Genomic DNA, 72,089 nt, shown 5'->3' on the forward strand with positions numbered 1-72,089 from the left:
TTGTTGTCAATTTGGTGTTTCATGTTCGAACTAGGCATATTAAAATTGACTATCATTTTATTCGAGAAACGGTTTTCAAAGGAGAAATTGATGTTCAATTCATCATGTCTCAAGAACAAGTTGTTGATATCTTGACTAAGCCTCTTTCAGGGAGCAAGTTCAGTTATTTAAGAGATAAGCTCAACCTCGTGTTGGCTGGCTTGAGAGGGTGTGTAAAGGTGACAGATCCAGACCCAAGTCCATATCTGTAATCCAAAGCAAATCCAAAAGGTTCCAACGTTAACCTCATGAAGTCACGTTAAGAAGAACCTCTCATGAAGTCCCACATTGATAAGAACTCTCATGAAGATAAGGTTGTTACAATCAATACTCCTAATGAGAGGGTCATTAAAAGGATCCTTCACAAACGTGAGTCTCGAGATTTTATCGACTCTAAGACGCTAAAACAATTATAGGGTGTTTAATCAAGTTGATTTTTCTCTTGTAAATGCCTATATAAATAAATAGAGGTAGACTCCTCTCATGGTGAATTAGAGAGAGAGAGAGAACCTTTCCCGCAGACGTAGGTCGAGCTTGACCGAACCGCGTTATATTGTGTCCCATTATGTAAGCGTGTATTCCAGTCTTGGACATGTTTTTTATTTTACCGAAAGGCCTGAGATTTGGTGTTTTTGAGTTGCTCTAGAGAAGCTTAAACTTGTTGAAGCCAAGGAGTTCATGATTCTCTCGTTTATATTTTACCAAAGAAATTAGCAGCCTCGAAAGCCTATTTCTTATGATTATTTAGTAACGTTATCAAAATTCTTCCATATCATATTTTTTGTATCTTATTAGTTTATTGCTGTGTAGTTAATTTAAAATGTGGCATATCTTTGGTGAAAAGTTTTTTCCTTTGGTTCGAGAGCAAACACATTTTTAGGCTTTGTTGTTGCAATAACCGTCTACATTTTTTAGGTGCTGATTTCGTTAAATTTCGAAATGTACTTTGTGTTAATGCATGAAGAAGGATGTTGTTTGATACCATGTGGAATTCTGACTTGCAAGCTAAGTCAGGTCGGGGCGACAAGACACAAGCAAAGCAAAGATTGGGTTCAACTTACATAAATGAACAGTGAATGAAATCTAATTCTAAGAAATGGAGGGTTTGGTGCTAGAACTAAACTCTACCCAAATGCCTGAATCCATACTAAAGGAAAACAGGATCATTGTTTTCCTTTTTCCATAACTAGATCAAATCATCCAATATAACTGCTATCATGGCTGTGGTTGGTAAGGAGAAATCACAGAGATAAATCACCAGACTGTTATCCTATGATCCAGATTACATGTCTGTACCGCGTAATACCAGCTTGCCTATAGAGGAAAAAAATGCTACCAACAAGGGCTACTAACGACTTCATGTTGTATGACCAGTTTTAAATCCGAACCTACGCGAGTCCAAAATGACCAAACTTACTAGAACATCTTGGATGGCCCATGTGGGCAATGTGGTGAATGAACATAAATGCACTTAAGTTGGATGTTGATTTGAAGAGTGATTTTGGCACTTATGCATATGGCTTTGTGCATTTGAAGTGGTATTACTGCACGCACTCGTCCCATATTGGTGTTGAACATCACCTTTTACATTTAAGTTGGTTGAGAAATATGAATTTTTATTATTGATCATATCAGTGGGATGTATATACTTACTGTTTGGAGATTCTTGTATCATAAGCACCATGTGGGACTACACGAATAGATATTTGTATCAAAAATCTAGTTGGAATCTAACGATGCAAGTTGTTTTGACTCAATCTAACCTCATTATGTGTTCAGCATGGACGATTTAGTGGGAATCAACCCTTGGATCATGTTTTTTCAACGAAAAAAAAACTTTTTTGAGTCAAGAAAATCTGTATACAGGTCAGATTCCGCCGATCCAAAAGCTGATCCCCACTAAAAAAGCATGTAGATCACTTTTTTTTTTAAAGGCAAGCTGGTGTTAGTCAGACCCCAACCAGTTATTCAATGTACCACTGGGTTTTGAACCTGCATGGTTCCCTCCACAAGGAGACATGCACTGACAGCTCCTACCAACCACACTGAGCACCCGTTGGTACATGTAGATCACATTTACAACACTAGATGTGCCAAAAGAAACAAAAATAAAAAAAAATGGGGTTGGATAAGTTGATTGTCCTTGCAATCGACTGTAGCAAACATTAAACTAATAAAAGATGTTTATCCAATGTCAAATCTGCCAAATCGATTGCAATATGTTCAATCAAATAAGAAGCATTGACCTGGTTGACAAATCAATAACATATTTTACATTTTACACGATGATGTGAATTCTGAGTCTGTCCAACTCAAGATACGTATAACGAAGTAACTAAGACAAAATTGTGAGATTCATAGGCTTGGATATGTTTGCATCACTTGGAAAGGCCGAGATCCAAGCACTTGCCAGAAATAACTTGACCTGATTCAGGTAGAGGGAGCGGCTCGCCGGGATCTCCACTCTCTTTCATTGCTTTCTTCTGTAGCTGCACAAGAAGCCTTTGTGCTTCTCGGACCTCATCACTTGCACTAGGTCCATGGCTTTCCCATGCATCAATCACTCGTTGCTGGAACTCCATTGCAAGTTTATAACTGCAAGACAGGTGAAGATGTCATTGATCTAATAAAAGTTCAAAGGAAAGACTCATTTAACTCATTTGATCATTGTCATGACAAAGGAACATTCCATTTTAGGCTGGATTGATTCTCTAGTTCGGTAAATAATGCATGTATAAAGAGGAAAGTTCCTGACCACCTTGCAGCCGCTGAAACCAGTGATAACTAAAGTATTTATAACAGTATAACATTCACAATGGCATAGCAATTTGTCCAAACATTTTGTATTTTGCCGAACTATATCACTGAGAAATTCAAATCAAATTTTCCCCAAATTTGCCCCAACATTTTAAATTTATCACAAGTTCTAAGATCTACCATTAGTAGCTCAAATTTTCATATAATTTTTCATGATGATTTCCAAGATGTTATTGAAAAAAATGAGAATAGTTTCAAAATTATTTTTTAATAACCTTCTTGTTTTTCTTTTTCTAATAATTAGCCAGGTTTTCCTCAAAACCAATTTTTAGGCATTTCCAGAAGGAAAGGGCTTAAGGATAATCTTTTGCTTCACTGCTAGAATAGAAATAACAATAGAAGATTTTTGAAGGATCACGAAATTAGCATATCTACATTAAATCTTATAAGAATGAACTTATTAGTATCTGATTTATAATTGGCGTTATCTCTGTTTCTCAGCATTGAAATTATACTGGGAGTCAAACAGTGATGCACTTGAGAATTTTTTTTTCTTTCCCCTGCTTTTGGTAGGTAGTTAGCAGCAACTGTAATTATTGCCATAGAATTACTCGAGTCTCTGAGAGAACAAGAAATAAAAGGCCATCGATGGTAAGGAGCATTGATAGTTCCAACGTGTTTTAATCAGACTAAGCATAGAAGATATTCAAACCTGGTTTAATAGAGGGCTTTTTCTGTGAGGAAGTAGGCTTAAGCTAGTCCCTCTCACAAGGTAGATTTGCCAGTAGTAGTAATGTGGTACGTTTTTGCAAAGGAGCCAGGTGGAGCAAGTGAGATCAGGTTTTGTCTGTACTGATGCAACAGAGTCTATCGAAGCAACTACTGTATCCCTTGCCTTTCAAGCAAGCATGAGATCAAGGAAGTGCCAGAGTGGTAGATGTGGAAGCAGTTCCACAAGAAGGGACAGAGGAAAGGAATAGCAGTCTGGAATTCATCCCAGTCCTTTTCAAGTGAAGAAAAAACCAATTAAATCAAGTTCAAGCTCCTCTTTATAGAACAGGTCTTGATGTTTATTCATTATTATTATTATTGTGGTACTAGAATAAACATCTTCCCATTCCAGGAGGCACCAGACAAGTGCCAGCCGATGCACAGTTCAAGCAGATACAGATCCAATTACAAAATGAGGAATTTTTAAGAACAATTTGCAAAAGCATTCCAAAGTTATGGCATATTTACAAATACATGCCTAACATTTCAAAATTTTCATCTAATTTAAGAAAGTTAATTCAAATGAGCCCTCGACCATAGATAGGTGAAACCTCACTTGCCAGTAAAATTACATTTATGTCCTTAATTTGCCTTGAACAAAATGTCATTAATATCCTTTATTTCACTCTTTTACTAGAGCTATTGATCGTGAATAGTAGACCTAACCGAGAAGGGATGCCAACGGATGAACCTGCACTAACCAGAGAAGAATACCGATAAAGGAAGGGTGATCCAGGGAGATTAAAGCTGGAAAATATTCAAAGAGAAAGCCCTTTGGTTTCACTTTGTCTGTTGTCCTTCAGTAGCATAAATGATTAAGAAGGGATGTCGGTGAAGGGAGAAGGATGAGGTCAGAAACCATAATCTCGATCTTTAAACTTAAGATTTCAAAAGAGTAAAACTTAGCATCTCTCAGCATTTTCTCTTGTCCTTAGGGTGTGTTTGTTTCACCATTTTGGTGAGAAAAGGGGCCACTTTGATATCGAAATGGCTTCTTTTCTCACAGTGAAACAAACATGACATTTTTTTATGAGAAATGGTCAAAGAGAAATGTTTTCTCTTGGAAAATTTTCAAATACCCACCAAACTTTTGGGTCCAATTCATATACATACCGAAAGTTTGGGAGTGTGCAATTTCCCACCAAAGTTTTGTTATTGTTTAATCAAATGTGCCCAATCAGAAACGGAAGTTGAGTTGTCTCTGAGTTAACACTAACCCATATTTTGAAGTTACCATTTTACCCTTGCAATAGTTGAGGCACATGTAGAACTAGAAGTCCAAATACAGCTGTGTAAAACATCTTTTTTCCATTATAACTTGCATTAAAAAGAAATTAATGGGACTTGAACCCTACCCTTTATTTTGAAAGGCAGAACACACCACCACTAGGCTATCAACAGCTTACTATTTATTGTAGTTAGGAAGTAATGTGTGCATTAGTTAAATGAAATTTAACCCAACAGAACCTGCCACTGACTCAATCCATTTGAATAAATATGATGGGGTTTGAAAAATGAAAAATGAAATCAATTTGGGTATGGGATCTTTATTTTTAAAACCAAAGATTACCCAAACCCGAACCCACTCGGTTACTGTTTATCTGAATGGATCAAGGTCGACCACAACTTGGCCTTAATCTGACCCATCTATCATTGGTATTCTTAAAAAAGAGTATGGAGTTGGATTCAAATCCAACCATATATCATAAAAAGTTATGGACTTATATAAGATCTAATTATTCAGTTGTATGGGATTGATCGAAAAATTGGTGAAACCTAACATTTTTCATATGGAAATTATTGGGATATAGCGCAGTCTGGATCTAGATTCTAGACTTGTATATCTGCTCCATGTGTGTTTATGTATTTGTATTACATTATTTACTCCTCTTTGTGTAAAGTTGTGTATTGTATTAGCAGGGGTAATTTTGTCATGTAAATTATTTGTTTTCAATACATAATGGAAGGTATAGAATACGACCCACATTGGGAATCATGATTGCATACAGCTCTCTCTCTCTCTCTCTCTCTCTCTCTCTCTCTCTCTCTCTCTCTCTCTCTCTCTCATTTTTCTCTGACTGCTGAATCTGGTTCACCGAATCTCTCATGGTATCAGAGCAAGTGAGATTATGGGATTGACAGCCATCGATCTGGATGACCATTGAGATTCACAAGTTGTCTTCTCCTCTAAGGTAATCTCTTTTATTTCTTCCTTTTCTTCAAATATATCTTCCTCTTTCTTCTTTTCTTCCTAATCATCCTCTACTTATATGGTTGCTTTCTTTTGTTGTTATTTCCCATTGTTTGATGGTTCTAGTGATTCCCAATTGTCCCAATCCTATTCTTTCTTTCTTGCAAATGATACCCTATTTGATTATCTCTAAATAGTCCCTTATTATTTGGGTATTTTGCTTTGGGTTTTCTCTAAATATCTTCCTTATTCTCAATTGTGTATCCTTGCTGTTACCCGTTGATAGTTTTGACTATGTTGTCTTACGAATTGATTGGGTGTATTGTGTTAAAGTATGTATATATAAATAAATAAATATATATACATATTTCCTTTTTTGTTTTCTTTTTCTCCAAATACCCGATAGGGGTATTTTGGTAAATCCCCATGTAATCCTTCCCCTTTTCCTTTTCTCTTCTTTTTTACTTTTTCTTTTTCATTTTTTCTTTTTTTCTTTTTTGTTTTGCATATTGTAAGACTACAAGGGGCCCCACTCATCTTGTCGTTGGGGCCCCAACGGTCATATTTATGACCGTTGGGGCTCCCAACCACTAGATGGGAGCCCCCTTGAGGGCCCTCCGCTTTGGTTTCAACAACAACAACAACAACAACTACGCCTTCATCCCAAAACAATTGGGGTCAGCGATATGAACCAAAAAAGAAATTCATTTTGGGTCTTCCACATGAATCCTTTTCCTCCAATCATTTCTATCCAACGCCATGTCCTCGGTGAGGTTCAAAGCATTCATATCCTTTCCTATCATCTCCATCCAAGTCTTCCTAGGCCTACCCCGACCTCTTTTAACTAATATATTTTCCCATTTCTCCAACCTTCTAACTGGAGCATCATTAGGCCTTCGCCGAATATGTCCAAACCACCGTAAACGATTCTCTCGCATCTTATTTTCAATGGGTGCAACACCTACCTTCTTACGTATCTCTTCGTTCCGAATCTTATCTTTTATTGTATTTCCACACATCCATCTAAGCATCCGCATCTCAGCTACACTCATTTTTTGAATATGATGTCTCTTGGCAGCCCAACATTCCGTACCATATAGTAAAGCGGGTCTAATAGTCGTCCTATAAAACTTTCCCTTCAACCGCAATGGCATTCTACGATCGCACAGCACTCCAGTAGCACTTTTCCATTTCATCCACCCAACCTTTATCCTATGATTTACATCTCCATCAATTTCTCCATACTTTTGAATGATGGATCCCAAATATTTGAAATAATCATTCACCGGTATATCTTGCTCACCAAGCTTCACTACACTCCCATCACTACTTCGTTGCTTACTAAACCGACATTCCATATATTCAGTCTTACTCTTACTCAACTTAAAACCTCTAGCTTCCAATGTCTGTCTCCATAATTCTAACTTAGCATTAACCCCAGCTCTAGACTCATCAATCAAAACAATATCATCAGCAAACAACATACACCACGGTACATTTTCTTTAATTGATCTCGTAAGTTCATCCATCACTATTGCAAATAGGAAAGGGCTTAAAGCAGATCCTTGATGTAACTCAACCGTTATCGGGAAATTGGTTGTCACCCCTCCACAAGTGCGGACATTGGTTACTACTCCTTCATACATATCTTTAATTATACTAATGTACTTGAGAGAAACACCTTTCTTCATCATTGTCCACCAGAGAACGTCCCTAGGTACTCTATCGTATGCCTTCTCTAAATCAATAAAAACCATATGCAAATCTTTGTTCCTCTCTCTATATCTTTGGTTTTCTCCGCTTTGGTTTCCTCCTCTATAAATAGAGGAGGTTTTCTCTTGTACTTGCATGGGTTTTTCACCTTCTTCTTTCTTTCTTCAATAATATTCAACTTATGACTTTTAGTCATTTTTCCCTTTAGTGGGTTTTGTATACACTTTTAGCGTTTGTGTTCTTGGCTCTTGAGATCACTCTTAAAGAGTGGTTTGCTTTATTGGTGCTTCCGCCCTTTTTCATTACATGGTATCGGGCTTCTCTTCTTTTTTGGTGTCTTGGGACGTGTGTCTCTCAAGCTTTTGAAGAAAGAAAGACTATTCGGTACCTATGGAGCGCGAATCTAAAGTAGAGCGCTCTTTTAAGCTCAATGGATCCATTTACCTTATGTGGGCCTCCGCTATGGAAAATCATCTAAGAGGTAAGAAACTTTGGGGTTTTGTTATGGGAACTACTCCCGAACCTTCTCTTATTCTCACTAAAATTGAAAGTGGGATTGAAAAAGCTTTAGATGGCGATGAGCGCATCAAAGCTATCAATGACCATCAATCCAAAGTTGAGGATTGAGAAAGTAACCATGCCAAAATTTTGGCATGGTTTATGAACAATGTGGACCTCAAAAATTGTACCAACATTGCTAAATTTAGAAGAGCCAATGAGGCATGGTTCTTTCTTAAAGGTATGTATACCCAAAAGGATCTAGCTAGACAATTTTTTTTGTCAAGAAAAAATTTGTTCTACTAGACAAGCGGATATGAGTGTCCGTGATTACTTTAGTTCTTTAACCCCTCTTTGGGATGAGCTTGTTCTTCTTGAGCCCAAATGGGTGGTTCCGGAAGATACTGAGTTGAGAAGAGAACAAATTGAAAAGAAGCATTTTTTTCAATTCCTCCATGATCTTCGGCCAGAATTTGAACAACTTAGGGCATCCCTTCTCCATAAAAGTAAAGCCTTACCCATTGAAGACGCTCTTGCCGAAGTATGCCAAGAAGAAACTCATCTTGGCATAAGTATTAAGAGTGATGAAGTTTTGGCCGTTACTAGGCCCGGATCAAATGTAAAAGCATATAGACCTCCCCACTTTAACAAAAATAATGGATATAGAAAGGAAGTGATTTATCACTATTGTAATGAATCGGGACATATCAAGCCGGTTTGCCCAAAGCTTAAAGGAAAAGTGGTCGCGGTTGGAGAAAATTCTCCAAAGAAGGAAGAAGAAAGTGTCAAAGAAGGAGATATCAAAAAAACTCTTAATCATATCTCTGAAGTTCTCCAACATCTTCTCAAGACCTCTTCATCTTCAACATAAGGAACCGCCATCGCCTATTCTTCATCATCTCCAGGTATGTGGATACTAGACTCCGGTGCTTCTTTTCATATGACATCTCATAAAAACTCTCTTTCTAATTGTAAGTTTTTCACCTGTATAGAGAAAAGAGAGAGAGGAAGAGAGAGAAAGAGATGAAGAAGTAACCAAAAACTTTGGCTGTCACGATTTCTCCTAAACAGTGCTTTTATAATGTTACAACACAGAGATATGGATCCGGGTCTGGTGTATCCAGACCCGACAGTCTAGGTGTGTTACAATACAGAAGTATGGATATGTATGGATCCGGGTCTGGTGTATCCAGACCCGACAGTCTAGGTACGTTACATGGTTGTACACAATCCATGGATCAACGTGGATCGGGTCGGATCCTTTTGTACCTTTTTCACCCCCCCCCCCCTCAAGGTGATCATGGTTTTGGACCATGAACAACTTGCCTTTAAGCATCCAAAAATGATCCTTTGTTAACCCTTTGGTAAATAGATCTACAACCTATGTCACACGGACTCGGCTAAGGAGGTGCCGCACCCGAGTCGACACGCCCCGACACGGGTGCGGACTCGGGTGCGGCTTCGGACTCGGTCAACGCCGAGTCGGACTCGGTAAACGAGTCCAGGCCGAGTCCGTCCACATTTTGGACTCGGTCAACTTTGACCGAGTCCAAAAATGTCTCTAAAAAACTAATTTTTTATATTTTTTATTTAAAAAAAATATATATAAAAAAGGCACTGTGACTGTGCAGTCTTTGCAGTGTGCACAGTCACAGACTGTGCACAGTGCACAGTCTTTGAGTGTGCACTGTGCACAGTCTTTGAGTGTGCACTGTGCACAGTCTTTGCAGTGTGCACAGTGCACAGTGTTGTGCCTGTGCACAGTCACAGTCTGTGACTGCACAGACACCTGTGGCATTTTAAAAATAAAATAAAATTATATATATATATATATTTTTTTTTTTTTTTTTTTTGCCGAGTCCCCGTGTCCAAAAATTTTAAAATTGTGCCGCACCCGTGTCGCACCCGCACCCGCACCCATGTGACATAGTCTACAACTTGTCTTTCAGTATTGACGAACTCAGACTCAATCTCGTTTTCTTCAACCTTTTGTCTCACAAAGTGTTGGTCGATCTCAATGTGCTTAGCACGACTGTGATGTACTGGATTGAATGACATGTTGATAGCACTTTGGTTGTCACATAGCAAGGTAGTGTGGGAGATCTTTTCTCCTACTTCAGTTAGTAGATGTTGATCCATGTGGCTTCGACAGTAGCAGCAGCCATAGATCTATACTCAGCCTCAGTGCTTGATCTAGCGATGGCCTTTTGTTTTCTACTGCTCCAAGAGACTAAATTTTTTCCAATGAAGACGCAATATCCTGATGTAAATCTTCGTTCATCAGGATCTCATGCCCAGTCTGCATCACAATATACAGTGAGTCTGTGCTCATCTTTGCCATTTGACTGTAGTGAATATATCAATCCATCCCCAATAGTCTCTTTCAAATATCTAAGGATCCTCTTGACCGCTTTCATATGTCCAGTACGTGGCACATGCATAAATTGAGACACTTGATTGACTGAATAAACAATATCAGGTCTGGTGAATGTGAGGTACTGTAACATTCCTATTATGCTTCGATACCTGGTGGGATCATCACACAGATCTCCATCCTGAGCGCTAAGTTTTTGATGAAGCACACTCAGAGTTCCCAGAGGTTTGCAGTCTTACATGTTTGCCTTGCTGAAAACGTCTACGGTATACTTGTACTGAGTGAGTGTCAAACCATGAGCCTGGTTATCAACTTCTACACCAAGGAAATAACGTATAACTCCAAGATCTTTCATTTTGAACCTCTGACCTAGTAAGTCTTTTACTTCTTGGATGTGGGTCGCAGAGTTTCTTGTGATGACAATATCATCGACATAAATTAATAACAGAGTACTCACAGTCTGACTTCTAAAAATAAATAATGAGTGGTCCAGCATGGAACGTGAAAATCCATGTTTCTAAATCTCTAGCAAGAAGCTATCAAACCATGAGCGAGATGCTTGCTTCAGACCATAGATAGCTCTTTTTAACCTGCACACATGAGTTTTACAATTTTGTTCTTGATACCCAGGGGGTTGCTCCATGTATACTTCCTCCTTTAAGTCCCCATGCAAAAATGCATTTTTCACATCAAGCTGACTCAACTTTCATCCATGTTCAACAGCCAGGAAAATAATAATTCGAATTATTCTCATTCTTACAACCGAACTGAAGGTCGCAGCATAGTCTTGCCCTGCTTCTTGAGTGAATCCTTTTGCCACAAGTCTTGCCTTGTATCGTTCAATGGTTCCATTTGGCTTGTACTTTATTTTGTAGACCCATTTACATCCTACAACATTTTTGTCAAGTGGTCTGGGAACAACTTCTCAAGTTCCGCATTCATGCAAGGCTTGCATTTCATCATTCATGGCTTCTACCCACTTGGTAGAAGTGGCTGCCTGGTAGTACATGATGAGCTCATCTTCCTTATTGAGAGCAGTAAAGAAGAGTTGAAGATCCAAGGAGAAGTTTCTATAGCTAACCCACCTGTCAATGGGATGTCGTATGCGGTTTGATTTTCTGACCTCAAGAGTATGATGAGGAATCGGATTGCCGACTGAGACATGAACTGAATGGCTTGATATTGTCGGTCTCTGTCTAGAATAGACAATGCCTTCGTATCTGCCTGGTACTTCTGCATTTTGTGATCCCGACGTCCCAGTGTTTTTAAAACTCTCTTCTTCTTGCTACACGCAATCTGAGGAGCATGGTCAGCAAAAAGTTCTGAACTCAACCAAGGATAGTAAACTTCAGTTGGCATATTCGTTGCATCAGCTCCGTCATCAAAATTTTGCTCATCAAAGACAACATTTCTTGAGATTCTGATACGTTTGTTGGTGGGATTATAACACCTATATCCTTTGTAGTCATCTGCATATCCCACAAACCTACATTTTTGGGCTTTGTCCTGAAACTTGTTTCTCAGATACTGATCAATATGCACATAGCAATCACAACCAAAGACACACAAATCATGATAACTAGGATGAGCTCCAAAAAGACAGTGATAAGGAGACTTATTTTCCAAAACAACCATGAGCAGTCTATTTATCACATGCACGGCAGAATGAAAGGCATCTGTCCATAGGTTGATAGGAAGATTACTGTCATGAAGCATACTCATGGCACTTTTAACGATATGTCTATGTTTTCGTTCAGCAATCCCATTTTGTTGAGGAGTGTGGGGGCAGGACACCCTTATTCCTATTCCATTATTTCGAAGAAATGAAACAAAATCACGGGATGAGAATTCCCCACCTCCATCACATTGGAAAAATTGAATGGACTCAGAAAATTGATTTTTGACCAAGGAAAGAAAATTTTGAAACAAAGAGAAGACTTCCGACTTATTCTTTATGAAATATATCCAAGCGTATCGAGAATAACTATCAACAATGATTAGATAGTATCTGCTCCCAGACCTAGAGACAATTGGGGCAGGTCCCCATACATCAGAACAAATAATCTCAAAAGGTTTTGAAGCTCTCTTATTAATGGAATGGAAAGACAATAATGACTCTTACATGAAAGACAACTGAAACACTTATGACTGCTCTCATTCCCATTGAGACTTTCTTTTGGAATGAGATTATTAAAGACAAGTTTCTCAATAAAATGACTCCCACAATGTCCTAACCGACCATGCCATAAGAATGGCTTATTATATTCAGAGATACTAAAAACACTGGCAGAAGAGGATGAACACGACTCTAACGAAAGCTTCGAATTCAGATGAGCAGGGCAGACAGCATGACATGGAGCTTCTTCAAAGACATACATATTGCCTCGTCTTTTTCCTTCAGCGAATGTTTCCCTCGTGCGTAGGTCCTTAACCTGCACAGAGAAGGGAGTAAATTCAACTGAAGCATTATTATCATCAATAAGCTTGGAGACAGAGACAATGTTTTTCTTAATGTCAGGAGCATGAAGAACGTCAGAAAGAGTAAGAGTGGAATGTGACATGGGAATGACAGTTTTTCCAACATGAGAAACAGGATGGTGGGATCCATCTCCACTGACAATCTTACTTTTTCCAAAATAAGGAATAGGATTAAAAATCTTACATGCATCACCTGTCACATGAGTCACTGCTTCTGAGTCGACAAACCAAGTGCCTTCATCACTCTACTTCAATTTCAACTCTGACAAGGCAGATATTAGCAGATCTTTGATCTCTCCACTATCTCTGGTATTTGTGAACTTTCTTTTCGTTTCTGTCTGTGGACCCTTTCCTTTATTCTCTGGATTATGCCAACAATTCGCCTTGATATGCCCCTTTTGTTACAAAAGAAGCAAGTGGGAATGGATCTTGATCCATGCACATGAGCAGACATATTTGGAGTGGGGAGCAGATCACGCCCTCCGTGTCCACTTCACTCTTGTCCTCCTCGTCCTCGTCCTCTACAATAAGTCACTCTTGTGGCAAAAACTTCTTGAGAATTTGTGTGAATGTGAGTTTCTTCAGAGAATCCCTTCAGAGTCATTTCATACTAAATCAATTCCGCTCGTAACACATCGAAAGAAGGAAGAGTAGGAAGGCACAATAGTGAAGTGACTATCATATTGTAGTCAGATCTCAATCCACTCAGAGTTTGTTGCACCATGTCATTGTCGCTTACGGTTGTGTCCTATAACTGCAAGTTGATCTGTGATGGTCTTTATCTTGTTCAAATATTTCATGATGGTCATGGAATCTCTTCTTAACAACTGAAATTCCCTTTTTAGGAAAACCATCCTTGCTTGAGAAACCTGCGAATACGTCTGAACCAGTCGCTACCAGAGTTGTAGCGATGTACAATTGTCGGGAATGGCAACTAGAACTTCTTGAGATAGGGTTGAGGTTATGTATGCAACAACTGATTGATCTTTCCTTTCCCAATTGAGAAATTCTACATTTTTGACATACGCGATCGAACTCGCCCCTTGATCATCTTTCTCTTCTACAACAACAACAACAACTACGCCTTCATCCCAAAACAATTGGGGTCGGCGATATGAACCAACAAAGAAAATCATTATGGGTCTTCCACATAAATCCTTCTCCTCCATTCATTTCTATCCAATGCCATGTCCTCGGTGAGGTTCAAAGCATTCATATCCTTTCTTATCACCTCCATCCATGTCTTCCTAGGCCTACCCCGACCTCTTTTAACTAATATATTTTCCCATTTCTCCACCCTTCTAATTGGAGCATCATTAGGCCTTCGTCGAATATGTCCAAACCACCGTAAACGATTCTCTCTCATCTTATTTTCAATGGGTGCAACGCCTACCTTCTTACGTATCTCCTCGTTATGAATCTTATCTTTTATTGTATTTCCACACATCCATCTCAGCATACGCATCTCAGCTACACTCATTTTTTGAATATGATGTCTCTTGGCAGCCCAACATTCTGTATTATATGGTAAAGTGGGCCTAATAGTCGTCCTATAAAACTTTCCCTTCAACCGCAATGGCATTCTACGATCGCACAACACTCCAGTTGCACTCTTCCATTTCATCCACCCAACCTTTATCCTATGATTTACATCTCCATCAATTTCTCCATACTTTTGAATGATAGATCCCAAATATTTGAAAGAATCATCCACCAGTATTTCGTGCTCACCAAGCTTCACTACACTCCCATCACTACTTCGTTGCTTACTAAATCGACATTCCATGTATTCTGTCTTACTCTTACTCAACTTAAAACCTCTTGCTTCCAATGTCTGTCTCCATAATTCTAACTTAGCATTAACCCCAGCTCTAGACTCATCAATCAAAACAATATCATCAGCAAACAACATACACCACGGCACATTTTCTTGAATTGATCTCGTAAGCTCATCCATCACTATAGCAAATAGGAAAGGGCTTAAAGCAGATCCTTGATGTAACCCAACCGTTATAGGAAAATTGGTTGTCACCCCTCCACAAGTGCGGACATTGGTTACTACTCCTTCATACATATCTTTAATTATACTAATGTACTTGAGAGAAACACCTTTCTTCATCATTGTCCACCAGAGAACGTCCCTAGGTACTCTATCGTAAGCCTTCTCCAAATCAATAAAAACCATATGCAAATCTTTGTTCCTCTTTCTATTTCTCTCAATAAGTTGTCTAAGATGTATAGCTTCCATAGTTGATCTTCCAGGCATAAAACCAAATTGATTCTCCGATATCATGACAATCTTCCTCAACCTAGACTCAATCACCCTCTCCCAAAGTTTCATAGTATGACTCATGAGTTTTATACCACGATAGTTTGTGCAATCTTGTATATCACCCTTATTCTTATATAGAGGCACCAAAGTACTCTTCCTCCACTCATTAGGCATCTTATTTGTCCGCCAAATCTTGTTAAAAAGATTTGTCAACCATTCTAAACCTTTCTCTCCCAATCTTTCTCTTCTCTCGGGACAAATTCTGTTGGAACGAGAGTGGTTTCATCCAGGTGACCTAAGAGACCTTGACTCCTTATAAAAAGGAATAATTTGTCTCTTCTAAGTTCTAAATCAAGAAATTTGAGGTATTCAACTTTTCATAAACGAGTTGGTTGAGAAAACTTGAAGAAAGATTTGATTGAGAGAGAAAAGGGTCCATTTGAGAATGAAAATCAATGAGAATGTCAACCAGAGTGTTCACAAAAAGTTCAGCCTGCTTTCCTTTTTTTTTTAAAGGATAGAGAATCGCAGGCTGTTGGATTCAGAGAACTCAGTTTCTGAACCTTTTCTATATAGTCCAGAAACTGAGATTGACGTGATGAAGAATGCCTTCACACGTTAAATATATCCCCTTTTTGACAAGAATAGAAATGGATAAACAAGAAATAAGTTTCACAACATAGCAGTAAAGAATCATAAAAAAAAGGTATTCGAATATGCAAAGACAAACTTAGAGGAGATTGGGTAAAGGAAGGTCAAGAAAAAAAATTAAGGAAAGATTCGGTGTTGTACGTGAATCAATTCACGTGAAATACAGTCACCCACAGTCCGTGTTCACGTAAATAGGGTGCACGTGAATCGCAGATTCACCAAATATGAAACCCACGTGAATAGGGTTCACGTGGATCACGGTTTCACAAAAAAATGAAACCCACATGAGGTGTAGGTACACAGGAGATTTCAGAAAGAGGGGACGAATGAGCAAAGAGGGGAGGAAATGGAGAGGAACATAAGAAAAGGGAGAGAGGAACGAAAAACATCGATTTTCCGAACTTGAGAGAGGAACGAAAGTCCTCAATTTTCTGAATGTCCCTCTTGTCAGAATCTTTTTCAGCCTTAGACGGATCTATGCTCTGATACCATGTAAGTTTTTCACCTATATAGAGAAAAGAGAGAGAGAGACGAAGTAACCAAAAACTTTGGCTATCATGATTTCCATATTGAAATCGTGACCTAAACAGTGCTTTTATAATGTTACAACACAGAGATATGGATCCGGGTCTGGAGTATCCAGACCCGACAGTCTAGGTGTGTTACAATCCAGAAGTATGGATATGTATGGATCTGGGTCTGGTGTATCCAGACCTGACAGTCTAGGTACGTTACATGGCTGTACACAATCCATGGATCAACGTGGATCGGGTCGGATCCTTTTGCACCTTTTTCACTAATATCTCTTATGAACCCATATCTTGTGTTTCAACGGCCGATGGGACATCTTTAAAAATTGAAAGTATTGGAACACTTGATTTTAAAACTTCTTAAAACTTTTTCGTTCCTAAAGTAAGAGTTGTTCCAAAAAATTAATCTAAATCTTTTTTCTGTTTCCCAAATCACCGATCATGGATGCCAAGTCTCTTTCTCACCTAAAGATTGCATCGTGCAGGATCTCCAGTCAGGAAAGCTGATTGGGCAAGGCCATAGAAGGGGTGATCTTTATTTTATGGACTTTTTGACTCTTCCATCGAAGTCATTTTGCAGTCTTATAAAGGACAAAAGTATTGGAATTTGGCATGAGAGACTTGGTCATCCAAATTTTGTAAAGATGTCTCTTTTTCCTTTTTAAACAATATTTGTAAAGACAAACACATGACTTGTAAAGATTGCATTTTTGGGAAATCTAAAGCTATTCCATTTCCTCAAAGAAATGATGTAACCACTCGGCCTTTTGAACTTATTCATTCCGATGCACGGGGACCTTCCCCTATTTTATCCAAATGAGGATTTTCGTACTATGTGGTCTTTATTGATGACTTCACTTGATTTACATGGATTTACTTCTTAAGTCGCAAATCCGAAGTTTTCTCCTTCTTTAAAGAATTTCATGCAATGGTTAAAAATCAATTTTTAGGAAATCTATCCATTCTTAGATCCGATTCGGGAGGCGAATATATGTCCAATGAATTTCAAATTTATTTGAAAGAAAATGGTATTTGTCATCAACGTTCTTGTCCAAACACTCCGCAACAAAATGGTCTTGCGAAAAGAAAGCATAAACACATAATAGAAACCACAAGAACTTTATTAATTTCAAAAAACATTCCAAAATCCTTTTGGGCCAAAGCGGTTCTAACCTCAACATATCTTATCAATAGAACTCCTTCATATTCTTTGAAAAATCTTTCTTCATTTGAAAAACTTTACAATATGTCTCCCGATTATAAAAGACTAAGAATTTTCGGATGTAAATGCTTTGTTCTAACTCACAAAAATGATAAACTTTCTTCAAGGGCAATTGAATGTATTTTCTTAGGATATGGCAAAAAACAAAAAGGCTATCGATGTTTTGACATATTCAAAAACAAACTTTATATCTCAAAAGATGTCACATTTTTAGAAGAAGAAAATGATTTTTCGCATAAACCAAATGAAAATATTGATTACTCCTTTTTATTTGACTTGTTACCTCAAGAAAAGGTCATAGATGATCATGTTGAATCTAGTGAAACTCTTAAAGATGATCATTTTGAACCTCCAAATGATGACCAAAATTTAGAAGAAAATATACCAAGGCAAACACAAGTCTACTCTAGAAGGAATGAAAGTAATCCTCCTTGTGCACTTGAAAAATTCTCTCAAAATGAGTCGATTGAAGAATCCTCTCAAAGAAGATCAAATCGTATTTCTAAAATACCAAATAGATTTGTATCTTATGATTCTTTTTCTCCAAATTTTTGAGCATGTCTGTTAGCCCTTCACTCATTTCATGAACCGTCTCATTATAATGATGTTAAACAATATGCTCATTGGAATGAAGCAATGGAACTGGAACTTAATGCACTTAAAATGGCATAAACTTGGGAAATCATTGATCCACCCAATGGCAAGAAACCCATTGGATGTAGATGGGTTTTTAAAGTAAAAACTAAGAATGATGGCTCTTTAGAAAGATATAAGGCTAGGTTAGTAGCCAAAGGGTATGCTCAAGAATATGGGGTGGATTATGATGAAACTTTTGCCCCAGTTGTTCGAATGACTAGTGTTTGAGCTCTTATTGCAATAGCCTCTATTAAAAAATGGCCAATTTTTCAACTTGATGTTAAAAATGCCCTTTTAAATAGAAGTTTGAGTGAAGAAGTTTATATGGAACCACCTCCGGGTATGAATTTAAATGGTAAAATTTTAAAATTAAAAAAGGCCTTATATGGACTTAAGCAAGCTGCTAAAGTTTGGTATGACAAGTTTAGTAATGTATTAATCAATTTGGGATTTACTTCTTGTTATACTGACATTGTTCTTTTTGTTAAGAAAACAGGTGATTTCATTGTTATTCTACTGTTGTATGTTGATGATATGATCATCATTGGGAGTGACAAAAAGGGGTAAATGATGTGAAGTCTATGTTAAAGGAAACTTTTGATATGTCTGACCTTGGATTCTTGAGATATTTTTTAGGAATTGAAGTGGCTTACTCCTCCCGAGGATACATTCTATCTCAAATGAAATTAGCAGCAGACATTTGTACCAAGTCAGGAGTATTTGATGGAAAAAAAGTTGAGACTCTTGAAGTTATCAATGCAAAACTGAGACTTGAGGATGGTGTTCTACTTGAGGATCCAACCCCCTATCGTCAATTAATTGGATCTCTCAACTATTTATCCATCACCCGTCCAGATATAGCTCATGTGGTTCATGCTGCAAGCCAGTTTCAACATACACCTACTTCAGTTCATATGGCGGCTGTGATGCGAATTGTGGGATACATCAAAAATACCATCTCCAAAGGACTCTTCTTATCCTCTTCCTCATCTCTTGAATTAACTGTTTTTACTAATGCTAACTGGGGAGGAAATCTCAATGATCGTATCTCAACCACCGGTCTTTGAATTTTTTTAGGTGAATCTCTCATTTCGTGGAGATGCAAGAAGCAGCAAAAGGTCTCACTATCATCCACTGAAGCAGAATATCGGGCTATGGCAATGACAACTATGGAAATCGTATGGCTTAGAAGTCTCCTTGGTGACATGGGTGTCCTCGTTTCCTCTCCCACCAAACTCTGTTGTGATAACAAAAGTGCGATCTACATTGCAAGCAATCATATTTTTCACGAGCGGACAAAGCATATCGAAATGGATTGTCATTATGTTCGAGACGAATATCTCAGAGAAACTATCACATTACCGTACGTTACTTCAGAATATCAATTGGATGACTTCTTCACCAAAGCGCTCACAACTCCACGATTTATGTTTCTTCTTAGCAAACTTTCGGTCTTCTCCCCGTAAAGTTTGAGGGGGCGTGTTAAAGTATGTATATATAAATATATATATATACATATTTCCTTTTTTTGTTTTCTTTTTCTCCAAATACCTGATAGAGGTATTTTGGTAAATCCCCATATAATCCTTCCCCTTTTCCTTTTCTCTTCTTTTTTACTTTTTCTTTTTCTTTTCTTTTTTTTTGTTTTGCATATTGTAAGACTACAAGGGGCCCCACTCATCTTGTCGTTGGGGCCCCAACAGTCATATTTATGACCATTGGGGCTCCCAACCACTAGATGGGAGCCCCCTTGTGGTCCCTCCTCTTTGGTTTCCTCCTCTATAAATAGAGGAGGCTTTCTCTTGTATTTGCATGGGTTTTTCACCCTCTTCTTTCTTTCTTCACTTTTAGTCATTTTTCCCTTTAGTGGGTTTTGTATACACTTTTAGTGTTTGTGTTATTGGCTCTTGAGATCACTTCAAGAGTGGTTTGCTTTATTGGTGCTTCTGCCCTTTTTCATAACATATTGTTCATGGGTAGATCTTTATCTATTGAGCATCAGAGTTGATTCTATGTTGACTTTGATCATCTGATCAAAACTGAGTTGTTGCTGCCCTTTTTGCTGAAGTTGTGAAGGATGTGCCAAAAAACAAAAGAAACAAAGATCAGCTTGGCAGTTATTTTTCTCATATCTATTTATTTTGTTTTACCCTTGGGATTTGATATTTAAGGGTTTTATTCAGTTTCGTTTTGTGCCCGCGTTTTCCGGATTCATGCACGTGGGTTCCAGATTCTACTCGTATCTGTTACCAAACTTTCAATTTGTTTACTTTCTTCCTTATGTCTTTCTTGATTTTCAATGGATTCAAATTCATCCCAATCAGCTGTCATACTTCTTGACAACTTGTTTCTGAAAAGCTAAATAATACCAATTTCTTAACCTGGAAGAGATAGATCACTCCTTTCATTAGGAGCTGGGATCTTGCTGGTCATCTAGATGGGTCAGTATCCTTCCCACCAGAACTTATTTTTCAGGAAGAGAAGGATGATAAAGGGGTTGTACTGTCTACAAAAACCATTCAAAATCGGATGAATCGGGATCAAGCATTAGTGGCATATATTACCTCAAGAGGTATTGATTGGGATCCCTGATGACTGAACTGCGTTGGACTTATGGAACAGGCCTATGCAGACTTACTCTCAGATATCGGAAGCAAGGGTGATGATACTAAGGAGGGAATTTCAGTTACTGAGAAAGGATCCATCTATGTCAATCTTGGAATATTTCAACAAGATCAAAAGAATCACAGATCAGCTTGCACTTAGTTGGGTATGAAGTGCAAGACAGGGACAAGGTTCAACAAGCATTATCATGATTGGGTTCCCAAATATCATGTCATCTCCACGACACTATAGTACCTTGAGAAGCTTCCTACCTTTAATGATTTGAAGTCAAAATTACTTCATTATGAGATGTCAATGAAGGGAGGTGCCCGGAGATTTAGAGAAGTCAAATCCAGATTCTTATGAAGTATTGGTTACCAGTACCTCTTCACGTCACGAACGAGGAGGGTACCAAGGTGGTCATGGTCGTGGACACAGTAATCAGGGTGGTCGTGGCTTGTTGCCCAGCCCTAATATACCCTCTTCTGCAAATGTGAATTTCTATAGAGGTGTTCCTACTTGCTACATATACAAGAAGCCAGGGCATGTGAAGGCCAATTGTTGGTACAAAGATGACCCTAGGTACAATCCGCAGGCTCAAAGCAAAAGCAAGGCAGCAATCAAGGTCAAAATAAAGGGCAGAGTAGTGGGTCACAGAGTGGTCCAGATAAAGAGCTGTTACTGGCGGTTTGGCAGGATTGAGTTTCAAGCAGAATGACCAAGGAGTTTGGTACGGTGACTCGAGTGCAGCCAGCTATGTCACTGGTGACGCAAGTAAGTTTTGTGCATTAGTTCCTTACTCTGGTAGAAGTAATAAGGTCACTGGAGATGGTAATCACCATCCCATCACTCATACCGAAAAGGTTTCTATTCCTTTATCCAATTCCAATTCTTTTGAACTGTCTAATGCTCTTCGTGCTCCTAATATCAAGAAGAACATTTTGTCTGTTTCCAAACTTGTCGATGATACAAATTCTTACATCGAATTAACTCCCTCTTTTGTATATGTCAAGGACAGCAGAACGAAAAAGACATGCGGTGAAGGGGAGCGATGTGGGAATCATGTACATCTTCAAGGAAGATCCATCTATTGTATGTGCTCAGTTAAACCAGCATTCAAAGTTCAAGTTAGCATCCACGTGTGTCTTTAGTCTTTCTCAGTCAAATAAGACAGATGTTTGGCATAATCGGTTGGGACATTGTAGTCGTGTCTTCATTGAAAGATTGGTCTCTAGTGGTTTATTATGTAAGTACAGTTTGGGTCAAGAGTTTGATAGTCATATTTGTCTAAGTTGTCGGTTATGCAAGAGTTATGTACTTTCTTTCAATTTTTATAATAAAAGAGCTTTGAAGCCGTTTGGGATCATTCACTCTAATGTTTGGGGTCTGCCCCTACTTTATCTTTTTCGGGAAGTTGATATTATGTTACTTTATTTGATGATTATTCTTAGTTTACATGGATTTATTTTATGAAGCAAAAGTCTGAGGTGTTTGATTTGTTTCATAAATTTCATATCTTCGTTCAAAACCAATTCTTAACTTTCAGTGTGTTGGTGGAGGCAAATATTCATCGAAAAAGTTTATTGATCATTTTCAAAGTAATGGAATTAATCATAGAATTTCTTGCCTGCGAACACCCCAGCAAAATGGCATGGCTGAAAGGAGGCACTGCCATATTGTTGAGAGTGGTTTGTCCATGATCCATGCTAGCAATATCCCAATTAAGCTTTGGACAAAAGTGTTTCATACAACAATTTGTTATAAATAGATTGACTATGAAAATTCTTGAATATGAATCTCCTTTTTTTACATTATTTGGAATGCACCTGAATTATAATGGCTTGTAGGCTTCAGGTTGTGTTTGCTATGTTCATGTTGACAGTACTATAAGAAATAAGTTTGAGAACAAAGCTTTTGCCTGTAGATTCATTGGATATACCAATGACTATAAAGGTTTTAAGTGTTATAATCTTAAGACAGGAAAGGTTAAAATATCAAGAATGTTGTATTTGATGAAAGTAATTTTTTAGGTGTTCTTAGTGATTATCTGTTGCAGAGGCAAAGACGTTGAGACTTATCAGCCATGGCTGAATGCTAACCTTTTTGCATCCATAAATCATGAAGATTCCACTCATAATGTTTTGCTGCCAACCACGGAAGGAATTGGTCAGAATCAACAACATGAAGAGAACCATGGGCAGAATGAACTGGGAGTCTGGGAGGTTCCAAGAAGGATGCATTTACTCTATAAGGGATAGAGAAGTCCATAATATTAATGATCACCCACAGCAGCTACAAATATTGGAAGCAAATCAGCATCAGTTGTCGCAGCCAAGAAGATCGACTAGAGTCAGACATCCTATAGAAAGATGGGTGAGCTATGAAAGTTTCAGTATTGATTTTCAGATGTTCCTGACTCAGGTTGAAAAACAGGAAGATCCCAAAACATTTCATCAGGCTATGAAATCCAACAAGTGGATTGAGGTCATGAATGAAGAAATGGAGGCCTTGCATGAATGTCAAACCTGGGACATAGTTAAGTGACCTCCTGATAAGAATGTTGTGGAGTCAAAATGGGTTTATAAAATAAAGTATAAATCAGATGGAAGCATTGAGAGATACAAGGCCATGTTACTGGCTAAAGGCTTCACTCAATAATATGGGCAGAATCTAATCGTAAAAATGGGAACGATATGAATCATTTTATCATTGGTTGTTGATCATAGGTGAAAGATGAGTTAGTTGGGTGTTAAAAATGCATTCTTGCATGAAGGGTTGAAAGAAGAGGTTTATATGGAACAACCATCAGGCTATAGTGAAAATAACCCAAGAACAAATGTATGTAGATTAAAGAGGGCCATATATGGATTCAAATAGGGTTCTTGTTCTTGGTTTGAGAGCTTCTCTTATTGTGAACCTTTGGAATATTTACTTTTTATTTATAAAAAAGATGACTTTATTACTCTGCTCCTTATTTATGTGGATGACATAATCATTATAGGCAGTTTCAATCATCATGTTAGCGACGTAAAAGTTTTTCTGAACGAAAGATTCAAGATAAAGGATCTTGGTTAACTAAAATATTTTCTTGGAGTGAAAGTTGACAAGGATGATGAAGAACTAAGATTGACTAAGCATAACAAAACGCTTGATCTTCTCACTAAAACAAGGATGAGTGACTGCAAGTCAGTTCTTATGCCTAGCCCCATACATCAAAAACTTAGTGCAAACGATGGAGAGCTTTAAGAGAATCCTACCAAATACCAAAGTATCGTAGGTATGTTGCAGTATCTCACATTTACTTGCCCAAACATTGTTTTTTCTGTTAATCAAGTGTCTCAATTCATGCATGAGCCTAGGTCTACTCATATAGAAGCAGTAAAGAGAATTTTGAGATACTTAAAAACGGCCATAGGGGATGGTCTCTATTACAAGAAAAGATCAAAGGAAGAGGATGTTTTGAGTCTTGACTGTAATAGCCTATTCTGATGCAGATTAGGTAGGAGATCCAGATGAAAGAAGATTTGTATCTAGATATTGCATCTTCACTATAAAGAATTTGGTTTCATGGAGTAGGCAAAAAGGAAAAAGCAATGGCTAGGTCCAGCTCAGAGGCCAAGTATTGATCCATGGTTGTTGTGACTGTTGAAATCACATGATTCGATATCTTTTGAACGATTTGGGTGAAGTTATTCCAAGGATTGTGCTTTGTGATAATCAGAGTACAATCAAGAAATCTTTAAATTTTATTCATCATGGGAAGACTAAACACATTGAAATAGACCAACATTTCATTAGAAGAAAGATCAAGGATCAAGAGTTCAAAGCTAAGTTTGTTAAACTAGAGCATCAATTGCCTGATTTCTTTACAAAAGGGTTGACTAAACAAAGGTTCTAGTTTCTGAAAGGCAAGTTGTCCATGGTAAAAGACCATGTACAACTTGAAGGAGGCTATTGAGATATGTAGTCTGGATCTGAAGTCGCATATCTGATCCATGTGTGTTTATGTATTTATATTTTCATTTTACATTATTTACCCCTCTTTATGTAAAGTTGTGTATTTTATTAGCAAGGGTAATTTTGTCATGTAAATTATTTGTTTTCAATACATAATAGAAAAGCATAGAACCTATGTCACAGGGACTCTTCAACTAGGTGCCGCACTCGCGTCGCACCCACACCCGATGCGGTCAACCTGACCCTGGGTGCAGTCAACGCACCCAGGGTCATTTATGTCCAACTTTTGGACTTTATATATATATATATATATATATATATATATATTTTCTTTTTGCCGCACCCCCACACCCAAGTTTTTTGAAAGTGCTGCACCCCAGCACTCGCACCCATGTGACATATCATAGAACACGACCCACATTGGGAATCGTGACTTCATACAGCCCTAAGTCTATCATTTTTCTCTGCAATTGAATAACTCTAGTTCACCAAATCTCACAGAAATGTGTTTTTGGATCTAAGTATGAGTTGGATCTAAGTTAGACCAAGAGAGAGAGAGAGAGAGATTATCAAGAAGATGAGAAGTAATGAGTGGTGCATTAAATGAAGGTTATAAAAGTTTCCTACAACCTAGGCCCTCTCATTTAAGAAAGGTGTACGGGTAGCATGCTCATTTTAATAAATAAACAGCAAAATTTATTAGAGGTAAGTAAACTTGGTGTTATTTGATTAACCCAGGTAGAAACTTTGGTAGGAAATTGCAAACTCTCAAACTTTTGATGGGCATATGAATTATACAGAGAAGTTTGGTGGTTTTTTGAAAAATTTTCTTTTCTCTTTGACCATGCATTTCACATGAAAGTGGGATCATACTGTAACGAAGTATGCGGAATTGTTGGAACAAAGTGCAAAAGCACATACAAGTCCAATAGTGAACAAGGGCACGAAGGCACTGTTGAGAAGCAGTCACCGTATATATACATATGTATTAAGGGTAGTTTTGTCATTGTTTAATAGGTTGGGTCTCTCTTGTTTATTTTATTTGTAGCAAAGGGTATTATTGTAAATAGTCTATTCTCGTCTAATCTCTATTTAAGAGAGATTAGACCTAATGAGAAAGGTGATTCCTCTTTGCCGTTTTTGACATGATATCAGAGCAGGACACAGCTCAGGGTGTCTGATCTGATCGAGCTTCTCTCCCTCCTTCAGCACAACCACGGACCTGGTTGCTCACACCAGCTGCAGTGACTAGGTTTACATGTGGGAGAAGGAAGATTCACGATTTTCTATCTGACACCAGGTCCAAGACAGTCTAGTCACCATGAAGAAGATGTGATCCAGCAGCCTGGATCTGACGTCAGATCCTGTCAGCGGTGGTGGTGTGAACGTCGAAGAGATCTGAAGCCTACCTCATGGTGCAGACGAGTCACAATCTCGGTAACCTGCAAGGTTGCAGTCGTGGACTAGATCAAATCTGATCTGGATGATTCAGATCTGATATTGGGTGTCGTGGTTGTGGAATATATTTTGTCGCAGCCCTGGATGTTTTTAGGCGTGGTCCAATTCAAATTGGATTTGCAAGATTCAAATCTGACGATGACAGCAGCTTGTGGTGGCAAATCAGATTTGATTTGCAAGAATCTGACATTGAAAGCTTTTTGTGGTGGTATAGATCAGATCTAAGCAGCGTGACTAAAATCTAGTCAGATTTATAGTCATTGGTGGTGTAGATCAGATTTGATCAGTGTGATTAAAATCTGGTCAGATTCATAGTCGTTAGTGGGTGCACACATCAGATCTAAGTTCTCAGGTAGGATTCATAGACCCGAAAGCAAAGGTCCATCTGTGGAGCAGTCTGGTTTAGATCAGACTCAATATTTTTTCTTTGTTGCAGCAGGCTGTGTTTGTGTGTGGTAGTGCCTGTATTTTGGAACAGATCCATTATCTAATCTCATGGCTGAAACGCAGAAGTGAGATCTGAAGACTAAAACAGTGGTTGATTATAAAGCATTTGCAAACCCCTTTTTATATGGATCATCCGTAAAGCTGGACGAGACCAACTATGCTAGATGGTCTCATACATTCATGATGTCTGTGTAATGAAATATGCGGAAAAACAAAGAGTGCGCGTTAAGCACTTACAATATCCACTAATGAACAAACAAAAGGGCTAACACCTAAACCCACAAGAGACAACACAACATAAAAATATAAATGTCTCTTATTGAAAAGAGAGAGAGCTCTCAAGAGTGAAGAATACAAGAGGGGTTCACCCCTATATATACACAAAAAAGGAGAGGAGGGGTGGCCTTAGGCCTTAAAAGGAGAGCCACCTAGAGGGCTCCTCATGGAGTCGTTGGGAGCCCCCATTGGGGGGCCCATCGACTCCATGGTGGGGCCCCTTATGTGGCAAAAATAAAAAACAAAAAAGATAAAAAATAAAGTGTAAAATAATTACAAAAAATAAAAGCAAAAAAACAAGTACCCCTATCGGATACTTGTGAAATGTCTAAAATACCCCTAGTGGGTATATTTAGACAATATATATATAAATATATATATATAGATTACACATGCATTTTAACACCCTCCCTCAAGCTTTACGGGGATATGACTGAAAGCTTGTTAAGGAGAAACAAGAAACGAGAAGCAGCAAGGGCTTTAGTGAAGAAGTCCGCCAACTGGTACTCGGATGTGACGTAAGGAAGTGTTATGGTTCCTCTTAGGAATTCATCACGTACGTAATGACAGTCCATCTCAATATGCTTAGTACGCTCGTGGAAGGTGTGATTGCTTGCGATATAAATTGCGCTTTTGTTGTCACAACACATCTTCGAAGGAGTAGCGATGACAATGCCCATATCACTGAGAAGACTTCTTAGCCATACAAGTTCCATGGTTGTAGTGGCCATAGCACGATATTCCGCTTCCGTTGAGGACAAGGATACTTTGTGCTGCTTCTTGCATCTCCAAGAAATCATAGAGTCACCTAAGAAAACACAGAAACCCGTAGTTGAGACTCGGTCATTGGGATTTCCTCCCCAATCCGCATCGATATAAGCAATTAAATCAAGTGATGAGGAGGAGAAAAGAAAAAATCCCTTAGTTATGGTGTTTTTGATGTATCTAACGATCCTTAAGACTGCACTCATGTGCACGGTTGTAGGTGCATGTTGAAACTGACTGACTGAGTGGACGACATGAGCTATGTCTAGCCGAGTGATGGATAAGTAGGTTAGAGACCCAACAAGTTGCCGATAGGGAGTAGGATTCTCGAGAGGTGTTCAATCTTTCAATCTTAATTTCGCATTGATGACTTCGGGGGTTTCTATCTTCTTATCATCGGAGATACCAGACTTGAAACAAATGTCAGCAGCAAGTTGCATCTGAGAGAGAATGTACCCTCGAGGAGAGTACGCAACTTCAATTCCTAAAAAATATCTTAAGAAACCAAGGTCAGACATGTCAAAATTTTCTTTTAAAACTTTCTGAATATCATTAATTCCTTGCTCATCACTTCCAGTGATTATCATATCATCAACATAAAGTAGTAAAATAACTACTGAAGACCCTGCACTTTTCACAAACAAAGCAGTGTCAGTATAACATGAACGAAAATTCAAACTTGTCATTACATTACTAAATCTATCATGTCAAGCCTTTGGGGCTTGTTTTAAACCATATAATGTCTTTTTAAGTTTGAGAATTTTATTTTTACCAATACATACTCCTGGTGGGGGATCCATGTAAACTTCTTCATTTAATTCGCCATTTAGGAATGCATTCTTAACATCTAGTTGATAGATAGGCCATTTTTTGACTGACGCAATGGCGATAAGAGTCCTAACACTAGTCATCCTAGCTACAGGTGCAAAGGTTTCTTCATAATCTATATCATATTCTTGAGCATATCCTTTAGCTACTAACCGGGCTTTATAACGTTCTAATGAACCATCACTTTTATTTTTAATTTTGAAGACCCATCTACATCCAATCGATTTTTTTTCAGTGGGTAACGAAGTTATTTACCAAGTTTTTGCCTTTTCAAGGGCACTAAGCTCTAAGTTCATGGCTTCAACCCATTGGGAAATGTTTTTGGCCTCATCATAGTGTGAAGGTTCATTAAATGAGTGCAACGCAATTAGACACGCTCTATACCTTGGAGTTAGGGACTCATAGGAAACAAACCTATTAGGAGGATTGGAGATTCGACCGGATCTTCTTAAAGAGGTTTCTTCTATATTGGATCCTTGAGAGTATTTTTCTAAGGCGCTCATTTGAGCTTGTTTACCACGCCTAACATAGGTTTGGATTGGTCTATCACTTTCATCTACAACATTGTCAAGAGGAATATCCTCTAGGTCATTCACAGACTCATTAGAGATTTCCTCTTCTTGAGGAGTCTCATCTTCTTGGGAGAGAAGATCAAATAAAAAAGCATATTTACTTTCGTCAATATCTTTAGTTTTCACAAAACCATTTTCATTTTCCAAAAAGGTTACATCTTTGGATACATAGAGTTTGTTATTTTTCAAGTCAAAGAATCTAAAACCCTTTTTATTTTCTCCATATCCCAAGAAAACACATTCAATAGCTTTAGGAGATAATTTGTCCCTTTTATGTGTAAGGACAAAACATTTACACCCAAAAATTCTTAATCTATTGAAATCGGGTGTTCTTTCAAAGAGTTTTTCATATGGAGATGTATTTTGTAAGGATGAAGATATCACTCTATTTATTAAGTAAGTTGAGGTTAAGGCCGCTTCGGCCCAAAAACTCTTTGGAATCTCCTTGGAAATAAGGAGTGTCCTAGTGGTTTCCATGATGTGTCTGTGCTTTCTTTCGGCCAAGTCGTTTTGTTGGGGAGTCCTAGGACACGATCTTTGATGACAAATTCCATTCACTTCTAAATAATTTTGAAATTCATTTGATAAATATTCTCCACCCGAATCGGATCTAAGAGTAGAGATATTACTTGAAAATTGATTTTTAACTATCATATGAAATTTTTTGAAGAAGTCAAAGACTTCGGATTTTAAATTAAGAAAGTAGATCCACACATACCTAGTGTAGTCATCAATGAAAGTAACGTAATAGGAGTACCCTCCTTTAGACATGACCGGGGAAGGACCCCAAACTTCCGAATGGACTAACTCAAACGGTCTTTTGGACACAAAAGTTCGGTTTGGAAAAGGAATGGATTTCATTTTGCCAAAAATACAACTCTTGCAAACAAAATGTTTCTCATTACAAAATTTCTTTCCAAATGGAAAGGAGTACATTTTTTAGAAACTTGGATGTCCAAGTCTTTGATGCCAAATTTCAATATTTTTATCTTGGACATGGTTACAAAAAGAGTTAGTGGGGAGTTTCAAGTTGCTCATATAATAGAGATCTCCCCTCCTATGGCCTTGCCCAATCTGCTTCCCGGACCGGAGATCCTGTATAGAGCAATCCTTAGTTGAGAAGGAGATTTCACATCCATGATCACATATTTGAGCAACAGCGAGGAGATTTAAATTAAGTTGAGGTACAACTCTCACGTTTGGCACAAAGAAATCTTTGAAAAAGTTTAAAGTTCCAAAACTTTTTACTTGTAAAGATGTACCATCGGCAGTTGAAACATAGGAGTTTTTATAGTTATTACACAAATCGGAAAGCTTATTTTCAAGCGGGGTCATATGAAAGGAAGCTCCAGAGTCAAGGATCCAAGAAGACATACATGGAGGAGAGGAAGAAGCTATGGCGGCACCCGAGGTTGATGGTATCTTGAGTAGAGTTTGTAGTGCTTCCGATAGTTGAGCAAGAGAAAAAGATTCCTTCCCTTTGATGGTTTCCTCTTTCTTTTGAGTAACTTCTTCAACGGAAGCAACCTTATTTTTAGGTGCTTCATTCAACTTAGGGCAATTACGTCTTATATGACCCGGTTCTTGGCAATGATGGCAAATGGCTTTTATATAGTTGCCATTATAATTACTTTGCCTTCCAAAATGTGGAGGTTTGTAAGCTTTCATATGGTTGTCGGGTTTTGATACGGCCAAAACATCATCTCCTCCTTTAATCATGCCAAGACGAGTTTCTTCTTGGCATATTTCGGCTATGGCATCTTCCAAGGGAAGAGGCTTAGATCTATGAAGAAGGAAAGATCTAACTTGTTCATATTCTGGCCTAAGCCCATGTAAAAATTGGAAAAAGTGTTCTTTTTTCATTTGTTCCCTCCTTAATTTCACATCCACACTAGAAACCCACTTTGGTTCTAGTAAAGATAGTTCATCCCATAAGGGTCCAAGAGTGCTAAAGTAATCCCTTACACTCATTTCCCCTTGCTTGATAGTCCAGATTTTTTCTTGAAGAAAGAATTGACGAGCAAGGTCTTTTTGAGTAAACATACCTTTCATAAAGAATCATGCTTCATTAGCCATCCGAAACTTAGCAATGTTGGCGCAAATCTTGAGCTCCACATTATTCATGAACCAAGCAAGAATCTTGGCATGATTACTTTCCCAATCTTCCACTTTAGATTGGTGATCTTCAATGGCCTTCATGCGGGCATTTCCTTCAAGAGCTTTTTCTTGATCACCATCCATCTTAGATAATTGGAGTTGTGGTTCCGGAATGGTGCCCATAAAGTATCCCCAAAGTTTTTTACCTTTGAGGTTGTTCTCCATGGCGGCGGCCCACATCATGTAGTTGGAGCCATTGAACTTGAAGGAGAGATCAATCTTTTGTTATCCTTCCATTTAATCACTCACAAGAGGACAAACGAAGAGAGATACAACAAGAAAAAAATATAGCTACACAACTAGCTATATTAAGAAGAAGAGCATACATAAGGCTCTGATACCATGTAATGAAATATGTGGAAAAACAAAGAGTGCGTTAAGCACTTACAATATCCACTAATGAACAAACAAAAGGGCTAACACCCAAACCCACAAGAGACAACACAACATAAAAATATAAATGTCTCTTATTGAAAAGAGAGAGAGCTCTCAAGAGTGAAGAATACAAGAGGGGTTCACCCCTATATATACACAAAAAAGGAGAGGAGGGGTGGCCTTAGGCCTTAAAAGGAGAGCCACCTAGGGGGCTCCCCATGGAGTCGTTGGGAGCCCCCAACGGTCACAAATGTGACCGTTGGGGGCCCCATCGACTCCATGGTGGGGCCCCTTATGTGGCAAAAATAAAAAACAAAAAAGATAAAAAAATAAAGCGTAAAATAATTACAAAAAATAAAAGCAAAAAAACAAGTACCCCTATCGGGTACTTGTGAAATGTCTAAAATACCCCTAGTGGGTATATTTAGACAATATATATATATATAAATATATATATATATATAGATTACACATGTATTTTAACAGTCTGTCTAGAGGCATTGCAGAAAGCATATTTTATTGGAAAGTGAGCCTAAAGACAAAACTAAAAAGTATGTTACATGAGAAGAGGACAATGATATCGTCATGTCCTGGATTATGAATAGTGTATAACCTCACATAGCGGATGGGCTTATTTATTACACGACTGCAAAACAAATGTGGGACAATTTACGAGATACTTACTCACAAGAAACTAATGTGAGTCGTATTCTTCAAGTGGAGCAGATCTATCAGTTGCAGCAAGGAGAGCAAACACTAGCCCAGTACTATGCCTCTGTGAAAGCAGCTTTTGAGGGACTAAATGCACATAGACCATAGTGTTGTGATAAGCAAAAACTTCACCAGGAGCACACCATGGTTGCGTGGTTCCTTACTGGTTTGTCAGCTAAATTCTTAGTTGCCAAAGTTCAGATGTTGAGAGGCTCAGATGTTCTCACTCTTGCTGAGGCATATAATTGGTTGAGCAGGCTTGCCATGTCCCTTCCTTCATCCCAATCGGAGTCCTAAACCTCGGCTTTGTCTATTTCCTATAGTCGAGGCCGAGGTTCTACTCCTAATCCACGAGGTCGTGGACGTGGTCGAGGCACAGGAGGAAGAGGCAAGCTCTAGTGCACCTACTGCAGGAGATTTGGACATTTAGAAGATAGATGTTTTGACAAGCATGGACGACCTCCCGCATCTTCAGCTAAAGTTGCTACTAAGGCACAGGTTGTCAAACCTGAGTGTCCTAGTGATTCAGTTACTCTTACTCGTGTTGAGTATGATGAGTTGTTGGCCCATCGTCCATCTAGTTCCCCCATGGCTGATGTTGCATGTTTTGCAAGTGATGGATTATCTTGTCAAGGTAGTAGGTGGATTATTGATTCATGGGCATCTAGACATTTGTGTGAAAATTCATGTGATTTTTCAAATTTGAATCGTGTTGTTAACCATAAAAAGGTAGTTCTTGCCGATGAAAGTTTCTCTCCCATTGTTGGCCAGGAAAATATTTCTATCTCCCCTACTCTTCAACTATCAAATGTTCTTCATGCCCCTTCATTTCCTCAAAATTTGTTATCGGTTAGTCGTGTTGCCAAAGAATTGAATTGTAGAGTAATATTTGATCATGCCTGTTGTACTTTTCAGGACTTGTTGACGGGAAAGAGGATTGGTGGAGGCTATAAGGAAGGTGGAGTTTATTATCTACACCAACCGGTTGGATCGGTTCATTCGACAGTTGAGTCCCCTGCCGACCCAAGAAGAGAGTGAGAGAGGGTACATACCTGCGAATGGAGAGGAGGAGCCGAGAGGAGGAGCCTGGGAGGTGGAGTTGGGGCGTCGATAGGAGAGAGCTCGAGCTCAGGGGGAGAGGAGAGGAGAGATTAGGGCAAAAAAAACATTTGCCCTAATCCTCCTTTTCATCGGGGAAAAAAAAAATTAACGCCAAATAGTGGACAAAAATGACCCTGGGTGTGTTGACCGCACCCAAGGTCGTGTTGGCCGCACCTGCGTCTCATCGCGTCGCGTCGACGCGGGTGCGGCACCTGTTTTGCCGAGTCCCTGTGACTTATGCAAGACTACTTATGACCAATTTCAATGGAAAATAATAAAGGGCCCCTTGCATAACCTCCCCACTCGCTCCACTCTTGCAAGCCCATCTACTCACCACCTATGCCCTCATTCCCAAGTTCATTTTGAGCAAATAATACATAACAACATATAGTGATGCACAACTAAATACACAACCACATACTGATAAGTCATGTGACACTATTAACGTACTTGAATCACTTTTTTATTATCTTAATTGTGTGTAGACTCTAAAGTCTATATTTGCATTTCCAAGGATCCAGCCTATTTAAACTTTAAAAAGGAATCAATGTGCAAAAATGATAAAATCACGTTTTGCATATTTAAAGATAATATTTCTTGTCTTATACATTTCAATCTTACACAATACATTATCACCCTCAAAATTCATGTAAAAATATAGAAGAAAAATATTATAAAACATAATATTTCCAATATAAAGTAGAATTTGAAATATAAGCCCATAAATAAGACCTAGGAGTTGCAAGTAGTCATTTTGACGACTTAACTATATACAAAACTCAAACTTGTTCAACTTCTTTCAAGAAATGAATGCACATAACTACAAGAATAACATTTGGATTCCAAATTGAAAAAGATTAGAGTGTCGGACAAAGATGTTAGTGTCCCAAGTGAGGTATCCAGTTTGTGTAGAGAGCTTATTACATAATTATCTCAATTAGATTCTTCACTATTATGACTCAAATTAAATCTCGTGCTAACACGACATGTTTCAGCTCTCTTTTCATTCTTGAGCAACAAAATGCAGCCTATTCTTCAGAAACCATCACATAGGTATGGAGCAGGTGTGGAATAGAACACAGGTACAAAACATATGATACAAAAAAATTAAAAAATATGGGTACGAGGTATATATGCTTATGTGTGTGTCTGGGTGTGGGTGCAAATATACATGCTAATTTTCACAATTATGCAACACTTTACAAAATATTTTAGATGTAATGTTATAGACTATCAATTATGAACTAAAGTCCAAAGCATGCCAGCTATAGAGTTAACTTACAAAAAATGATCAATAAAAATATAGTTAACAGTAAAAAATCATCATTTGTAACATAAAACGGACATAATGGGTCAAGTAAAGTTTGAACTCGATTGTTCTGTACCAGAAGCACCTAATACCACAGATATAACACTAGTACAGGGGCCTGATATAAGTACGACGTTACATGTTCCCAAAAATTGCTTACATAAGTGTCTTTTGAATTGTCAGATATGAAGAAGCATTGGCTGGTAATTTAGACATTGGTTTGGTAAGTCATACAAGTTGATGACTGATAATTTAGTATAAGATAGTTTCCTCAAATAAAGTCAGTTTTACAATTATCAGTTTAGTTTGTGCCTGCTGATCAGATGAAAAGATTCATGCTATTGTTTGGAACTTTACGTTTTAGTGTTTTAGTGTTTTCATTCATCTATGAAATCATATTGCAAGTATGTTTTCTCCTTGAATTTAGGCACCAAGGCATCCAAATATTCTTGACTCGTTTCCACAATATAAAACATATGCATTTCAGCTTCTTGGTAGCAAACTGGTGCCAAAATTTAACAATAATAACCACAAACAATAACCTCAAAATCTTAAGTAAACAAAAAGAAGAGAACATCAAAAACAAGGTACGTGCCAACATACCTTCCCATGGCACCATAAGCATTAGCAAGGTTCTGGCATGCTTCAACGGAATCTGCATGTTGTTGCCCAAGAGCAACGTCCATGATGTCCTTGGCAAGTGCAAACATTTGTGCAGCTGAGTGAGGCCTGTCTAGCTCCATATATGCGGCACCAAGATTGTTGTATATATAGCCAACACCGAAATGCTTTGGTCCAAAGCTCTCCTTTAACCTCTCTGCTGCACTCTCCAAGTAAGGGATAGCTTGAGGCACCTTCCCCGTCAGCAGAAGTAGCCAACCTATCCGTCCAGAAGCACTGGCTTCAGCATGCTGCTCTTGTGGAATTTTCTCAAGTAATGCAAGCGATCTTTTCAGTAGAGAGATCGCAGTTTCAAACTCGTTCATAGTCTCACACAGCATCGCAATCTCTCCATAAGCCTCTGCAACCTTCGATGGTGCCAACAATTCCTTCTTATCAAGTATACCGCATGCAATCTCACAGCATCGCTTAGAGTCTGCAAACTTCTCCTGATTGCAAAGGGCCTTGGCCATCGCAATAAACACCAATGCTCGTGACTCGCTGTCTTTATCAGTCTGCTGGACAACCCCTTTCAATGTATTGATTGCCTCCTCAAACTTCCCAAGTGCAATCTGTATGTTGGCAGCATCGACCTCCGCATTAAGCAAATCCGATGACACGCCCCAGTTCTTCAAAACCCTCTGGGCCAATTCATTCTGCTCCAATGCCTTCTGATGCTCCTCCAGCCCGCAATATATCACCCCAAGAAGCCGTCGATCATGAGCTACCTCCAAAGAATTCTGCCCCAGTTGCTCCGTATGCACCTCCAGCGCCTTCAAACAAAGCGACAGCGCCTCCTTGAACCTCAAGACCGCCGCATAAGCCTCTGATACCTCCCTATAAGCAACACCCAATTCTCTGGAATTGGGCCCAAGAAGCAACTCCTTCAACTCCAGGCTTTTCTGAAGGTTATCCAAGGCTTCTTCCCTCCTACCCATCGCCGTCTTCGTGTTCGCCAACAGCAGTTGAACAGCATGACAAATCGGCCTAACATCAAACCCAGTACTCTCATTTTCAAGCCTACCCAATATCCTATTCGCTCTGTTTAAGTATCCTAAACTCTCATTGAACCTCTTGAGGTTGTAATGAACGGAACCCATAAGGTGCAAAGCCATAGCCATTGAAACAGCCGAATTACTATCACCATCATCATCATTCATCTCTAGTATCCTGAGAGCTCTACTGGCATAAACAAGGGTAGATTGGTGATCCGCACCTGTGGAGTCCAGGCACTGTCCCATCTTCAGGCAAGCGAGGCCGAGCCTCTTGTCGTTCTCGTCGAAGACGGACTCCATTGCCTTGAAGGCAGAGACCATTTCCTCCATTGTGGTCGCTGATTCGAACGCCTCATCGAGGTTGCTCTTTTCCTTGACTTTCCTCTGTCTGGAGGACAACGGTGGGTCGTTGTTTGGCACGAGGGTGTCGAGATTTCTAGATGGGTTCCTCTGGAATTGGGGGGTCCTCCTCTTGTAGAGGAGACCGTGGTGAGTTCTGCAGGGTTGGGGAGGTGAGTCGTGGAGGTCGGAGTGGAAAGAGAGGGAGATAACGGAGATGGGTGTCTTTGTATAACGGTTTCTCAGCTCCCTCAGAGATGATAGAAGAGAGGAAGCTCTTCTCATGGTGGGGAGTTTGTTTTTGCTGCAGGATCAAACGGTGGGGAGCGGTTAGTCGAGGAACAGTGCAATGGGCAAGGTAAAACCTTTTTGTTAAACCCGAGAAGAGGAGGGGATGAGGAAGACTTCCGCCCTTTTTCTCAAGGGAGATGAAATGAATGCCCCGAGAAATATGTGGTGGGTCCACATAGTAAATGTTGAATACTCAATTTTTTTAAAATAGCATCAGACATTCTCTCATGGGAAGCTCCTTTCGTGAGAAAGTGTCCTCAGTGGTTGTGTAAGAGACGCTTACACACCCACCGCAAGGGAAGCCTCTTTCCTTTCAAATAGCCACTTTAGAGGGAAAGTGCTTTCGGAGGGGGAGGTACGAACCCATTTTTATAGGAAAGCTGCTGTTTTTGCATTTATTATGTGGTTTTCACCATATATTTTTCTTAGGCATGTTTGTTTTACTTTTTGTAGGGCAGAGGCCTTGTTTCCTATGAATGAGAGCCTCCTTTATAGGAAAGGGCATGAAACGAACGCCCCCTTAAAGATTTGATTTTAGTTTTGTGATTCCAACATCATTTCTCACGCCCACTTGCTACTCCAGTGCCTATACTGTAAGCTTTAGGCTCATGGCTTTTTCAAGCCAACTTGGATTCTCAAGCTTTTTTTTTGTACAAGCCAATCTATCCAGAGAAAACCCATGCAAATTCCTGATTTCTATATTCTGCTCTATAATATAATATAATATCCCATCTTATCGTTGTTTCATTGTGGGTTGTGTTCAACTTCAAACAGCGCATCTTATAGTGACGAATATCTTTTTTTTCAAGGAAATTATAGTGACGAATATCACATTTTCATTGGTTTTCATTCGCCTACACTTGATAAACGACAGATTAGTATGATATTACAGTAATGCATTAATTTGCTCTAAAGGACCATCATATACACTAGCTCACTCCAAAGGAGAGTGTGTGTGTGTGTGCGCACGTGTCATTTGAGTTTCTTGTTCGGCCCCATCAAACTAAAAAGTATAGTCCCATAGAATAATAAGTCAGCACGAGCTCAGATCATTCACCATCCCATTAGAATGAGGCTGGTGAACGAGCCAAATGAGCCAAGCTTGAAGTGTTTAAAATCTGCTTATGTGTGTGGTAAGCCAAGCACAAACTCCCGGTAAACTAGCCAAATGAGCCAAGCTTCAACAACAACAAACAACAACTATGCCTTCATCCCAAAACAATTGGGGTCGGCGATATGAACCAAAAAAGAAAATCATTCTGGGTCTTTATGATCATTGCAAAAAATTTCCTCTTTGTTTTCTCTCTTTTTCTTCTTTTTCCCTTTCTAACCTCTATTTCCTTTTTAAAGGAGAAATAAAAACTAGAAAAGAAAAGAAAGAAGAAAGAGGAATTCTTTTGCAAAGATCTCACTTAACTTTAATTTTGAAAATTACTCGCCTCCATTTTGAAAATTTACGGAAAAATAGAGAAACGGGATTCGCTCGTCGGTACAAGGTTCAACCGTTCCTAACGCCTTTACCAGGAGTAATCGAACCAAGGATCGAACTTATGCTTTTTGCTTTGCTTAAATATTGTCTAAGAAATTATTCTAAGTCTAAATGCACAAAGAATCATGCTTGTGAAGTGCAAATGCAAGAATATATGCTTTTGAGAAAATAATTTAGAAATTTTGTGATTTATCCAAGTGATTCTGAAAATAGATTTAATAATATAATGAAGAAATGATTCAAAGGGTTGAAGAATTGGTTTAAAAAAGTTAGATTTTGAATATAACTCCGAATTTGAAATAGATCTGGAAGAAGAGACTTGAAATTTCGAGTCTTGGAATAATCAGAGCTGGAAAATGGATTTTGATTTGAAGAAAGAAGGAGAAAAGGAGATTTTTGGAACTTGAAATAGAATTTTTGAGAAAAAAATGAAGTTTCAAAGTCAAAATTGACTTTGAATTTGAATGAATCGATTCTGAAAAAGAAATTCTTAATTTCAGAACCTGAAGCAGGAATTGAATTTGGATTTAGACTTTTGAGAAATAGACTTGAACATGGTTTTGAAAATAGGAATTGAAAATGGAACTGGATTTGAAATCTGGAATCCTAGATGGAATTTGATCCGAAATCTGGAATCCTAGATGAAATTGGGTTCGAAGTCTGGAATCCAAGATGGAATTGAATCTGAAAATCTGGAATCCTAAATAGAATTGGATCCAAAGTCTGGAATCCAAGATGGAATTGAATCCGGAATCTGGAATCCTAAATGGAATTGGATCCGAAATCTAGAATCCAAGATGGGATTGGATTTGAAAATCTGAATCCAAGGTGAAATTGGGTTTTGAAAATCCAAAATGGAACTTTAAAGATGGATCTGGATTTTGGAAATCCAGATTTGATTTAAAAAGTCGGCTTTAAACTTTAGGGAAAATCGGATTTTGAGATTCAGAATCAATCTCAAAACCTTGATTTTGAATTGAGAATCAAGACTCAATTTTTAAATAGAACTTTAGAGATTTTGAAAAATAAAGAATAAACTTGATTTTAAACTTGAGTTTTGAAATTAGGAGATGAATTGAGAAATTCCAAAGTTTAAATTGAACTTTGAAATACAATATGGGATATTGAATTGAATTTAAAATTGAATCCTGAAAATGGAAATGAATTTGAATTTTCAAAGTTGAATTGAACTTTGAATTTGGATTTGAATTTAGAAATTGAATTTGGAATATAGAAGTGAATTTGAAATTTCAAAGTCAAATTGGATTTTGAAATTGAATTTTGAATTTTGAATTTTGAAGTGAGATAGAATTGAGAATAGAAAGATGAATTTGAATTTATAAGAATTAAAGATTGATTTGAGAAGTAAAGAAGATATTTGAAGAATTATCTCAAAATCACTTAGATTTTTGAAATAATATGAAAGGAATTTTGAAAATATGATGTAATTCTATCCTAAATGATGAATGAATTAAAAGAATTTGAAAATCATATTTCATTCTTTAAGTGAATTGAAATAAGATTGAAGATATAATACATTTCTAACTATGGTCATAAAATGTATTATATAATAATCATATTTAAATTCAAGTAAAGAATAAAACACATTTTGGTGCCTTTATAGAGTTTAAAATGAAATTAACTCTCAATATATTCTGACTATGGCCATTGATATATATTTTGAGTTAATTTCAAGTCAGACTCTAATAAAGAAAGAAAATATTTAAAAAAATATGATGATTTTTTAAAAAGATCTAGTGTGGATCCAGTGTTATTTCATAAAAGATGAAAACCATAAGTTTTGTCCACACCTTGACTATGGCCATTAATGCAAATCATCAACTTAGGATTTAATCACCTCTTATTAGAATGGTGCACGTGCCATTCGTGTTCCCATTCGTGAATTTTTTGAAATAAAAGAGAAAAATGATATGAAAAACAAGCAATTTCTAAGATATATACATGCTCATACATTCTAATCTAATGCTTGAAATGTAAATTTCTCATTATGATCTAGATATTACATTTGAATTGAATTGGACTTCAAATTCCTAATCTAAAAAAGAAATTCAACGATTTATAACTTTCCTGTAAAAATAGAGTTAATGAGATGTGAATATAGGAAGAAGATGGAATGTTCAATGTACGATGCTCTCAAGCTAATGAGGTTTCAGTATGTCATGGGTAAGAAGATATATGCCTTGGAATGCATTAAATGAGGGAATGATTGCCTAAAATACAGAAATGATATGTTGATGCCTACATGATAGGTTAAACTAATGGCAAAACATATATACCATTTGATCCCTAAACTAATGAGTATAGGCATGCATATGGAATGATGAAACACGCCACGATGAATGCAAGAAATGACTAACAGCAAATATGTGTGTGTTGTGTACATGTGATGTATGATGCTGGAGCCAAACAGGTGTACATACTATGCTAGCAATGCTACAAGAGCTGAAAGTGATTCCCTGTATGTATACAGGATGGGCTGTGGGATGTGGTGAAAAGAAGGTAAGGTAACAAAGTATATACAGGCTATTGTAAGTGGCACTGTAGCAGGGTCGTGCCTTGAGGATGGAGATGGTGCGGTACAGTGACTGAAGTGAAGGTGCAAGGTAAGTGCAAAGTAGTGTCGTGCACCTACAGTGAGTATGTGATGGGTGATGCATTTAACTGGTATGTGCATCAAAGGTGAAAGGAGTTGGTGCAGAAGTGTTGCACAGGCACAGATCTAGTGAGTGGCTTATAGGCAAGTAAAGTGTGTATGCACTGGATATGGGTAAAGGGTGCACAGACGAATGTAGTGGGAGGGTCTGTAAATACAATAGCAACCCACAAGCAGGAACCCATCTTTTCTTTCTCTGAACTATTCAGCATCTCCCATTGTTGTTGTCAACGCATCACTACATATGGAAGCCATTTTTGAAGCCTCGTCTGCCAGTGCGCTTGAGCACATTGGTTGGGGAATTCATCAATCCCCTACCCAAGATTACGACAAAGCAAATCACTTGTTGTGTATTTGAGCTTGTGCAGAAAGGTCCATTCTATCCACAGATTTAAATGATGACTTTAATTCTGATTTAAGCTTGTTGCTCCCACAGACACCAGACACAATTCACGATGTTATGGAGGATAATTGCTTGACGCAGAGGGTGACATGAAGATTGCACAACCTTTATGTACCTTGTCGATGTTGGATTGGGAAGAATTCCAGGCCCTACCATTCATTATTTGATGCCATGTTTATATTTTTGCAGGTATTCCCTAGCAGAAGTTGCTTTTCCCTCAACACTTTTGACCAAATTAAAACTTATCCAGTAGGTTTATCACTGGGATAGCGATGAAGGCATCAGAACTTCTGCAAAGGTTAGGACGATGTGCTCGAACTGCAAAGGATCCCCAGCTTGTATGACAGGAAAACATATGCCAAGAATCAGGCATCACGATTGTCATGATCATCATAGAAAACAGAAATAACATATATAAAGAGCATCACATAGCGGCAAAGGGAAAGTCATGAAAATAGGAGAGAGGAAAACTAATTGTTGTATCTTGACCTAAAAATTACAAAGAAATCTATGGAATCACAATACAGTAAATAAGACATGAACAAAATCAATCACAGGAACAAATGCTAAAAGAACAATATATATAGCAGATAAACCTAGGAAATGAAGAGAATATGGTAGAGGAAAACACAAGATGCTAGAGAAAGGGGATAGCATAAAATGGAAATGTGAATGCTGAGTTGAACACACCCTATACTGACCTATATATCTTTTTGTTGTACAGAGGCAGTGAGAGCTTGAGACTATACGCTAATCTGGATCCTGTATAGAGACATACATGGACGAAACAGAGGATATCCAAACTAAATAAAGTGCAGAATGAAGCAAAACACATCGTTGAAACAAGATAGCAAGCAAAATCAACAAATAAGATCACTAGATTTATCGGGAGATATGATGGGAAATATGAACTGTATATGCGATCAATCGCAGATGGTGATGATTTGTTTTCAGTGAGGTAAGGATGAACAAGGATTGGTCCCGTGGAAGACACACCTAAATTAACGCTAATGCATAGAATCACTACAATGTCTTGGAGATGAGGTACAAATAGCTAGACCTATTGCCATGGTGGGCTGAAAACATGGCTACCACTGGACTCGACTGATATTGAGCAACACAGGAGCTCAATGGGTGGAACTCATGCGATAGCTACAACGATTCATTGATAGTTGAATGTCGTGTAGGTGAGACTGGATACCCTACTGCAGGGAGAGATGCATGAATGATATTAACAGATCGACGTTATTCCTTTGGGAATCTGAATGGGTGATTGCTCAGCACCAGATTAAAAGTTTTGACACTCGCAGGAGATCAGTCATGAATTACTTCAGGGATTTGATCCAAGGTCTATAAGATAGCTCAACTACACTTAATATATGCCTAGTACGAACCATGTAGACGCTGGGTGGAGATCAAAAATACTGAAGTCCATATGATTGCAGAAACAACAACATGATGAGATGATCCCGAAATGCTAAAATGCAAGAATGTGGTGCCTAAAATACTGGAATATGAAGGAAGGCATAAAACAAAATGAACCCAAAAGGAAAACACCGTAAATGAACCCAAAAGGAAATACAGGAGCAAAGGATGATCTGTGAGCTAAAAAAAAAGTAAAACTACCATGAACCATCTAACGTAAGGAAAATTCAAGGCAAGTATGAAATATAGTAAACCAGAACAAATGAAATATAATTGCGAAAGACAGATAATAAAACAAATAAATAAGTAAAAAAAAGGGGGAATTAGGTGTTGGAATTGACGAATTTTGTTATTGTTGCATAGGGATGTATTGGGATTGTTATGAGCAATCTAATGTTTATCCAATGTGCGTTAATGGAGATCGAAAACAGGAAATCAAAGGAAAATCTTAGAGAAAACTAAGGGGGAGAAGCGGTACTCACCTGGTTTTTGCAGAAACTTTGAAGGAGGGAGGAGAGTAGATCCCAGAGAGAGTCAGAGGATGTATGAAGCAACGACGGGGTAAAAACTGGATCCTTAGTTGATCCCTCGATGCTGGTTTATATATGAAGGAGAAGAATGATCCAGAAACGGAGGGGAAGATGATGAGTTGGTTAGGGATCAACTGGTGATCCGTGGAGGAGGAGAATCGGAGGGTGGTTCATTTAGGGAACAATCGAGAAGATCATTGGAGGGTGGTTCTTGAAGGAAGAGGCGGAAGCCCCTCATGATCTCCTCCCTGCGGTCTCTCCTTTACAACGAGAGGTTGTTGGGGGGTTTTACAGGGGTCCTTCCATTTTGTTAGAATTTTTCAAAACAATGGTTGTTTTCAAAAGGTGTTTTTACACTTTTATAAAAGAAGTTTTAAACCATCTTTTTGTATTTTTTTCTTTTCCATTTTGATTTTTTTGTTCTTTTTCTTTGTGTTTTTTATTTTTTTGTGTTTTTGAAATAAAACTCTAAAACTATGGGAAAATAAGAAATTTAAAACTATTTTTTTGTATTTTTGAGAAATATTTACAAAAGAAGGGTTTTGATCTTTGGAAATTTCTTCAGAAAACCGTTTTGGATCTAGATTTTGAGGAGATATTCGAGTTTTGGATCTCGAATCGAGAAATACAGAATCGTTGATCCAACTGGATACCGGATGGACTGTCTGAGCCTTTCAGAAATTATTTTCGGTATTTTTGTAAATTTGGTTTTAAAAATTAGATAATGAGTCTCAGATTTGGTTTTTGAACTGGATCCGGATCTGAAATTGAGTCAGATATACAAAATGCATTTGGATTCCAGTGATATCGAGAAATAACTAGAATTTAGATTGAAACGACTCGATTTACTCAGAAAATGGGAGCCATGGCAAAAAGAGAATATTTATAAAATTTTAAAATATTTGGGATGTTCATAGTCTTCCACATGAATCCTTCTCCTCCAATCATTTCTATCCATTGCCATGTCCTCGGTGAGGTTCAAAGCATTCATATCCTTTCCTATCATCTTCATCCAAGTCTTCTTAGGCCTACCCCGACCTATTTTAACTAATATATTTTCCCATTTCTCCATCCTTCTAACTGGAGCATCATTAGGCCTTCGCCGAATATGTCCAAACCACCATAAACGATTCTCTCTCATCTTATTTTCAATGGATGCAACGCCTACCTTCTTACGTATCGCCTCGTTTCGAATCTTATCTTTATTGTATTTTCACACATCCATCTAAGCATACGCATCTCAGCTACACTCATTTTTTGAATATGATGTCTCTTGGCAGCCCAACATTCCGTACCATATAGTAAAGCGGGCCTAATTGTTGTCCTATAAAACTTTCCCTTCAATCGCAATGACATTCTACGATCGCACAACACTCCAGTTGCACTTTTCCATTTCATCCACCCAACCTTTATCCTATGATTTACATCTCCATCAATTTCTTCATACTTTTGAATGATAGATCCCAAATATTTGAAACAGTCATCCACCGGTATTTCTTGCTCACCAAGCTTCACTACACTCCCGTCACTACTTCGTTGCTTACTAAACCGACATTCAATATATTCTGTCTTACTCCTACTCAACTTAAAACCTCTTGCTTTTAATGTTTGTCTCCATAATTCTAACTTAGCATTAACCCCAGCTCTAGACTCATCAATCAAAACAATATCATCAGCAAACAACATACACCACGACACATTTTCTTGATTTGATCTCGTAAGCTCATCCATCACTATAGCAAATAGGAAATGGCTTAATGCAGATCCTTGATATAACCCAACCGTTGTAGGAAAATTGGTTGTCACCCCTCCACAAGTGCGGACATTGGTTACTACTCTTTCGTACATATCTCTAATTATACTAATGTACTTGAGAGAAACACATTTCTTCATCATTGTCCACTAGAGAACATTCCTAGGTACTCTATCGTATGCCTTTTCCAAATTAATAAAACCATATGCAAATCTTTGTTCCTCTCTTTATATCTCTCAATAAGTTGTCTAAGAAGATGTATATCTTCCATAGTTGATCTTCCAGACATAAAACCAAATTGATTCTCCGATATCATGACAACCTTCCTCAACCTATACTCAATCACCCTCTCCCAAAGTTTTATAGTATGACTCATGAGTTTTATACCACGATAGTTTGTGCAATCTTATATATCACCCTTATTCTTATATAGAGGCACCAAAGTACTCTTCCTCCACTCATTAGGCATTTTATTTGTCCGCCAAATCTTGTTAAAAAGATTTGTCAACTATTCTAAACATTTCTCACACAAGCATTTCCAAGCCTCGATAGGTATACCATCTGGGCCAACTACCCTTCTTGATTTCATTTTCTTCAAAGCCTCTGCAATTTGTTTCTTTTGAATCTTGCGCATAAAGTCACGATTTATCTCATGAAAAGGAATGGAGAAGTCTCCAAGATTCTGAGCATGACTTCCATTAAATAGCTTATCAAAATAATCTTTTCATTTCTCCTTAATCTCCTCATTTTTGACTAAAACCCTTTGCGTTTCATCTTTGATACATCTACCATACCCAGATCCCTCGATTTCCTATCTCTCATTTTTGCAAGCCTATAAATATCCTTCTCACCCTCTTTGGTATCCAACTTGTCATAAACCTCCTTATATACCTTATCTCTTGCATTTCGAACTACTTTTTTAGCTTCCTTCTTTGCTATCATATACTTCTCCAAATTCTCATTATCACGACTCTTACTTAGATTTTTATAACACTCTCTTTTAACTTTAATAGCTAATTTGACATCCTCGTTCCACCATTATGTATTCTTACCTAGCGGTGCATCGCCTTTAGACTCACCCAATACCTCCTTAGCCACCTTTCTCATGCCACCCGCTATCTTATTTCATATTGATTCTGAATCCTTCTCGAGACACCAATCAGTTCTTCATTTTATCTTCCCTGTTTACCCTTTTCCTGCACATTTCGTTGTATATCCTAAAGCATGGCAAGTAGTTTGAGATGTTCATAGCAGCATCAATGCCATTTATTTGCAATAAAAAGCGTTGGCTATTACCTCTAAAGCCAACACTTATCACAGGGTTTATGTTTTGTTCCTCATATATCATTTGCAAAGTCTGATTTAAATGCATATTTGGTTCATTTTATGAATCCGGTCTCTTTGTTTAGGCAATAGCATTCATGAGTAACAAGTGAAACACCCCTGTTTCGGAGGTTTTGAATTTCAGTTCTTTCTGTATACTTCTATATTCTATTAATTTCATGCATTATTTCCTGTTGCTGTCAATGGTTATGACAACATCTTTGCTGCAGCTAAGATCATATCATAGGACAAACCAAAATCTAAAATCATTTCTCCACTTTCGTTTCTTTCTCCTATACCATAGCCTTGATGGATACTCTCAAATCCATCCCTACTGGTTGATATTTTGAAATGATCTTTTTAAAACAATTATTTTCAATAAAACTTTGGAAAATCGTCAACCAAAAGTATAAAAACCGACTTTCCACAAAGTGGTAAGTACGGGTCAAATCCTCAGGGAACAAGAATTAATCAAGATATTTCTATAAAATTTAATTTATTAATTACAAATATCAATCTATAATTACAAAGGTAATACAACTACAATTAATCACTAAAATAAAAATAGAAAAGCAACTAAGTCTTCTGATCCATGCCAAGGGTATTTCTGTCTTTTCGCCAATTATTCACTCTTCGCACTTGGACAATAACTGTAAAACCCCATTTAAAAAAAAAATCTATTTGGACCCGGGCCGGGTCGGGTCCAGACCCGACCCGGGCCCCTTTTTATTTTAGGGTTTTCAAAAACCTAAGCATTCGGGCGCCGCAACCCCCCCTTTTTCTTTCCCCTTCGCATGCGGGCAAGTTTGGGAAACCCACCAGAGGTTTCCCCTTTCGATTGCCCCCTGCGCCTTTTTGAGGGAGGTTGGAGGGCGAGGGGAGTCACGCCTCCCTCCCGCAGCCCTCGCTCCCCCCTCCGCGCCGGTCTCCTCCCTGCTGCACACGCCGCCGACGCCGGCCACCACTCCCAGGTACGCCGCTCTCTTCTCCTCTCTCTTCTCTTCTCCTCACTCTTCTCTTCTTCACCCCCCCCCCCCCTTCTGACACCTCGCCGGGAGGCCGACAGGCGGCGCACGGCCCCTGCTGCGCCCTCCCACGTCCCCTGATGCCTTTCGGAGGGTCGGCAGGGGTCCAGTCACCCCTGCGGCACCCCCTTTTTTGCCTGTCATCTTTGGGATCGTCGTGGCTCGGTCTGGCAGGGGCTGGGGGCCCTGCCATTCGTTGACTCTTCCGGGCAGGGGCCGAGGCCCTGCCACCTCACCGCTGTCTCGTGTCTGTCGGCAGGGGCTCAGCCCCTGCCACTTGACGTTTCTGGCAGAGGCTCAACCTCTGCCACTCTTCTTTTGCCGGCAGGGGCTCAGCCCCTGCCACATAATTGTTGCTGGCAGGGGCTAAGCCCCTGCCACTTTCATTTTTGCCGGCAGGGGTTCAGCCCCTGCCACTTCATCGGTTCTGGCAGGGGCTCAGCCCCTGCCACTTTCATTTTCGCAGGCAGAGGCTCAGCCCCTGTCACCTTCATTTTCGCAGGCAGGGGCCCAGCCCCTGCCACCTAATCGGTTCTGGCAGGGGCTCAGCCCCTGCCACCTTCATTTTCGCAGGCAGAGGCCCAGCCCCTGCCACCTAATCGGTTCTGGTAGGGGCTCAGCCCCTGCCACCTTCATTTTCGCAGACAGGGGCCCAGCCACTGCCACCTAATCGGTTCTGGCAGGGGCTCAGCCCCTGCCACTTTCATTTTCGCAGGCAGGGGCTCAGCCCCTGCCACTTGGCTATTGCTGGCAGGGGCTCAGCCCCTGCCACTTGATTGTTTCTGGCAGGGGCTCAGCCCCTGCCACATTTGCCGCTTCTTTGCGTTTGGCAGGGGCTGAACCCCTGCCGCCTCAGTAGTTTTTCGACAGGGGCTCATCCCCTGTCGCCCCGCTGCCGTCTGCAGGCAAAAAGGCTTGTCCTTGACGTTCTTCTGATTTCTGCCAGCAGGGGCACACCCCTGCTGCCTCTCTTTTTCCTATAGGCAGGCTTGTTTTTCTATTTCTCCGCATTATAATTAACATAGCACTGTTGCAGACCTCGCATCGGACCCCCGCTCTGGCTCCGCGGCCCGAGCCTCGTATCATCTACACGCGTAGACGCACGCAGCTGCACGACATCCCGAGGTAGGGGAAAGTCGCACAAATAGTGTGTATGAACAAAATGAAATAAGACTTCTAAGATAGAATAATTATTTTGCATATTTGCGTATCTGAAGAAGTATTGGTTGATCAATGTTTTACTCTTTGTGATTCTTTTGAAATTGCATAATGTAAATTCTTTGGGTAGACTTATTCTAGAAAGAATCAAGTAGTTTACTTGGCATGCCTGTTTACGTGTACGATTACTTAACTCATAATTGTCTATTATGCAAGCTTATTCCTTTGAAAATGCATACTTAAGATAGACTTTGTGAAGAGACTCAAAACCACTGCAATTGCTATTATAACCGAACCTTAAGGCAGGTACGGTATGAATTTTATGTAAGATCATGGAGGGTATTGAAGTGTGAAATCTATACTTTACTGATTTTGATGTGGTAATATCGGCCTCCACAGGCCAATTGCTCAGAAAAGCAAAACATGTCATTTAGGAACCAAAAGAATCATAAAACATTATGTTGCCCTCTCATCGTAGTTGTACCTCTAGGAAGGTACGATCGTACTTTTGGACAAGTACGTCCCACGTGGGTTACGATGGTGGGATGATGAGGTTGTAGCAACCTCGATGAGTGCAATTAGCACAATGCTGAGATCACATAAATGGTGACCTTTCGCCTTCACAAGCAAGATGCTCGAGTGGGTCTAATGGACCAGAGCATGTAGGATGGGGCGGCGGTTAAGAAACCCCCGTCGTACCCATCCGATCTTCACGGTTCATCAAGGGAGAGGATGGATGGTACAAAGACTCCGATGGACAGGTTGTTAACAACCACCCCACGGGCAAAAGACTCGGTTTTCCCCAGTCATCGGAGTTAGGGGAATTGGGATTACCATAAATTATCCTAGGTGGTAACTCTCAGGCACTTCTGCAGAAGTTGGATGCATCCATGGGCCACGAATGCCTTTGGGGATTTACTCTCTTGGTCACTGACCGTCCCCTTAGGAGCGGACTCAGTCAGCAATCCGGGTTAAGGAAAACACCTGACATAATAAACCCCCGGATCGGTCTCGGCTGTTTCTACGTTTCGCGTCTGTGCGTACCCACAGGCCAGCTAATATCAGAACTTAAAGAATATATTCATGAATAGATATAGATGACTGAGACTTACACTGCTTCAACTAACCACTCTTTGCACTTATTACATTTGTTAGAATAGACTACAACTGCTTTAATTGCTTAAATATCATAACTGCTTATCTCATGAATGTCCTGTTTTATTTTCATTCTACTTACCTGTTCGTGCACCTACTGGTTTGTTATGAAACTGACCCATTTCATGGACAGGTGAGGAGTAGGACTTCACTGGCGGCCGATGGCGTGGTGCAACGTGGATCAAGATTCATCTTCTTTCTGCTGATGGCTTGGCTCTGGGATTTTTTGGAGTTTTCTTAGATTTATTGAACTTTTGGAATAAAATGCTCATTTTGTAATAAACTGCAGATTTTAATCGATTGCCTTATTCTTAAATTCCTTTAAGTTGTTGTACATGTGAATGAGGGTTTTTCAGCTAACGTACCAAGAATTGTTGACTTGTGTTCCTTTCTAAATATCTTCCGCTGTCATTTTTAAAAGTTAAAACTTTAAATATGTGAAAGGTTTTTCGATAAAGTTTTCGAAATCACAAGTCAAATTTTTTGGGGCGTTACAACTTGGTATCAAATCCAATCAGAAAGAGGTGGAATCTTGACTATTGAGCATCCCATCGCGCTGTAAGTAAGTCTTTGATATTTCATAGCATGTTTAGACTAAATTATATTCTTGTTTTATTCGTAGTACCGTTGGATATATGGATCCGTTTACTGGTTCTAATGGTAGTCGCGGTAGGAGCACGCGTAGTGTACGTGGTCGTTCCGTAAGGGAGAGGGGCGGACGTGAGATGTTCGGGGCTGGTTACTGGGCTAACCGCCCTCCTCTACCCATTTTTACGGATGAGCAAGGCTTCTCACTACCGATCGCCTACCAGATACCCTTGGCAGCAACGTGGGCTGAAGTGCATGCTCGAGAAGGTGGTTTCGCGCCTTCACACATTCGGGTGCACCATCAGACACCACAGGAGTCATCGAGAGATTTTGTTCCCCCTGAGTTAGCAGAGGAGTGCGGTTTCTGCGGAGAAACTGGGCACACCATGGATGCTTGCCTCCACAAGGCCGAGCATGACGACAAGATCGCATTTTCGACTGCAGGCGAGCAACCGCCACTTCCGGCAGACCCAGTGGGCGGTGTATCACCCACATACACACCTGCGACGGATTCTTCAGATTATAGTCTTGGCTCACCGGAATATACTCCGGCGACGCCCCTTTACGGGCAGGAGCCCTCCTACGAGGAGCCACTTCCCTTCACCCCTAAGCGCAGATTCAGGCGCACAGGCAATAGAAGGGAATATCTTAGGAAGTACTCTAGCTGTCCCTAAGGGGAGGTAGCATGTACCCAGTTTTGTTGGAGTCTGTGAACTCATTTATAATTACAGAATAGAACTTTTGCTTATGTACCAGCACAACTGGATTCTAAATATTTGACTTTCGTAATAAAGATCTATGTTTTTGCCTTTGCTTCTATACTTATGTCTACTTGTACGTCTTCAGTATTTTGACGTTAGTCTTGGTTGCTTTTTAAGGATGGCGGGAAACTCAAGCCACAGCATGACCGATGAGTTGCGTGAGCAGAGGGGATTCATGATGGATACCCTCAACTCCTTAGCTGAGGCGATTCGTAACCAGGGTCGTCCCCATCAGGATTCGGGTTCACTTGTTGGGAATGCACCAACCGCCACATATGAAAATTTTCTGAAGCTGGACCCTCCTACTTTCTCGGGCAAGGTTGATCCTGACTTGGCGGAGAGTTGGGTTAAAGATGTGGAACGGGTGTTCCAAGTGTTGTCCGTTCCTGATGATAAGAAGACAATGTCCGGGTCCTTTCGTTTAAAGGACGACGCTCGCGAATGGTGGGACACTATGCGGGAGGTGCAGTTTTCAGGTGCTGAGGTGATTCTGTGGGAGGCCTTCCGAAGGGTTTTTCTCGGAAACTATTTCCCTCCTCATGCGAGGGAAAAGAAGAAGGTGGAATTTCTGGAGCTGTGCCAAGGCAGCTTAAGTTTGAACGAATATATCGCCAAATTTCAACGGTTGGAGCGCTATTGTCCTCACCTATTCGAGGATGATCATGAGCGGGCCGGGAAGATCATTTGCGGACTGAAGAAAGGACTCAGGCATAGGGTTCTCACCAGTATGCCCGCGACTTTTTCTGCGGCAGTAGCAGCAGCCACCCTACTGAACGAGGATTGGGAGCGTTCAAAAAGTGTGCAAGCCAAGAAGTCAACCGCGTCAGGTGGTGAGCAGAAGACGACCTTTTCCGGCGGCTCAGGGCAACGACCACCTTTTCCAGTGAAGACTGAAGGAGGGAAGAAACAGTTTCCTCCAGCAAAGCGCCAACGACAGCAGGGCCACCCACCGCCCAGACAACCGTCGGGAGATAACTGCCCCAGGTGCAAGAGGCCTCATGTGGGACAATCTTGTCTGCGGGACATTGGCGGATGCCTGTACTGTGGCAAGATGGGCCATTTCATACGCGACTGCCGGAAGAAAGCAGCAGATGACCTCAAGCGAACCGGCAACGTATCTCAGCCTCCTCGACCACCTCATCAGCAACAACAGCGAGCACAACCAAGCAGTGGCAGGGAGCCGGGTCGAGTTTATGCAGCCACGGTCAATCAATTGACCAAAGGGGATCTCGTTCAAGGTACCATTCTTGTTGCTGATCAAGCAGCTTTTGCACTCTTTGATTGTGGTGCTACACACTCGTTTGTGTCAGAAAAATTCATAAAACAATTGCATATAACGGTAAAAACACTTGATAATGCTTTAGACGTGTATAACCCCGTTGGGAAGAACACAGTTTGCACCACTTTCATACCTGAATTGGACGTAGTTGTGGCAGAGAGGCACTTGCCTGCTTGTGCTATCCTGCTGGAGATGACCGAATTTGACGTCATCCTAGGCATGGATTGGTTGCACAAGTATCATGCCAAGATCTTTTGCCGTGATGGCAAGATCGTTTTATCACCTCCAGGCTCTTCGAGAGTAGAATTCAGAATTCCCAGACCTGTTCGAGCAAGCCGGATGATCTCGGCGCTTAAGGCACAGAACTTTTTGCGGAAGGGATACACTGCCTTTTTGGTTAGTGTTATCCAGTCAGATCCAATGCCTATTCCCATCAGTGAGCTGGATGTTGTTCGCGATTACCCCGACGTTTTTCCTAAAGAGCTGTCGGGACTTCCCCCGTCTCGTGAGGTAGAATCCAATATTGAATTGCTACCAGGTACGACACCAATCTCTAAAGCACCCTACAGAATGGCGCTAGCTGAGCTTGAGGAGCTGAAGAAACAGTTGCAGGAGTTGTTAGATCAGGGATTCATTCGCCCCAGCGTTTCTCCTTGGGGAGCTCCTATGCTCTTCGTGAAGAAGAAGGACGGGACCTTGCGTCTGTGCATCGACTATCGAATGCTCAACCAGGCCACGATAAAAAACAAGTACCCTTTGCCCCATATCGAAGACTTGTTCGATCAGTTGCAGAAGGCCAAGGTTTTCTCGAAAATCGATCTTAGGTCTGGATACCATCAGCTCAGAATTAGGAATGAGGATATTCCTAAGACGGCCTTTCGGACGAGATACAGACATTACGAGTTCACGGTCATGTCGTTCGGACTGACCAATGCCCCTATAGCTTTCATGGACTTGATGAATAGGGTGTTTGTGAACACCCCAAATTTTTCAAAGTTTTGTAAAAATGACCTTTTTGCCCCTGACTCTATTTTTTTTTAAATCAAAGTGATTTCAAAAGCTAAAACTCAGTCTTTCTTCAGATTTCTGGATTAAATTCCACATTGATATATTCAAATTCAGCTCCGGGTCTGAACCCAGTATTTTAAATCCAAATCTGAGCCCCGTTGTCCGATTTCCAAAATAAAATCACAAAAATACCAAAAAAATAATTTTGAAAGGCTCGCGCGGCTCATCCGACACTCTGTTGGATCCTCGGCCCTATATTTCTCAGTTCGAGGTTATAAACCTCGAATATTTCTCAAAAATTCGGACACAAATCCATTTTCTGAAGAAATTTTCTCAAAATAGCTCTGAAAAATTCCCTTTTGTAAATATTTTACAAAAACATAAAAAAAATAGTTTTAAGTCTTTGATTTCTCGTAAAGCTTTAGGATTTTATTCTAAAAATACAAAAAAATAGAAAAATAACGCAAAAAACCAAAAAATTGGAAAAATTACGAGAAAAACAAATGAGTTTAAGCTTTCTAAATCAATTTTGCTAAAAAAATCGTTTTAAAACCCTTTTTATGAAAAACTTTTTGAAGGAGCCTCTTTTTGGAAAAACCAAATTTTTTTATGAATAAACCCCTCCAAACCCTTTCTTTCTTCTTCTCCTTTTCTCCCCTTTTCGGTTTCTCTTTTACAAAACCCTTGAAACCCCTCTTCTCGGACGGCCTTCTCTCTCCATCACCCTCCATCTCCGAACCCCCTTTCTCCGCCATCGATGCCTAACGGCACCTACCTCTCGAACCTTCTCTTCCTCCTTAAAAGGGGATGCACGAAGCCCCATTGAAGGCATCCGTTATCACCCCACCATGACCTCTCTTCTTCCTCTTCTCGATCCAGCTTCTACCTCACCACCATCTTCTCCTCCTCTGATCGATCAAATCTTCAGCCCCAACAGCAAAAGCAGTTATAAAGGAGCTTGATCCGTCTGAAGATCGCCTTCACCCTTCCTCAGAATCCCCTTCCTTTCAAGTTCCCCTCCTTCCAGCAAGCTACGGTAGGTGTTCTTTCTTATTTTGCCTTCTGATTTTTCCCTTTTTTTTTGCTTGCTTCAGGCCCTATTAGTGCACCCCTTGTAAATCCGGTTTGCAGATAGCAACATCGGTTTACAGAGTGCTACATCAACGGAAGGTTTTGATTCCAACATTCGTTTTACCTCTCTTTTGTTTTTAATAATAATTTGAACTTTAATTGGTTCGTCATTTCCCTATATTCAGATCCCATTTTCTGTTCTCATCCCAATTTTCTTTTGTTTTTCGATTTACTCTGATCGTCTGTTTACACTCGACTTATTGTTTTTGATGCTCGCCGATGGTGGTTCTCTCCCTTTTATTATAGATCTGTCATTTTTTTTTATATATTATTATCCACAGGTATTGTTATTATTTTGGGATTAATACATAGTCAGATTTCTAGCAATTTCTTACGATCCTTGCTCTTATGGTCATTATCATTTCTCATTTCTGTTTCATGCTATTTCATCTCTCTTCCGCGTTTAATCTGGCTTGTATCAATTCAACGTGCTATGGCATTTGCGTTTGAATTAAACCCAAAACGTTGAGCATCAGCAGTTCACAGACTTCTGTCGCGAAATACCCTGCTCGGCTGATAAAAAAGGTTGGGTTCATGTTTGATTTATCATAAGGATAGGTTTTGCGTTGGCTCATTTTTCCTTCCAAACCATAGTCCAACATCATCCATTCTTGGGCATCCGCACCACCATTTTCTGTATCATATTCTCCTGTTTATCTATCTCTGCATCATGGTCTTCTGTTTTTATACATGTGCATCTCCATCGGTGCCCTCCAATTTGACATCAACACTAATCGAGTATGAAATTCTATTGTTGTTATGCCCCTAAGAAAGTCAATTGGATAGGAGAATGAAGGTGGATAGATGAATCTTTATGAATTCTGGGCTGTCAAGATGAGTAAGTATGAGTACAGATTGCAAAATCTGAGAAGCCTTTTCAGACCTAGTCAGTCTGTGGGGCCATCATGTTCAGCTAAGATAGTCGATATGGGTTCTGCGTTATGTGATAAGTTCTATAAATTCTAGTAATTCTTCTTGCACATTTGATGTCCCACATACCTTTGTTATTTCTTCTGCTGATATGAATAACGCAATAAAATATGTTATGTCTACTTCAAATGATAAATTTTGATATAAACTTTTTCACAGGACAGATGAGGCTTTCTGGATATATTGGTTCATTGATGGTCTGTTATGTTACCTTTTGTTGGTCTCGGTTGCAGTTTGTTAGTGTATTTTCTTCTTTTTAGACTGCTATTTGTGCCTTCTCTGTGTTGTTATTTACTGCTTAGGTCATTTATTTGATATAAGCTTTTGTTAATATGTGTTTGGTGTATCTGATGCTGACTATTTTCTTTTTTTTTTCAGATACTGAATTTGCTATGGTTTTGTTGTTTTAGCTATTATACACTTGAAGAGAAGCAAAATTCCTTGCTTCAGTGTATAACGAAGTCATTTCCTTTCCTTCCTAGTACTTTCTTTTGCGAAGTTGGGCACATTTAATTGGGTTTGAAGGTTATGAACACTTATATTACTCATATTGTCTCGAAGTAGGACGCCTAGAGGCTCTGTTCACTTAGGGGCCGGGAACTGATTTCGGCAGAAATGCGTACCCCTATAGTGTGTACCCTCGTTTAGTACACCCTGGAGTAATGAAAAGCAAGAGAGGCTTGATGCCCCATTCAAAAGGGAGGGAAAATATCAGCTTCTTTAGACGTGTTTGATCTCAATGTTTGTCTGGCCATTGAGGGGCTCAAAGCATCATGTGTGTTCTCAGACCTTTCATCTTGAAAGTGGTTCATCTGATGGATAGCAACTATGTTTGGCCGCAACATAAGTGGTTCATCTGATGGTAGTGACAATCTTTGTTTTGTTTTGGTTGTTTTGATGTTTCCTTTTGATATATATGTTTTCTTTTTAACATCTCTGCCATAGTCTACCTCGGTGACCCTTAGCATATGATTGTGTACATGTACACAGATAGCCTTTTTCTGCAAAATATTGACTAAATGGTTCTTTGATGGTCTTGGAGCAGCAACATTTTAATGCATTCAACAGGTTATGGCTAGGCTGCCAAAGGTTGCTTGTACTCAGGTGCAGGCACATGAAGAACTCCTTTGGAGAAGATATTTTCGGCACCTTTTTCAGCAGACTTCTGATTCCGTTGGCAATTTGGACCGATTGTCTGGGTGACCTCCTTGGATCTCTTCATGTTATTTTTTTTTTACTAACAGATGATGCAAAACATCTCACTTTGCATAGTTCAAAATGCATTAATTGCTTATTTGATTTCTTCTGGGAGAGAAGTTTGAGAAACCCAGATATTCAAGATACTTGCTGGTGCTAAGGGGAGAAGCTCGTCTTATGGAATTGCCTATAGATTTCTTGATGGATATCAGTGGAGGACCATTTCCTGCTGAAAACTGCTACCAGGGTGTGATCATCGCAAAATTTTTCCTCTCTTGTGTGGTTTCTCTCTCTTCCTTATCTTTCCCTTTTCTAACTTCTATTTTCCTCTTTTTTGAAGGGAAAAAATAAAAGAGAGAAAAGAGAAAAGAAAAGAGAAAAGGGAGAAAGAGAGAAAGAGAGAAAGAGAGAAAGAAAAGGAACTATTTTGCGCGGTCTCACTTGACCTTGATTTGAAAAGATTTAAAAGATTACTCGCCTCCGTTTTTGAAATATTCGCGGGAAAACTGGGAGACGGGATTCGCTCGTCGGTACGATGTTCGATCGTTCCTGGCGCCTTTACCAGGGGTAATCGAACCAAGGATCGAATCTATGCCTTTTGCTTTGCCTAAATATAATCTAAGAATTTATTTTAACTCTAAATGCACAGAGAATCATGCTTGTGAAATGCAAGGATGTATGCTCTTTTGAAAAGAATGTTTTGGAAATTTCCAAGTATTCTGAGATGAACTTGTAAAAGATATGAAGAAATGATTGAATTTTAACTTAGAGCTTGAGATAGATCAGAGAAGTTCTAAGTAAATCAGGATGAGAAAGAATGACTTGAAGCTTTGAAATGAAGGGAAATGAAGTTTCAAAGTCAAAATCGACTTTGAATTTGGATTTGAATTTAAAATACTTGAGATGGAATTGAATTTAGATTTTTAAGTTTGGAATGGATGTGAGATAATCCAATGGTATTTAAGAATAGAAATGGGTTTAGGGAGTTTTTGGATGAGATCTAAAAATGGATTTGGATTTGAAATCTAGAATTGGGAATGGAATTTGATCTAAAGATGGACTTAAAATCTGAGATCTGAGATCCGATATAAAATTGGGTTCTGGATCCTAAGATGGATTTGGGTCTGAAATCCAAGATTCGAAGTAGAACTGGATTTTGGATCCTAAGATGGATTTGGATCTGAAGTCTGAGATCCAAAAGTAGAATTGGTTCTGGATCCTAAGATGGGTTGTGGATCTGAAGTCTAAGATCCAATGTAGAGTTGGTTTCTGGATCCTAACATGGATTTGGATCTGAAGTCTGAGACCCAAAGTAGAGTTGGTTTCTGGATCCTAACATGGATTTGGATCTGAAGTCTGAGACCCAAAGTGAAATTGGAGTCTGGATCCTAAAGGAAAATTGGATCCGAAGTCTGAGATCCAAAAGTGGAATTGGGCTCTGGATCCTAAAGAGGAATTGGATCTGAAGTCTGAGATCCAATATGAGTGTGGAATCCCGGATCCTAAAATGGATTTGGAGTTAAATTCAGAAGATGAATCAAGAACTTTCAAGTTTAATTTGAACTTGGAAAATGAATTTCAGAAATTGAATCTTGAATATACAAATGAATTTCAGAATTGAATTGGATTTTAAATTTAAGATAGAATTTGGAATTTGAAATACAAGATGATTCTGAAGTTTCAAGGTCAAATGAGACTTTGAAATTGAATTCTTGAATCCTTTTGAGAAATAGAATTGAATTTAAATTTATAAATAGGATTTGATCTGAGAAATGAAGAAAAGAATTACTTGGGTTTTTATGAAAAAAATTTTTAAAAATATAATACAAATCTATCCTAAAATGAATGAATTTAAATTTTTGAATTTTGGATTTTGAAAAACTATTTCATTCTTTAAATGAATTAAAACAAGATTGAGGATATAATACATCCTTGACTATGGTCATTGAATGTATTATATAATAATCTATGTTTAAATTCAAGAGAAGAATAAAATACATTTGGTGCTTTTATAGAATTTAAAATGAAATTAACTCTCAATATACCCTGACTATGGCCATTGGTATATATTGGGTCAATTTTAAGTTAAATTCTAATAAAAGGAGAAAATATTTAAGGAAATATGATGAATTTTGAAAATGGATCCCGTGTGGATCCAGTGTTATTTCGTAAAAGATAAAAATCCTAAGTTTTGTCCACACCCTGACTGTGGCCATTGATGTGGATCATCAACTTAGGATTGATTTACCTCTTACGAAATGGTGCACGTGCCATTCGTGTTTTACCATTGTGAGAATTTTGAGGAATAAAGGAGAAAATGCATGAATACAAGTAGTTCAATGCTTTTTACAATGCTCATTCATTCTATCTAAGACTGGAAATGTAGAGTTTTCATCATCTTATTTATTTACAACAATTGGATTTGAGAACATCAAATATTTTTTATCCCAGTCTTCCTTATATTCCTACCAGAGAGGATTTGCACAAAAGGAGATTTAAAATATGAATGAAAATGACTATCCAAAATCTTGCACAAGGTGCTTGGTTTATATTTGAAGGAGAAAGGCATATGGTCTACCCTGTATTTATGAGAAACACACATATATGTAGGAATATATATCTACACGTATGTACAAAGAGAGAAGGAATTTACAGTGGTTCCTGTGAACCACTTGTAAAAGAATGATAAAAATATGATGATTATGATAGTTCAAGAATGAACTATCATAAAGATAAGAGAAGAATTTACAGTGGTTCTTGTGAACCACTTGTAAAAGAATGATAAAATATGGTGATTATGATAGTTCAAAAGTGAACTATCATAAAAAGAAGAGAAGAATTTACAGCGGTTCCTATGAACCACTTGTAAAAGAATGATGACTATCATAAAAAGAATAGAAGAATTTACAGCGGTTCCTGAGAACCACTTGTAAAAAGAATGATAAAAATATGATGATTATGATAGTTCAAGAATGAACTATCATAAAGATAAGAGAAGAATTTACAGTGGTTCTTGTGAACCACTTGTAAAAGAATGATAAAATATGGTGATTATGATGGTTCAAAAGTGAACTATCATAAAAAGAAGAGAAGAATTCACAGCGGTTCCTATGAACCACTTGTAAAAAGAATGATGAAAATATGATGATTATGATAGTTCAAGAATGAACTATCATAAAGATAAGAGAAGAATTTACAGTGGTTCTTGTGAACCACTTGTAAAAGAAAGATAAAATATGGTGATTATGATAGTTCAAAAGTGAACTATCATAAAAAGAAGAGAAGAATTCACAGCGGTTCCTATGAACCACTTGTAAAAAGAATGATGAAAATATGATGATTATGATAGTTCAAAAGTGAACTATCATAAAAAGAAAAAGGGATTACAGTGGGAATTAGTAATGAACATCATGCTGTTGTGGTACTTGGCATGATTATGAAAACGTGATGAATCACCGCAGTGGTGCGGTGAAGGTGGCTGTAGGAAATTACAGCAACTATTGTTGATATGAATGGTGGTGGCTGTATGTTAGTAAATGTAGTAATGCCATGGTGACAACATGCTGAAGATGGCGACAATGTGCCCTAAGTGGGAATTACACAGCAATGCAGAGGTGTTATTGTAAGTGCAATAAGTGATGAGATGAAGCAGCAGGCTATAGTAAATACTGTGTGACATGCAAGGTGTAGGGTGCAGTGAATATACATGTTGGAGAATTTTCACAGAACTATTACAGCAGTATTTGTAAAAAAAAAAATGTACAGGTGTTTGCTAGTGATATATTAAGAAAAAAAAAAAGGAAAAAGATGTATACACAACTATTTTTATACACTGAGCATGATGAGTCATCGATGACAGCAAAAGAGGATCCAATTTAATTGACAGTCTATGTCTTCTCATAAGCAAAGAAAATTACCCATGTTCCGGCACTCAGCCCACCTACTTAAAACTCATGGTGGATGTCAATACAGCCGATGCATCACTTTCTTAGAAAACTGAATTTGAAAATAGACATGTCTGGGAATCAGACAACTAATACTGATGTAACAAGTTTCTTTCTACCAACTGCTAATCTAGTTGCTGTGGAAGCAACTGGGCATGATTCTTGACAGATAACAGGATAAAGATGAATACAAACAGATTTTATCATGCTTCAAGATGTCATTCTCAGAAGTAATATAAAGAAAAGTAACAACACTAATTAGACAAGACAAAACGATAATTCATTGGCAGAATTCTGCTGATTCTGGAGACATACCTAGGCCCTCTTCAAAGGCGCGGCTTCCGGCTGGCACGATAATTCTATCAAAAGCCAACCAAACACATTAGCTTGGCGAACTTAAAACAAGGAACATGGCTTACCAACTTTACTCATTTTGGCCCTAAATATACACAGTCAGGATAAAAAGAAAAAAACAGTCAGGAGCTATTGCTCCTAACTCGGTTTCTGAGTGTCTCCAGATCTGGGTCAGAGATAGTTAGATGAAATTTGAACTCCACCGGACAGTGTGCTTTATATAAGGCTTGCTGAGGAAACAAACCTGTGTTAGGTAGTGGGGAAACGTGAAATATGCACACAAGGCCATAGGTGAATGAGGCTGAAGACATTTACAGAAGATGTATTGAACAATATCTTCTTGGTCTGATTCATGTTTAGCTTATAGACACCAGGTAATTCTCTATTTGCATCATGGCGCTAACAAACTATTGTATAGACACAATATGATGGGAAGGGTTTGCATGATATTTACCAACGAAAAGAAATATTAGCATAAGCCTGCAAAACAAACATGTGACGCTTTCACAACATGAATCCTGTTCAAATAGAACTCCCGCATAAAAAAAACAGAAATATATACTCTCTTGTGAAAGGGCTCATTTCGACTGGTAACATCACTGGTTTCACCCATTTGTGGAGCATACGTATGATAACATATGTTTCCCCAGGTCATGTTGTAGCTTCTGCAGGGCCACACACTGAGACAAAACTAATTTCATTGAGTGATCATCAGAATAGCTTTCAAAACTTATGCCGATCAGTGAGCATTTCACTTGAACAATCATTTTATTTGAACAGCCTTTTGAAAATTAAAACATGGGCAGAATACTGGGTGAACACATACTGATGGATTTTATGAAAGGTATACAAGTGCTGGGATATGGGTGACAGAAGCCAAGGCTTTGAATACATTTCAGAACAAGATGATACATGACAAAATCCATATGTTACAAGAGGGTATACATATACATGGATAATACTCAGATGAATGATTGGCCGAATATACTAAGAAATGCAGTAAAGTGACTATAGAGGTTATGGTGTATGAGCATAAAATGAAAACAGCAAACATAACGGATAGTGAATATCCCCTAGATTTGAGTGAGAGACCACGTTGTTGTCATGATATAACAACAGAAACAGTATTTGAATTGAACCAACTAACAAGTCAGTCGGCTAGTGAGGGTAATGATCACGACATAACCCAAACAGGCGCATGACTTACAAAATCCACCCGGAACCAGTGTCAAGAATATCTACACATATTGGCATTTCCCTTTTATTTCCTCATCAGTAGCAGGAACATGAGCTTCAGCTATGCTAATCTAACCCTTTATGTACATTTCTCCCTGTAAAAATTTAACTCGACTTCCGAGGTCTAACCAGGTACTTTCAAGCAGTGTTAATTCCATCATCACTCTTAGAGAGATCTCAGTATGTCATTACAATTCTCATAAGATTCATTTCTTTTACTTACAGCAAAACGGTAAGGATGAAGCATATTGTGGAAATAAAATGAAAATAGGAAAAAGGAAGAAAAGAAAGAAAAAGAAAAAGAAATACAGAAGTAAATACATGCAAGAATGGTGCCTAGACATTGGGATAATCAATCGTCAGTTCTGGATGATCTTCATAGCAAGAGATTATGTCAACAATAAACAAGAAGGAAGATGAGACGGAATAAAGTGATCACATATGATGAGAAAACTAGAATCAAGAAAAAAACAAACAAATGAAATCAGTCGATGAAATGGCTTATTCAGGATTAAACAAACTAATATTCAAGTTGCCTAAACTAAAGAAATTTTGAAATAAAAAAAATGTCAAAATCAGATCATTCTGTTGATATTGCACGCATGCAAATCGAAATTGCCATGAGCAAATCGATGATGCAAAAGGTGCGTTAACACAAGAAAAAGAAAAATGGAGCTTAAACAGAGAGGAAAAGCAACAGACTCTTACCGTAATCCGATACTATAGAGAGGATCGACCTTCTTTGAACAATTCGGAGAAATCCAGAGAAGAAGGGCGTGGTTACGCCGGAACTTTGGAGGTTAAAGGTAGATCAATGCGGCCTAGTGTTTGCACGGTTGATTTCCTTCGGCTGACGGCGAGGAAGACCAGAAGGGGGGGAAGCACCGATCGATATTGTTCGAAGTGAAGTGGCTCCCAGGTGAACAAGTGATGTTGGATAGATCAGAAGCAGACGTCCGATTGTGGATGCGAGAGAGAGAAAGCCGGATGGTAGATGAAGAAGGGGAATGGATGCTCCGAGAGAACCGTCGATTGCCGATGCTTAAAAAAAATGGATGCCAGAGAGCGAGTGCGAGAGGGAAAACAAAATGGATCGTAAGAATGAAAAGATGGATCAGAAGAGCCAGAAAGGTCGAAGTGGAGGGGTAGAAGACGATGTGCAGAGAGGGAAGAGAAGGTACAATGGGGAAAGGTGATAACGGATCGTCGAAGGAGAAGAAGATGGGGAGGTGATGACGGATTGATAGAAGCAGAAGAAAGGGAAATGCGGGGGTGAGGGCGGATCCTGAAGAGAGAGCCCTGTGTGCCCTTTTAAGGGAGGGGAAGAGGATTCGGGAAGGCCGTTTGTTGAAGATGAGCGGAGGAGGAGGGTGCGCACATGGAGGAGGTGAAGATGGAGGGCGATGGAGGTTGGTTGTGAAGGCTGAGCCGAGAGGAGGAGAAGGCGGCTGGGCGATGAGGGTTTCGAGCGTGAACGAGAGGCGGGCGATTAGGGTTTATTTGTAAAAACTTTTTGGTTTTTCCAAAAAGAGGCTCCCTTAACAAAATTTTCATAAAAAAATGGTTTAAAAATGATTTTTTTAGCAAAATCGACTTTAAAAAGTTTAAACTCATTCATTTTTCTTTGAAATTTTCCATTTTTTTGGTTTTTGTCTTATTTTTCAATTTTTTGTATTTTTTTAGAATAAAATCCTAGATTTTATGAGAAACCAAAAAGGTCAAAACTGATTTTTGTGTTTTTGAGAAGTATTTACAAAAAGGGAAATTAAAAGTTATTTCGAGAAAATTTCTTCAGAAAAATGGGTTTTGATCCGGATTTTTGGAGGAAATACGGTTTTAAAGTGCTGGATTCGGATCCGGAATTAATTTTGAATATAGTTTTATGGAATTTAATTCAGAGAATCTGAAGAAATGACTTGATTTTCTCAGAAAACGGGGTTAGGGGCAAAAGGGTCATTTTTACAAAACTTTGAAAAATTTGTGGTGTTCACACAGGGTCACATTCTTGTCTCTAGTGCACTGCCACAAAGAATTTGCGTTAGGAATCTCTGAGAACCAGGCGTGCTTGTGCCATCAACCCACTCATAATTTTATCGGCACAAACATAACTGCTGACATAGGTATGGTATACATTTTGAAGCATGTGTTTATGTGTTTGCACATGCGTACAAATTGTTTCAGCCTTTGTTACTTATATAAATTCTGCCAGGTCATTTTTTTCCTCCTTCTTTCCCATATATATTTATCCAGCTCTTGTTTCCATGTTTGTACACTTCACCTTGTTCTGTCATGTTTTAGTTCAGTTTGACTTATTTCTTTCAATTGGGATGTTTGGTTGAGTTAATTTCATAGATAGATTTCTATCCTTCATAATCTTTGGGAATTGTTAGTATGATTTAGTGCAATCAGTAATGCATACATGGTCCTTTGCTATTTCTCCAAACATTATGCTACGTTTCTGTCACTACATCCTTTCTCTGTCTCTCTTGTAAATCCTTTAAACTTTTTGTGTGTTTTCTTAGTGTAGCAGTGTAGTTTTGTTGGATACTATTTCTGCTGATTGCTTATCTTAGTTTTCTTCTTAGTATAGCAGTGTAGCATTTCCATAGCTGCATATAGTGCCTTTTGTCACCTCTCTCAATGGCACTTAGGTGCTGCTGTGATATCTTCCAAATACAACAACCAATTATTGTTACAATCATCAACCTTCTTTTAGAGCTGTTATGACCTTCATGTGCTCTTCCTAATCTAGATGTATATAGTGCACCCCCCCCCCCCCCCCTTTTTTGCATGTAAATAGGATCATTCTCATAGGCACTCTTTCATAAGCACCTCATTTAAATACATGTATGTTGCCTCCTTTAGTATAAAATTCATACTTAGACATATGTGCATATGCATCCCCTTTAGTTTAGGATATTATATATGTCTCACTATTCGCTCAACACAGAATTCTAGTTCCTATCTTGCCACTTACATTGAAATTTTACTAGTATAAGGTACATACTTGAGACCTTCATTGGATCCGATATGATTGCTCCTATATACTTCTCCATCTCTGTGTTAAACCAGAAATTTTTGCAGGAATCTCCAAAAACGTTGGGGACTTTCTTAGATTTAGATTTCAAATTCAATTCAAGTTGTAATAGTTAGATCCTAAATGAAAATTTACATTTCCTGCTTTAGGTAGAATGGATGAGCATTGTAAATATCATTGAATTACTTCTCGTTCATGCATTTTTTTCCTTTATTTCTCAAATTCTCACAATGGTAAAACACAAATGGCACGTGCACCATTTCGTAAGAGGTAATCGATACTAAGTTGATGATCCACATCAATGGCCATAGTCAGGGTGCGGACAAAACTTAGCATTTTTATCTCTTACAAAATAACACTGGATCCACTTTCAAAATTCATCATATTTTCTCAAAATATTTTCTTTCTTTTATCAGAATTTAACTTAGGATTAACTCAAAATATATACCAATGGCCATAGTCAGGGTATATTGAGGGTTAATTTCATTTTAAATTCTATAAAAGCACCAAAAGGGTATTTTATCCTTCAGTTGAATTTAGATATGACTATCATATAATACATTCAATGACCATAGTCAGGAGTGTATTATATCATTAGTCTTGTTTAAATTCATTTGAAGAATGAAATATGATTTTTAAACCCAATTTCAAACTTATTTAAATTCATTCATCATATAGGATTGAATTGCATCATATTTTCAAAATTTACTTCTCAAAATTCCAAGTGATTCTTCTTCTCCATTTCTCAGATCAGATCTTATTCAAATCCAATTCTATTTCATTTCAAGATTCAAAAATTCAATTTCAAAGACCAATTTGACTTTGAAATTCCAAAATCACTTTTATATTCAAAACTTCCAACTCAAATCAAAATTCAAAATCAAAGTTCAATTTAACTTTGAAGTTATCTTCTGATTTCAAAATCAAGTTCATCCCCTTATCTTCAAATCAAGGTTTTTCAAGTTTAAATTTGGGTTTCTAAAACCCAGATCCATTTTTAAAGGTCCTATTTGGACTTCTCAAAACCCAAATCTAAAGACAAATCCTAATCTCAACTTGGACCCAGATTTCCAAGTATAAAACTCTATTCCATTTTGGATCTCCCATCACAGATCTAAAATCCATTTAGGATCAGAATCCTTATCCCACTTTGGATCTCCCATCACGGATCCAAATTCCATTTAGGATCCAAATCCTGTTTCCACTTTGGATCTCCAATCACAGATCCAAATTTCATTTAGGATCCAGACCCTCATTTTACCATGGGATCTCAGATTCAGATCCAAATTCCATTCTAGGATCCAGAACCCAATCCTATCTTGGATCTCAGACTTCAGATCCAAATTCATTCTAGGATCCAGAATCCAATTCTACTTTGGATCTCAGGCTTCAGATCCAATTCCATTTAGGATCCTGAGTCCAACCCTATCTTGGATCTCAGATTTTAGATCTAAATACCTTCTTGGATTCCAAATCTTGAATCCAATTCCATTCAAAATTCCAAACCCAAATTCTACTTTCCTTAAAAACCAATTCCATTTCATTCTAGATTTCAAATCAATTTCCCATCCTAAATCCAAACTTCAACTTTGAATTATATTCAGAATCCAGATCTTGGATTCGGATCCCAACTTTTAAATCAATTTCATTTCTCAATTTCTTTAGATTTCCCACATTTCTTTCTAAATTCAAAACTTCAAAGTTAAAATTCAATCCCATTTCAAATATTCATCCAAATTCAAATTTCCAAATTCAAAGTCCATTTATGACTTCGAATTTTTCTTTTCTTCTTCTTTTATCTCAAAACTTCAAAAATCAATTTCCAAATTCCAGATTTATTTTCCCAAGCTCTTGATTATTCTAAAAACTTAGAACTTAAGTTCTAAGTTAGGAATCATTTCCTCACTTCATCAGATTCACTTGGAAATTCTTCAAAATATTTTCAAAAAAAGCATACATCTTTGCATATTGCACAAGCATGATTCATTGTGCATTTAGACTTAGGATAAATACTTAGATAAATTTTTTGTAAAGCAAAAGGCATAAAATTCGACCCTTGGTTTGATTACCCCTGGTAAAGGCGCCAGGAACGGTCGAACCTCGTACCGACGAGCGGATCCCGTCTACCAGTTTTCCCGCAAATATTTTAAAAACGGAGGCGAGTTATTTCAAATATTTTCAAAATTAAGGTCAAGTGAGACCCGCAAAAGAGTTCCTCTTCTCTTCTCTTCTTTCTTTTCTCTTCTCTCTTTCTTTCTGTTCTTTTATCTTTTTTTTTCCTTCAAAAAGGAGGAAAATAAGAGGTTGGAAAGGAAAAGAGAAGGAAGAGAGAGAATATTATGAGAGGAAAATTTTTGTGATGATCATAGTGTTCAAGCCATTTTTGGATACCTTCGTGATCGTATTCATCGATGACATCTTGGTGTACTCAGAAAGTCGAGAGCACCTAACAGTTGTGTTGGAGACCTTGCGAAAGGAACGTTTGTATGCCAAGTTCTCTAAATGTAAATTTTGTCTCGAGGAAGTCATGTTTTTGGGACACGTTATTTCTAAGGAAGGAGTGTCCGTGGACCCTGCAAAGGTGGAGGCTGTACTTGGTTGGCAGCAACCAAAGAACGCACGTGATATCAGAAGTTTCCTTGGACTAGCGGGTTACTACAGAAGATTCATTCAGGACTTTTCTAAAATTGCGTTACCCCTGACGAAGTTGCTGAAGAAAGAGGCTAAATTTTTATGGGACGAGAAGTGCGAGGCGAGTTTTCAGTTATTGAAGGAACGACTTACCAGTGCTCCTATTTTGACCTTACCTTCTGGTAAGGGCGGATTCGTGATTTATACTGATGCCTCTGGGTCAGGCCTAGGGGCCGTGCTGATGCAGAATGGGAAAGTGATCGCATACGCCTCTCGACAACTTAAAATTCACGAGAAGAACTACCCAACTCACGATTTAGAGTTAGTTGTGGTGGTGTTCGCACTGAAAATATGGAGACATTACCTGTATGGGGAGCAATTTGAAGCTTTCACCGATCATAAGAGCCTTAAGTATCTTTTCTCGCAGAAAGAATTGAACATGAGACAACGGCGTTGGCTTGAATTCCTCAAGGATTACGACTTCACCCTCTCCTACCACCCAGGAAAGGCGAACGTAGTGGCGGACGCCCTCACTCGCAAAGCACCAGAAGTTTCGATTAATGCCTTATTCGCTGGATGGAGGTTGGTCGAAGACCTAGCCTCTTGGGAACCTTTCGCAATCACTCAAGGTTCAATCAGTTTATCCCACCTTGTTGCTCAACCTGAGCTACTTGCGAGGATCATCAATGGACAGAAAATGGATGCACACTACGAGAAGTTGAAGGCTCAGGCGATACTGGAAGATACACTTTTTCGTCTGAAGGAGGATGGAAGTATATGGTTGAGAGAGCGCCTTTGGGTTCCTAATGACCCGGTTCTTCGAGATGAAATTCTTGCGGAAGCACACAAGTCTAGATACACCATCCACCCTGGTAGCACGAAGATGTTCAAGGACCTTCAACGCAATTATTGGTGGAACGGTATGAAGCGAGACGTGGCTGAGTATGTCTCGATGTGTTTAACGTGTCAGCAAATCAAGATCGAGCACCAGAGACCCGGTGGGGTCATGCAGCAAATAGAAATCTCTCTATGGAAGTGGGAAGATGATACCATGGACTTCATAGTCGGTCTTCCGAGGACGCGGAGGAAGCATGACGCGATTTGGGTGATCGTCGATAGACTCACCAAGTCGGCTCACTTCCTACCTATCTGTCTCAACCAATCATTGGATAGTCTAGCTGATCTCTATGTTAGAGAGATTGTGAGATTGCACGGTGTTCCAGTCTCGATTATCTCCGATCGTGATCCTAGATTCACTTCAAGGTTTTGGGGACAACCTCAGTTGGCGTTGGGCACAAAGTTGAAGTTCAGCACTGCGTTTCACCCTCAGACTGACGGGCTATCGGAATGTACGATTCAGACCTTAGAAGACATGCTTCGAGCCTGTATGATGGACTGGAAGGGAGAGTGGGATTCCCACATCAGTTTGGCGGAATTCGCGTATAACAACAGCTATCATGCGAGCATCGGGATGGCCCCATACGAAGCTTTGTATGGGAGGCCATGTCGATCACCTGTTTACTGGGACGAGGTTGGCGAACGAAGTTTGGAGGCACCTATAGTTTTGCAACACTATACTCAACAAGTGCAGATGATTCGAGAATGACTCCGTACCGCTCAGAGTCGGCAGAAAAGCTATGCAGATAGACGTCGACGAGAGCTTACCTTCGATATTGGTGAGATGGTTTTTGTTAAGGTATCTCCGACGAAGAGCGTATTTTGGTTCGGGAAGAAGGGAAAGCTAAGTCCTAGATACGTCGGACCGTTCGAAATCCTGGAGCGGATTGGAGAAGCAGATTATCGCGTGGCGTTACCTCCGCAGTATGCTCAGATCCATAATGTTTTTCACGTATCCATGTTGAGGAAGTATGTTCACGATCCATCGCATATCATTCATTATGATGATATAGACATTAGAGGGGACTTGACATTCGAAGAAAGACCAGTGGAGATCGTCGACCATCGTGACCAAGTGCTAAGATCAAAAACCATTTCCTTTGTAAAGGTTCGGTGGCAACATCATGGAATTGACGAATGTACTTGGGAACCTGAGAACGATATTAGGGAAAAATATCTTGACCTGTATTTTGATTCTTCAAGGTAATAAATATTTCGCGGACGAAATTCTTTTAAGAGGGGTAGGATGTAAAACCCCATTTAAAAAAAAATATCTGTTTGGACCCGGGCCGGGTCAGGTCCGGACCCGACCCGGGCCCCTTTTTATTTTAGGGTTTTCAAAAACCCGAGCATTCGGGCGCCGCAACACCCCCTTTTTCTTTCCCCTTCGCGTGCAGGCAAGTTTGGGAAACCCACCAGGGGTTTCCCCTTTCGATTGCCCCCTGCGCCTTTTTGAGGGAGGTTGGAGGGCGAGGGGAGTCACGCCTCCCTCTCGCAGCCCTCGCTCCCCCCTCTGCGCCGGTCTCCTCCCTGTTAAGCACGCTGCCGACGCCGGCCACCACTCCCAGGTACGCCGCTCTCTTCTCTTCTCCTCTCTCTTCTCTTCTCCTCACTCTTCTCTTCTTCACCCCCCCTTCTGACACCTCGCCGGGAGGCCGACAGGCGGCGCACGGCCCCTGCCACGCCCTCCCACGTCCCTTGATGCCTTTCGGAGGGTCGGCAGGGGTCCAGTCACCCCTGCGGCACCCCCTTTTTTGCCTGTCATCTTTGGGATCGATGTGGCTCGGTCTGGCAGGGGCCGAGGCCCTGCCACCTCACCGCCGTCTCGTGTTTGTCGGCAGGGGCTCAGCTCCTGCCAATTCGATGTTTTCGGCAGGGGCTCAGCCCCTGCCACTTGATGTTTCTGGCAGGGGCTCAACCCCTGCCACTCTTCTTTTGTCGGCAGGGGCTGAGCCCCTGCCACTTTCATTTTTGCCGGCAGGGGTTCAGCCCCTGCCACTTCATCAGTTCTGGCAGGGGCTCAGCCCCTGCCACTTTTATTTTCGCAGGCAGGGGCTCAGCCTCTACCACCTAATCGGTTCTGGCAGGGGCTCAGCCCCTGCCACCTTCATTTTCGCAAGCAGGGGCCCAGCCCCTGCCACCTAATCGGTTCTGGCAGGGGCTCAGCCCCTGCCACCTTCATTTTCGCAGGCAGGGGGCCAGCCCCTGCCACCTAATCGATTCTGGTAGGGGCTCAGCCTCTGCCACCTTCATTTTCGCAGGCAGGGGCCCAGCCCTTGCCACCTAATCGGTTCTGGCAGGGGCTCAGCCCCTGCCACTTTCATTTTCGCAGGCAGGGGCTCAGCCTCTGCCACTTGATTGTTTCTGGCAGAGGCTCAACCCCTGCCACATTTATTTTGCCGGCAGGGGCTCAGCCCCTTCCGCTTCTTTGCGTTTGGCAGGGGCTGAACCCTTGCCGCCTTAGTAGTTTTTCGACAGGGGCTCATCCCCTGTCGCCCCGCTGCCGTCTGCAGGCAAAAAGGCTTGTCCTTGACGTTCTTCTGATTTCTGCCAGCAGGGGCACACCCCTGCTGCCTCTCTTTTTCCTATAGGCAGGCTTGTTTTTCTATTTCTCCGCATTATAATTAACATAGCACTGTTGCAGACCTCGCATCGGACCCCCGCTCTGGCTCCGCGGCCCGAGCCTCGTATCATCTACACGCGTAGACGCACGCAGCTGCACGACATCCCGAGGTAGGGGAAAGTCGCACGAATAGTGTGTATGAACAAAATGAAATAAGACTTCTGAGATAGAATAATTATTTTGCATATTTGCGTATCTGAAGAAGTATTGGTTGATCAATGTTTTACTCTTTGTGATTCTTTTGAAATTGCATAATGTAAATTCTTTGGGTAGACTTATTCTAGAAAGAATCAAGTAGTTTACTTGGCATGCCTGTTTACGTGTACGATTACTTAACTCATATTTGTCTATTATGCAAGCTTATTCCTTTGAAAATGCATACTTAAGATAGACTTTGTGAAGAGACTCAAAACCACTGCAATTGCTATTATAACCGAACCTTAAGGCAGGTACGGTATGAATTTTATGTAAGATCATGGAGGGTATTTGTTATCATCGCAAAATTTTTACTTTTGCAAATCAAACTGACCTTTGAAAAAGTTTTTGAAAATAACTCGCCTC

General features: G+C 39.3%; 1 protein-coding gene across 1 annotated transcript; it reads right to left on the bottom strand.

The window, feature by feature from the left end:
• Positions 1 to 2,402: 2,402 nt before the first annotated feature.
• LOC149813378 (Tetratricopeptide repeat (TPR)-like superfamily protein) lies at positions 2,403 to 37,038 on the bottom strand. The gene is made up of 2 exons (XM_089990926.1): positions 35,296 to 37,038; positions 2,403 to 2,634 (listed from the first exon to the last, which is right to left on the bottom strand). Exons 1-2 carry the CDS (start codon positions 36,969 to 36,971, stop codon positions 2,418 to 2,420), a joined length of 1,893 nt encoding a protein of 630 aa, XP_089847052.1. The 5' UTR covers positions 36,972 to 37,038; the 3' UTR covers positions 2,403 to 2,417.
• Between the last annotated feature and the right edge of the window lie 35,051 nt (positions 37,039 to 72,089).

The sequence above is a fragment of the Nuphar pumila genome, chromosome 16 (assembly GCF_984573655.1).
Source record: "Nuphar pumila chromosome 16, dmNupPumi1.hap1.1, whole genome shotgun sequence".
Lineage (NCBI taxonomy): Eukaryota > Viridiplantae > Streptophyta > Magnoliopsida > Nymphaeales > Nymphaeaceae > Nuphar > Nuphar pumila.

Coding starts and splice junctions, on each gene's coding strand:
- LOC149813378 (XM_089990926.1), bottom strand. CDS start 36,971: ATGAGAAGAGCTTCCTCTCTTCTATCATCTCTGAGGGAGCTGAGAAAC. Junction 2,635..35,295: donor GCTTATGGTGCCATGGGAAG/GTATGTTGGCAC, acceptor CCTGTCTTGCAG/TTATAAACTTGCAATGGAGT.